The 59,289-nt window shown below is 40.1% G+C and overlaps 3 protein-coding genes and 2 long non-coding RNA genes across 6 annotated transcripts; 2 read left to right on the forward strand and 3 right to left on the reverse strand.

The window, feature by feature from the left end:
- Positions 1-13,766: 13,766 nt before the first annotated feature.
- On the reverse strand, positions 13,767-17,319 carry LOC137255899 (uncharacterized). The gene is made up of 3 exons (XM_067793483.1): positions 17,081-17,319; positions 16,029-16,104; positions 13,767-15,565 (listed from the first exon to the last, which is right to left on the reverse strand). Exons 1-3 carry the CDS (start codon positions 17,135-17,137, stop codon positions 14,997-14,999), a joined length of 702 nt encoding a protein of 233 aa, XP_067649584.1. The 5' UTR covers positions 17,138-17,319; the 3' UTR covers positions 13,767-14,996.
- A 3,446-nt stretch (positions 17,320-20,765) lies between these two features.
- On the forward strand, positions 20,766-23,618 carry LOC137256104 (uncharacterized). Its single transcript, XR_010954544.1, has 3 exons — positions 20,766-20,846; positions 22,317-22,388; positions 23,354-23,618. It is a non-coding gene; the product is annotated as an uncharacterized lncRNA (long non-coding RNA).
- Positions 23,619-30,948: 7,330 nt separating this feature from the next.
- Positions 30,949-36,479, forward strand: LOC137256310 (E3 ubiquitin-protein ligase cblA-like). The gene is made up of 4 exons (XM_067794069.1): positions 30,949-30,987; positions 34,971-35,029; positions 35,617-35,935; positions 36,303-36,479. Exons 3-4 carry the CDS (start codon positions 35,618-35,620, stop codon positions 36,318-36,320), a joined length of 336 nt encoding a protein of 111 aa, XP_067650170.1. The 5' UTR covers positions 30,949-30,987; positions 34,971-35,029; position 35,617; the 3' UTR covers positions 36,321-36,479.
- Positions 36,480-36,890: 411 nt separating this feature from the next.
- On the reverse strand, positions 36,891-48,259 carry LOC137255698 (uncharacterized). 2 transcript variants are annotated; one of them, XM_067793188.1, is made up of 3 exons: positions 48,048-48,259; positions 44,859-44,939; positions 36,891-39,012 (listed from the first exon to the last, which is right to left on the reverse strand). In XM_067793188.1, exons 1-3 carry the CDS (start codon positions 48,058-48,060, stop codon positions 37,961-37,963), a joined length of 1,146 nt encoding a protein of 381 aa, XP_067649289.1. In that variant the 5' UTR covers positions 48,061-48,259; the 3' UTR covers positions 36,891-37,960. The 2 variants fall into 2 exon arrangements, with proteins under 2 accessions (XP_067649289.1, XP_067649290.1); XM_067793189.1 differs by having other exon boundaries at positions 36,892-39,012; positions 48,101-48,259.
- A 6,930-nt stretch (positions 48,260-55,189) lies between these two features.
- On the reverse strand, positions 55,190-59,024 carry LOC137256051 (uncharacterized). Its single transcript, XR_010954543.1, has 3 exons — positions 58,675-59,024; positions 56,043-56,122; positions 55,190-55,501 (listed from the first exon to the last, which is right to left on the reverse strand). It is a non-coding gene; the product is annotated as an uncharacterized lncRNA (long non-coding RNA).
- Between the last annotated feature and the right edge of the window lie 265 nt (positions 59,025-59,289).

Genomic DNA, 59,289 nt, shown 5'->3' on the forward strand with positions numbered 1-59,289 from the left:
GTATAGCAGTAGATATAGCAGTAGGTATAGCAGTAGATATAGTAGTAGGTATAGCGGTAGGTATAGCAGTAGATATAGCAGTAGGTATAGCGGTAGGTATAGCAGTAGATATAGCAGTAGATATAGCAGTTGATATAGCGGTAGGTATAGCAGTAGGTATAGCAGTAGATATAGCGGTAGGTATAGTAGTAGATATAGTAGTAGGGAAAGCAGTAGATATAGCAGTAGGGATAGCAGTAGATATAGCAGTAGGGATAGCAGTAGATATAGCGGTAGATATAGGAGTAGGTATAGCAGTAGATATAGTGGTAGGTATAGTAGTAGATATAGGAGTAGATATAGCAGTAGGTATAGCAGTAGATATAGCAGTAGATATAGCAGTAGTTATAGCGGTAGGTATAGCAGTAGATATAGTAGTAGATATAGCAGTAGATATAGCAGTAGGTATAGCAGTAGATATAGCAGTAGATATAGCAGTAGATATAGCAGTAGATATAGCAGTATTTATAGCAGTAGATATAGCAGTAGATATAGCAGTAGGTATAGCAGTAGATATAGCAGTAGATATAGCAGTAGTTATAGCAGTAGGTATAGCAGCAGATATAGCAGTAGGTATAGCGGTAGGTGTAGCAGTAGGTGTAGCAGTAGATATAGCAGTAGATATAGCAGTAGGTATAGCAGTAGATATAGTAGTAGATATAGTAGTAGATATAGGAGTAGATATAGCAGTAGATATAGCAGTAGGGGTAGCAGTAGATATAGCAGTCGGTATAGCAGTAGGTGTAGCAGTAGATATAGCAGTAGGTATAGCAGTAGATATAGCAGTAGGTGTAGCAGTAGATATAGTAGTAGATATAGCAGTAGATATAGCAGTAGGTATAGCAGTAGATATAGTAGTAGATACAGTAGTAGATATAGCAGTAGATATAGCGGTAGGTATAGCAGTAGATATAGCAGTAGATATAGCGGTTGATATAGCAGTAGATATAGCAGTAGACATAGCAGTAGATATAGCAGTAGATATAGCGGTAGATGTAGCAGTAGATATAGCTGTGGATATAGTAGTAGGTATAGTAGTAGATTTAGCAGTAGGTATAGCAGTAGATATAGCAGTAGATATACCGGTAGGTATAGCAGTAGGGATAGCAGTAGATATAGCGGTAGATATAGCAGTAGATATAGCAGTAGATATACCGGTAGGTATAGCAGTAGATATAGCAGTAGGTATAGCGGTAGGTAAAGCAGTAGGTATAGCAGTAGATATAACAGTAGGTATAGCAGTAGATATGGTAGTAGGTATAGCGGTAGGTATGGCAGTAGATATAGCAGTAGGTATAGCGGTAGGTATAGCAGTAGATATAGCAGTAGATATAGCAGTAGATATACCGGTAGGTATAGCAGTAGGTATAGCAGTAGATATAGCGGTAGGTATAGTAGTAGATATAGTAGTAGGTATAGCAGTAGATATAGCAGTAGGGATAGCAGTAGATATAGCAGTAGGGATAGCAGTAGATATAGCGGTAGATATAGCAGTAGGTACAGTAGTAGATATAGTAGTAGGTATAGTAGTAGATATAGGAGTAGATATAGCAGTGGGTATAGCAGTAGATATAGCAGTAGATATAGCAGTAGTTATAGCGGTAGGTATAGCAGTAGATATAGTAGTAGATATAGCAGTAGATATAGCGGTAGGTATAGCAGTAGATATAGCAGTAGATATAGTAGTAGATATAGGAGTACATATAGCAGTAGATATAGCAGTAGATATAGCGGTAGATATAGCAGTAGATATAGCGGTAGATGTAGCAGTAGATATAGTAGTAGGTATAGTAGTAGATATAGTAGTAGATATAGTAGTAGATATAGCAGTAGATATAGCAGTAGGCATAGCAGTAGATATAGTAGTAGGTATAGCGGTAGGTATAGCAGTAGATGTAGCGCTACATCTACCCCTATACCTACTGCTATATCTACAGCAGTAGATATAGCTGTGGATATAGCAGTAGATATAGCAGTAGGGATGGCAGTAGATATAGCAGTAGGGATAGCAGTAGATATAGCGGTAGATATAGCAGTAGGTATAGGAGTAGATATAGTAGTAGGTATAGTAGTAGATATAGGAGTAGATATAGCAGTAGGTATAGCAGTAGATGTAGCAGTAGATATAGCAGTAGGTATAGCGGTAGGTATAGCAGTAGATATAGCAGTAGGTATAGCAGTAGATATAGTAGTAGGTATAGTAGTAGATATAGGAGTAGATATAGCAGTAGGTATAGCAGTAGATATAGCAGTAGATATAGCAGTAGGTATAGCGGTAGGTATAGCAGTAGATATAGCAGTAGATATAGCAGTAGATATAGCAGTAGGTATAGCAGTAGGTATAGCAGTAGATATAGGAGTAGGGATAGCGGTAGGTATAGTAGTAGATGTAGGAGTAGATATAGCAGTAGGTATAGCAGTAGATATAGCAGTAGATATAGCGGTAGATATAGCAGTAGGTATAGCAGTAGATATAGCAGTAGGTATAGGAGTAGATATAGTAGTAGGTATAGCGGTAGATATAGCAGTAGGTATAGCAGTAGATATAGCAGTAGGTATAGCAGTAGATATAGTAGTAGGTATAGCGGTAGGTATAGCAGTAGATATAGCAGTAGGTATAGCGGTAGGTATAGCAGTAGATATAGCAGTAGATATAGCAGTAGATATAGCGGTAGGTATAGCAGTAGGTATAGCAGTAGATATAGCGGTAGGTATAGTAGTAGATATAGTAGTAGGGAAAGCAGTAGATATAGCAGTAGGGATAGCAGTAGATATAGCAGTAGGGATAGCAGTAGATATAGCGGTAGATATAGGAGTAGGTATAGCAGTAGATATAGTAGTAGGTATAGTAGTAGATATAGGAGTAGATATAGCAGTAGGTATAGCAGTAGATATAGCAGTAGATATAGCAGTAGTTATAGCGGTAGGTATAGCAGTAGATATAGTAGTAGATATAGCAGTAGATATAGCGGTAGGTATAGCAGTAGATATAGCAGTAGATATAGCAGTAGATATAGCAGTAGATATAGCAGTATTTATAGCAGTAGATATAGCAGTAGATATAGCAGTAGGTATAGCAGTAGACATAGCAGTAGATATAGCAGTAGTTATAGCAGTAGGTATAGCAGCAGATATAGCAGTAGGTATAGCGGTAGGTATAGCAGTAGGTGTAGCAGTAGATATAGCAGTAGATATAGCAGTAGGTATAGCAGTAGATATAGTAGTAGATATAGTAGTAGATATAGGAGTAGATATAGCAGTAGATATAGCAGTAGGGATAGCAGTAGATATAGCAGTCGGTATAGCAGTAGGTGTAGCAGTAGATATAGCAGTAGGTATAGCAGTAGATATAGCAGTAGGTGTAGCAGTAGATATAGTAGTAGATATAGCAGTAGATATAGCAGTAGGTATAGCAGTAGATATAGTAGTAGATACAGTAGTAGATATAGCAGTAGATATAGCGGTAGGTATAGCAGTAGATATAGCAGTAGATATAGCGGTTGATATAGCAGTAGATATAGCGGTAGATATAGCAGTAGATATAGCAGTAGATATAGCGGTAGATGTAGCAGTAGATATAGCTGTGGATATAGTAGTAGGTATAGTAGTAGATTTAGCAGTAGGTATAGCAGTAGATATAGTAGTAGATATAGTAGTAGATATAGGAGTAGATATAGCAGTAGGTATAGGGGTAGATGTAGCGGTAGATGTAGCAGTAGGTATAGCGGTAGATATAGCAGTAGGTATAGCAGTAGATATAGCAGTAGGTATAGCAGTAGATATAGTAGTAGGTATAGCGGTAGGTATAGCAGTAGATATAGCAGTAGGTATAGCGGTAGGTATAGCAGTAGATATAGCAGTAGATATAGCAGTAGATATACCGGTAGGTATAGCAGTAGGTATAGCAGTAGATATAGCGGTAGGTATAGTAGTAGATATAGTAGTAGGTATAGCAGTAGATATAGCAGTAGGGATAGCAGTAGATATAGCAGTAGGGATAGCAGTAGATATAGCGGTAGATATAGCAGTAGGTATAGTAGTAGATATAGTAGTAGGTATAGTAGTAGATATAGGAGTAGATATAGCAGTGGGTATAGCAGTAGATATAGCAGTAGATATAGCAGTAGTTATAGCGGTAGGTATAGCAGTAGATATAGTAGTAGATATAGCAGTAGATATAGCGGTAGGTATAGCAGTAGATATAGCAGTAGATATAGCAGTAGATATAGCAGTAGATATAGCAGTAGATATAGCAGTAGATATAGCAGTAGGTATAGCGGTAGGTATAGCAGTAGATATAGCAGTAGATATAGCAGTAGATATAGCGGTAGGTATAGCAGTAGATATAGCAGTAGATATAGCAGTAGATGTAGCTGTAGATATAGCGGTAGGTATAGCAGTAGATATAGCAGTAGATATAGCAGTAGATATAGCAGTAGATATAGCAGTAGATATAGCGGTAGGTATGGCAGTAGATATAGCAGTAGATATAGCAGTAGATATAGCAGTAGATATAACAGTAGGTATAGCAGTAGATATAGTAGTAGGTATAGCGGTAGGTATAGCAGTAGATATAGCAGTAGGTATAGCAGTAGATATAGCGGTAGATATAGCTGTGGATATAGCAGTAGATATAGCGGTAGGTACTACAGTGTGATACTTGTAGTTTCTTGGCGATGTAGGCTCGATACTTTTAGTACTGTCGTGACAAGAGCCACTTTGAAAGATTTAGGTACTAGACCATCATTGAGTGGCATTTTCTAGATATCGTAGCAGGAGTTTAAATGTGTTATTGTTTATATCAACGGATAATGTTCCTCAGCAGAAAACATGTCCCACCCCTGTGTATTGACTAAAACAGACATGAATAAGGTATGGGTGGAACATGGTAGGTGTTATGGTGTAGGTGTGAATAGCAGGTGTCGTTTTGGTAGGTGTCACAAACCTAGACCCTTTTGACCAGCCCTCGTTTCAATGTAGGTGTTGCAATGCAGGTGTCACGTGATAAGTGTTGGTAGGTGTTACATGGTGGGTGTTGCGTGGCAGCATTTATAGTGATAGGATCAGCGTGTTACGTGTGTATTTTGTAAGTTTATTCCAGTCCTGGCTTGATATTTTTAGCAAAGACATGACTGTAGCTCACTTTGAAAGTTTCGGGGACCAAAGAATCCTTGAGCGATATGTGAGATGACATCAAGTGCATTGTCATTAATCCCTAGGATAATGATCCTCAGCTGAAGATATTTTTTAACCTTGTGCATCGAGTGCAACAGGCTCGGATAAACTGGGTGTAACTTGATAGCATGCAGAGACGAAGTATTGCACTTTATGTGTTGCATTAATGATCGTTATATCAATGTTATCATATAGCGCAGAGTGTTGTCTTTCAAGCATAAGGACAACTTCATTTTAACGAAGGTTTCGGTTATGAAAAATGGCATGGTGACAATGACAGCATGTATAGTTTTCTCGCTTCTCGTCTCGTTTTCAGCATTTACGAGAAAAGTACCAAAGCATGTTTGTTAACTTTACAGCTGTTTTTAAGCACATCCGGCATCCTGCTAAGTCAGCTCTGTAAAAAATTCAATATTCCACCGACAAATTAGAATAATATGAGAAATTGAATACCTCTCAAATTGCATTTTTTAAATGTTTCGAACATGTAGGCTGTTCAGTGTACATGCAAACATTCCTGTAAAATGTTCTGCACACATGTCTCTCAACTTCAGCAAAGGCATTTTCCGAGGCAGTGGTATGTGTATATCTGATCTCACCACGTATGACATCGTAAGTCAATTAAAAAATGCAGGGTGTAGTTGAGGAAAAGAGTTTCACAGTCAAGAAAGACGGTGTCTGTTCACACATATTTGCTCACATTTAATGTTCCAGAGCTACCACAATCTCTTAAAGAAGTCGCATTCATTTCTATAACAATTTGACTCTATATTGAGAATACTCTCAGATGCTTTAACTGCCAGAAATTCGACAAAACTCATGTAAAATTCAACAACGTCATCACTAACATTCAATCTGGTTTCTGCAAAAATTGAAGTACCATCGATCATTCGGTACGTGCAGAATCTTTCATTGAAAATTCAATGATAAATACACATGCGGTATCCATTCTTCTCGAAATGGAAATGGCGTACGATACAACATGGAGGTATGGAATTTTAAAAAGATCTCCATGAGTTTTGTTTAGCGTCTACTCCAATTTATACGTCCTTATTCGGATGAAAACACACACACACACACACACACACACACGCGCGCGCGCGCGCGCGCGCGTACTCACGTGTCCACACACACACACACACAGAGTATATTTCACTGAGAATAGGCGATAGTGGCAGGGCCATGGGCAGTCCATCTAGTTCGGAACACACTCAGACCAACCCCAAACGCCATTTAAATAGGACATTATTCATCATACAGGAAATCTCTCTCTCACACACACTGCCTCTCTCTCTCTCTCTCTCTCTCTCTCTCTCTCTCTCTCTCACACACACACACACACACACACATACATGTATGCATATATGGCATGTAAATCATTTCCACCGTGGAAACGGTACACAAGCTTCGAAGGGACACTCGCATTACACTAAGCGAGAGGTCTGCTGTAGACGTGTTGATATCCTACAACAGGTAAATACATGGACACAGCTGTAGTGAATGTGCGGATTGTTTTGGGTGCATTGAGATAGAAGTTCATTTGTGAGTTAGATGCTACAGCATTTCTGTGGCTGACCCCTCTCAGGTGGAAGTCAAAGGCCGGACATGATCGCCGCTTGGAAGTGTCATGGCGGACTCCGGGACCGGGCGAGAGAGCTAGCATCGAGACATAAACAAACAAACAAACAAACAAACAAACAAACAAACAAACACAACTCAATATTTTTTATCATACCAGGTTTCACGAAAAGGGGAGCATGTCTGCCTGGCCTGTGGAACCGTCATGAACATATGCAGGGACATATTTACATGACAGAAATTGGGAACCTATCGTACAAGTAAAAATTGCATTGGACATAAGTTTGGTCACTGATGCATCCGATTTGGTAAAAGCTTTACTGATGACATGAATGCTGAAAGCTCTAACAGCTTTGACACATGAATCACCTTCATGTGTCTAACTTATCATTAATGTCCACAGTATACCGACTCAGATATCAACAATCTCCACTGATGCGTCCAGTCCTTGCATACATTTTTCACACTTTATTCTGGCAAAGGTCCCGGCTGATATGACTGGGCCACGTGTTTCAATAAAATGTAAGCTATTGTAAAATATTTTCTTCAGGACCAATAGTCAACTACAATGTTACTATTTAAATATTAATTATCATCAAACTAATAGAGATTGAAATATCCCTCAATGATTCTGTCTGAGGTTGGCCAGACAGCAGTATGCAGATATAGGCATAAGCAAACACGGTGATTGAATACCTGTGTTTACAAGTGAAATATGTATAAAATATTGCAGTATCTCTGGCGCTCCTGAAAACAATACGTCAAGTTGTGTGCGATGAGTTTCCATTCTCGCAGTACAACCTTGTGAGGCGGGCAAATGTTTCCACACAGTTCGAAAGAGGCTACCAGTGGATTGGCATAGTGTCCGTCCCTCCTCGTGAGAGTTATGTTGATTATTTTCGCACCAAAGTTGTGTTGGGGCTTGTGTATGACATGTGAGTTGCACATGAGAGAGGTTTTGCCTCCACGTTGGAGAGACTGATAACAAATACCACAGCTTTAGCATTCAGTCGACAAATAATAGCATCGATGACCTCCTTTTTCGATTCTGTATCGAACACATCTGTGAACATGATGCCTACTTTGATAATATTGGGTAGGTCGCCTTTTGACAGTGTGATGACAGAATCCACAGCAACATTGATAGCTTCGACAATGTCCGTAGTAGAACCGCTTTTGTAGGACTTAACGTTGCTGTAGTAATTCAAACTGAAAACCACTCTGGCGTTTGTGGAAAACACCATGTATGCAACGTTATCAGTAATTGGAAAATGATGCAAGAACTAAACAAAATTTGTTCAAATAACGTTTTTCCAAATGACTTTTCCAGACAGAGGGTGATATAGCTTCAATAATGAGACTCAGTATGTTTAGTTCCTGTCGAGTGCAATCTGAGAAAAAAATACTCATGCAAACTTTGTTGACGAAGGGAGGTGTGGATGGTGATTGTTGTTGTGTTTGTTAAGTGATTGTTGCAGTGTTTGTGATAATACTAAACAAAAGAAGATAGCCTTTGTTTCAGTATTGCACATTGAAGTAATTCATTTCAAATTGTAGTGGTTTGCTGGTGTATGGACTGTGGATCACGGTGGATGTTATTTCGTATTGTTTTAAACGTTGGTCCTCTAGTCTTGACAGCTGCAGGTAACCGCGCTCAAATGAACGATACCAAACCAACTGGCGTTCTTTTCGCTGTGAACGCCAATATATCAACAGATTACCTTCCCAAACGAATGGTGCGGTTTTCCTCTATTGTATTAAAAACAAGTTGGTACCAGCTCTACCACCTCTAAAAGTCTTTTATCGTAATGGACAATGCCCCATACCACAGCGTGCAGGAACTCGACAGTAAAACCCCGAAATCGAACAGTCGAAAGGATGATATGATATCATGGCTCGACAAATTTCAGATAAAACGACCTTCAAAGGTGAACCTTTCTGTAAAGTTGACAGTTACAGACTTGCACACTATCACTGTGACCTTAACCCCATTAACATTATATGAGGTATAGTCAAAGGAGATGTTGCCAAATCAAACACAACTTTTAGATTACGCGACGTAGAGGTTTTGGTTAAGGAATCCCTTAACAAGATCACGACTGAAACTTGGCAAAACTGTGTCAGCAAGGTAGGTAATGTCATTGAACAAGGTTACTGGTCTCGGGATGGTTTACAACAGGCAACTGCGGTACTGCTTGTCATCCCTCCAAGACGTGACTATGACACTACGACAGACGGGGAACCGAGAAGTCTCCCGAAACAGATTTTGAGATGTGCCCCGCCATGACTAGCTGTTCTGTTTCTGCGGTTTCACCCCGCCGCGACAGATAGCAACTTTTCAATAATTATAGTTTCTTAAACAACTTTTTTTGTGGAGTCCGGAAAATGTTCAAACATCAGAGAGCGATTGGGTATCAGTAAATGATAAACGTTTGTATCATTTATATTTATATGGCAGTTTTGCACTGTGATAAGATTTGCAATTCATCGGTCCGTTTCTGACTCAAATGTAATAGAGATGTAACTGGCATGTTTTAAATAGACATCTGTGGATACCTTAATCGGAAAATGCCCAGTCAACAACAACATCAAACAAAGAAGGGGTCACTAGCAGTCAATATCGTGTGTGTCTAACATCATGTGTGAGACAGTCTCCAGAGGCAAGGTAAGACACAGATTTCTCAGATGGTCTGCTAGTGGTGTTGAAGGTCCGGTGTCAATTCAGCACTTCAGTCATGGCACCGCCCCCATCAAAACGACCATGTTCAAAAACACAGTTTGGCGCAAGTCTTTCTTCTCGACGTCGATAGATCCATTGACGTCCCTTTGCAAAGGGTACGTTAAACCTGCATTATAGCGTCTTCGCACCTTTTGGGCGCAGACATGACGTCGTCTTGTCCCAATTGTCCTCTTTGAAGTATCAGTGGCAAGTCGGATATTGTGGTCCTGTCGAGCTGTCGTCAAAGGTGGTGCACCAGGTCGCAGACAAATGCATACAATGATATCGTTACCTCAAAAGCAGACTTCGTATGAATGCACCTCCATTTATGTCGCAAGTCGGATATTGTGGTCCTGTCGAGCTGTCGTCAAAGATGGTGCACCAGGTCGCAGACAAATACATACAATGATACCGTTACCTCAAAAGCCCCGTATGAGTGCACCTCCATTTATGTCGCAAGTCGGATATTGTGGTCCTGTCGAGCTGTCGTCAAAGATGGTGCACCAGGTCGCAGACAAATACATACAATGATATCGTTACCTCAAAAGCCCCGTATGAGTGCACCTCCATTATGTCGCAAGTCGGATATTGTGGTCCTGTCGAGCTGTCGTCAAAGATGGTGCACCAGGTCGCAGACAAATACATACAATGATATCGTTACCTCAAAAGCCCCGTATGAGTGCACCTCCATTTATGTCGCAAGTCGGATATTGTGGTCCTGTCGAGCTGTCGTCAAAGGTGGTGCACCAGGTCGCAGACAAATACATACAATGATATCTTTACCTCAAAAGCCCCGTATGAGTGCACCTCCATTTATGTCGCAAGTCGGATATTGTGGTCCTGTCGAGCTGTCGTCAAAGATGGTGCACCAGGTCGCAGACAAATACATACAATGATATCGTTACCTCAAAAGCCCCGTATGAGTGCACCTCCATTTATGTCGCAAGTCGGATATTGTGGTCCTGTCGAGCTGTCGTCAAAGGTGGTGCACCAGGTCGCAGACAAATACATACAATGATATCGTTACCTCAAAAGCCCCGTATGAGTGCACCTCCATTTATGTCGCAAGTCGGATATTGTGGTCCTGTCGAGCTGTCGTCAAAGATGGTGCACCAGGTCGCAGACAAATACATACAATGATATCGTTACCTCAAAAGCCCCGTATGAGTGCACCTCCATTTATGTCGCAAGTCGGATATTGTGGTCCTGTCGAGCTGTCGTCAAAGATGGTGCACCAGGTCGCAGACAAATACATACAATGATATCGTTACCTCAAAAGCCCCGTATGAATGCACCTCCATTTATGTCGCAAGTCGGATATTGTGGTCCTGTCGAGCTGTCGTCAAAGATGGTGCACCAGGTCGCAGACAAATACATACAATCACATCGTTTCCTCAAAAGCCCCGTATGAGTGCACCTCCATTTATGTCGCAAGTCGGATATTGTGGTCCTGTCGAGCTGTCGTCAAAGGTGGTGCACCAGGTCGCAGACAAATACATACAATGATATCGTTACCTCAAAAGCCCCGTATGAGTGCACCTCCATTTATGTCGCAAGTCGGATATTGTGGTCCTGTCGAGCTGTCGTCAAAGATGGTGCACCAGGTCGCAGACAAATACATACAATGATATCGTTACCTCAAAAGCCCCGTATGAGTGCACCTCCATTTATGTCGCAAGTCGGATATTGTGGTCCTGTCAAGCTGTCGTCAAAGGTGGTGCACCAGGTCGCAGACAAATACATACAATGATATCGTTACCTCAAAAGCTCCGTATGAGTGCACCTCCATTTATGTCGCAAGTCGGATATTGTGGTCCTGTCGAGCTGTCGTCAAAGATGGTGCACCAGGTCGCAGACAAATACATACAATGATATCGTTTCCTCAAAAGCCCCGTATGAGTGCACCTCCATTTATGTCGCAAGTCGGATATTGTGGTCCTGTCGAGCTGTCGTCAAAGATGGTGCACCAGGTCGCAGACAAATACATACAATGATATCGTTACCTCAAAAGCCCCGTATGAGTGCACCTCCATTTATGTCGCAAGTCGGATATTGTGGTCCTGTCGAGCTGTCGTCAAAGATGGTGCACCAGGTCGCAGACAAATACATACAATGATATCGTTACCTCAAAAGCCCCGTATGAGTGCACCTCCATTTATGTCGCAAGTCGGATATTGTGGTCCTGTCGAGCTGTCGTCAAAGATGGTGCACCAGGTCGCAGACAAATACATACAATGATATCTTTACCTCAAAAGCCCCGTATGAGTGCACCTCCATTTATGTCGCAAGTCGGATATTGTGGTCCTGTCGAGCTGTCGTCAAAGATGGTGCACCAGGTCGCAGACAAATACATACAATGATATCGTTACCTCAAAAGCCCCGTATGAGTGCACCTCCATTTATGTCGCAAGTCGGATATTGTGGTCCTGTCGAGCTGTCGTCAAAGGTGGTGCACCAGGTCGCAGACAAATACATACAATGATATCGTTACCTCAAAAGCCCCGTATGAGTGCACCTCCATTTATGCCTATCATCACCATGCTCAACACAGCAGCCCCATTTACGTACGAGTGTCATTCATGAATTTAAGGGTTTTCAAGAAGCTCGATGAACCACTCTTGACCATTAGTTTTGACAATCATATATCATCACGTTCTTAGGCTTTGTTTCTTGCCAGTGGTTTTGTTTGAAAATGTGTGAGTGAATGAGTTTGGTTTTACGCCGCTTTTAGCAGTATCCCAGCAACATAATCAAGGGAGACACCCGAAATGTACTTCACATATTGTACCCACGTGGACAGTCGAAACCGGGTGGTGCGAGTGACGCTTTACCCACTAGGCTACCACCACCCCCAACCATGTTCATGAGGAAGTGCAAGTGGTGCTGCACTTTCAAGGCATGTCGATATTGATTGATTCAAATATGTATCTCCCAGTTATATAAGGAAGTTGCATACCAAATTATATTATGTAAAGAAATTTCTAAATTTGATATCACTTTGCTGAAAAAATTGTCTCAAATCTAATTGTATAATAAAAATAGCAAGTCACCACGGCATTTGTTTGATAAGAGGGGCCCCCTCGCTGCACTGTCTGCAAAATTTAATATGTCAGTGAAAGGTCTCTTAAAAGTAAACAGTTAACTTTTATTCATATTATTCAGTATGTGTTATTAATAGAGATATTTCAGTACTGATGTGAAATAAAGCAATAAAATCAATTTCTAGGCAGCATGTAGAATTTGACTCATTAATTAAATTCTAAAAAAGAAGAATTCATAAAAAACAAGCAAAACAAAACAAAAAACAAAACAAAACAAAACAAAGATTCATCAAGGAATTTTTATAGCAAGTTTTATTTTCTATGAAATCAAGTTTTATATAACAAATTCACGTGAGATAAATATTAAAAAATAAATAAGATATTATAGTACCAGCGGGTATCAACATTATCTCCAACAGCATACCCAAATAAAATTCGATAAGGGGAGATAACTCCTACCGAGGTTTACCTCAGGATAAATGCTTGTGTGGCCAAAACACCATGAAATATGACTGGAAGTAAGATAAAGGGAAATAACTGCATAACATAAATACGTGTTCCTAGTGTCACATCTCGTCGCATTAGATATGCCCACAAACCATGTTATCCAACGTCTATAAATCATAATTAAGATAGAAATTCCCCCTTTTGTTTTAAGCATATGCACATGTCCAACTCTAGAGGCTGGGGGATTGGGGGATGGACTGTTCCCCATCCATCCCAGTTCCCGTCAGCAGAGTCCGGGGACTGGGCGTTTCCTTTGTTATTGATGGTCCCGGCTGTTGCGACAAGACACATGTGACATCGGTATGTGACTTCTGTGATCTCCGCATTTCAAAGATTTGTTGTTGACACGAACGCTTGTCACCGTCAAGGACACCCATGTGTATACTGCTTATGCATAACACCTGATCTACATAAAACATGACAGAGATATTGCGCAAGATCCGTACGCCGGAGACCCAGAATATGTTCCATGGAATTAGGGGCTGAGGGATAGAACAGTGGCTGAGTTGTTCGCTTGTCACTGCAGGGTTTGATTTCTACATACATGTGAAGATCCTGATTAGAACTGATCTTCAGCACCCCATATTTTGTCGTAAAAGGCGACTAACGGGATCGAGTAGTCAGACTCGCCTACTTGCTGTCATCGCATCGCATCGCATCGCATCGCATCGCATCGCATCGCATCGCATCGCATCGCATCGCATCGCATCGCATCGCATCGCATCGCATCGCATCGCATCGCATCGCATCGCATCGCATCGCATCGCATCGCATATAAGATCAATAGTTAAGAGGACATTTTTTCCCTAAAAATGAAAATATACTCAGTTCTAAAAGAAGTAGTAAATCTGTGCCATAGGAATGAATACAGTGTTTGAGGTTTACATATGACAATGAGCAAGGGAAATACTTAGATCAACATTTTGAAATATGTTTTATGTCACGCAAGTTTAAACATTTATATCATTTGCGCTTCTTTCGGAATTCAGTATACGTATATACCATATATCTCCATATAGGAGATGATTCCTGCGATATTTAATGAACACTTGCCCACTGAGATAAGTGCCTGATCTAAACGAGACAAGTATAAAACGTTAAGACCACAGAAGAAACAATCTCGAGAAACAGACACCTTTGGTAGAAAAGAATTACATAGATGCGAAACTTTCTGAACAAAATGATATGTGCCAACGTCATGTCTAAAACTCTCTACTATATGATTCAGGAAATTCAAAGGCTTTAAACTGGTCCGCAAAAAGAAATGTCTATTTAAGAGACAAGACCATTGTTTATTGGTTCTTGTATCCATACGTTTTGGTCAAGTTTTTGCGCAGGATCATGTGTATATAATACTAAGTCTTATCTGTGGTTGACTTTGAGTAGGCGAGCATAGTCGAGAGACACCAGAAATAGTTTCAAACATTTCACGCTTGAGAAGAATAGGACCCACGGTGACGAGTGAAATGTTTCAACTGAGACGTTACACCACCACAAAATGGATCATAATGGTGATTGCTGTCTGTCTTTGTTCATGATCTTATATCATATTGTCTTCAAATGAATGAGTTATTCTCGACATAAACAACAAAAACACCACGGTGTGCTAGCTTGGTGTTCACGGTACGTCTAAAGTGACGCAGGTCTTACCATTTTAGTAAAACCCAGGAACATTGGTATGGCATTGATGAATCTATACATATCAGGGGAATCAAGGGTTAGAACAACACTTTGTCGTTTTTGCACATCAGGGGAATCAAGGGTTAGAACAACACTTTGTCGTTTTTGCACGCTTTTACTTCATTCCAATATACGTCAACCAGTATAGACAGACATAAATATGATATTATAAATATACCATTAAAATTAAGACTTCCTATACGACAAAAACGGTATTATATATATTACACGTTTGCACATTGATATTTGTCAGTGAGTTACAAGATGTCAAACAGTTCGTTCATAGCAAAGAACCTTAAAGCTTGGTTTGAAAATGGCATCCTGTAAGAGTTTCTATAGATTAAAGGAAGTGTTGGTCTGCCATAGTTCCAGTACCTTGAAGTTTGGGCACGCAACAGATTCATGTTTGAAGAATCTTGAAAGTACGGATTGAAAAATGGATCGACTTGAAAACGGACTCCTCTTGCCCTGCTCAAAGTTGGTGGAGGTACAATTGGACCGAGTTGGCTCGGGTTCGTTTGCAGTGGTGCGCTAGGGTCTGTTTGCAGTGGGAGGTTTAGGTTGGTTTGCAGTGGTGCGCCAGTATTGGTTTGCTGTGGTGGGCCTGGATTGGTTTGCTGTGGTGAGCCTGGATTGGTTTGCTGTGGTGCGCCTGGATTGGTTTGCAGTGGTGCGCCTGGATTGGTTTGCAGTGGTGGGCCTGGATTGGTTTGCTGTGGTGGGCCTGGATTGGTTTGCTGTGGTGCGCCTGGATTGGTTTGCTGTGGTGCGCTTGCGTAGTTATGCTGGTCAGCTTGATTTGCCTCTGAAGGAACCTGGGTCGAACCTAAACAGAATAATGAAAGAGATAACGGCAAGACAAAATACGAATGTGTGAGTGTTATATGTTTGAGAACCAGAAACCACATTCCAAAATTTCAACGACAGAGAATAATGCGGATTTTCCACAGAGACAAATTCACTAAATTTGACAGAAATACGCTTTGACAGTGGGGATTGGATGGTCACTATGACATGTCATTATACCATGGCTAATTGCATCGACATACACGTATAAGAATATAATACGGTTTGGATGGTGACGTTCTGTGACGTGACTCAAACGAGTCATTACACCACCATGACGTGCATCTAAAGATTCACATACGTTCAAGTTGTGTCCTCTTAACTCGATTATGTACACGAAGGAGGGATACATACTAGCTACTGCTGATGGCGGCTTCATATGACATTCACTCACTCACAACTTAAAATGTAGAAACATCAATGGTGAAAGGTGTTCCACTTACCCTGTCGACTCATCATCAGGAGAAACAACACAATTCCCCATTCCTTCAGCATCGTATTGTTGAACAGCGCTAGGTTCTGAAATATTAAGTCACAAGAATTACTGCAAGGCATATACGTTGCTGACAAGAAGAACGTAGACACTAGGTTCGTTGAAAGAAACAGTTACGGATGATTTGGGTGACTGGTTGGTTTGTTGGTTGGTATCTTGTTATACACTGCACTCATCAATAGTCCAGTTATATGGCTGTGGTCTTTAAATAATTGAGTTTGGACCAAACCATTAGGTGATCAACATTATGAATACCAATCAGCGCAAATGGGATACAGTGATATACGCCAAGTCAGCGAGCCTGACGGAGTTAGTCACCCCGTACGACAAGCGTTGCTGAAGACCAATTCTAACCCGGAACTAGACGGGTGGGCACGTCTAGTATATCAGAGAGTTAGAGCTCATTAGTCTGGATCAAAATACCGGGCAAATAAAGTATACTCCTATGGACATCAAGAGAAACAGTCACGGAGGGTTAACACTAAAAAAACATTCGCCTGGATCATATATACAAAAGAAAACATACCCAAATACTAGTATTTGATGCAACAAGAGAAGAAACGCAGTTACATTTGGAATTTGAAAGGGCTAGCGCATTTGCTCGCATGTAGCCTGACTTATAAAAACAAAACAAAACAAAAAACCCCAAAACATACATACAGGTTTGATGTTTTTGAATTTGAAACTAAAAGGACATGGTTATATAACGAGAATGTTTTTGACGGTGGTAGCGTAGCAATCCTTTGGAACAAAGGTTTGCTGTTTTCATCCTAATAACGTTTCAGATAACGTTGAAATAGACAGACACTGAAACAAATATAAAGTAAACAGTAGCTGATTTGTCAAAATAATAACAATTCTATATTCTTGAGCGTTTAGTTTCGCCATGTACCAGGAGAACATTTCAACGATGACGAATATTTATGCCTAAGTGAAAGTATCTCCACATACGATTATTTTTGCTAAGCATGAATTGTAGTTTGTGTCTCAAAATTACCTTACCTTACAATTCAGTATGACAGCTCTTAACCGCAAGTCCCCGCAACAACGTTTCCTCATTCAGGGGACCTAGTTTTAAGGCCCGTGCTGACCTGCCCTTTGACAGTGAGTGGTCAAAGGTCATCACTTCCATTTCAGATGATTCTCTCATGTGACCACCACTCCTATGTTCTCTGTCCATTTCCGACAAGACGCCATCATAGTACATATGTATACGTCCCAGTACAAGCACGACTTCTTATGCCATTCAGATTAATAATGGTGTAAATCCCGTGTAACAAAACTCATCATGTATATAATGACATTTACATGACTCGGTCTACACCCTACACGAAACATAACACACTTTAACCCGTGTTTCATCTCGACACACTGGTTCCAGCAGTAATGTAATATATGTATTGCAAATCCAAACGGTCACTAAATCTATACATACGTAAGTGCAAAGGTTTAGTTTTACAAACAGGAAAGCCTTTTGATTATTGTCCTTTTTCATTTTTCATTTTTTAAACTAAACATGATGAAGTCTTTTCTATTTTTGTTCTAAATACAAACAATATAACCAGAAGAATTATCCGCTATGATGTAAAAATCACAGATCCCGTAAGTTTCCACTTTCATATGGAATATCTGCGAAAAGCTGAGTTAATTCTATTTTACCGAATCTGTTATGAGCACGTGTCTGTGTATCAATACCAATTGTAATGACACCAGCTGTTTGCGAAAAGATGAGTGTATCCTTTCCAACAACCGTAAACAAGCACGTTTATCATTCGAAAGAAAAATAATAATGAGAATGGTTTTACGTCGCTTTTACCAATATCACAGAAATATCAAGGCAGGGGACACCAGAAATGGGCTTTGCAAATTATGCCCATGTGGGAATCGAACCCGAGTCTTAGGCGTGACGAGCGAACGTTTTACCCACCGAGCTACCCCACAGACCCGGAAAAGCAACAGGAACGTAAGGTTAAGTCAGTGTAGGGAAATGTATCAGACATCAGTTTGTCAATTCATGTAAATCCACTATGGCATTCCGACTTTATCAGCAAATACATGTAACGATGATTCCAGTTTTTAGTGAATAAGAGCGTTTTCTGACCTCATAGGTAGCATATATTTAATTACATTATTTATTCTCGGTTCTTCACGAATCTGTACCAAGGAAAGCTATTGTTCGGATTACACCCAATGTTTTAGAGTGTGTGGAAGACTGCGTCAGATATCTGCACAAATGCGTCATAATGGCCACATTTGTATTGTTGAATACCACTCACTCAAAGACATCTGGTGGATTCTATAGTATATACAGTGTTCCCAGAAATTATTGAGAAAATCTTTGTTTTTTTCTAATGATGCTAAGATTGGAAAAAGGGCTTTCACTATGCACTAAGCATACTAAATAATGGAGACAACTCTTGGAGGCTTAGAAGGCGGCTCATTACGTCAAGAGTTATCTCCCTTGTCTGAGCAGACGGCTTCCTGTGTTGACATGGCAGAATTTACAGCAAGAGAGAAATGCTAAAGTGTTAGCTTGTAGACATGGTATTCCTCTGTCTACAGTATACAGAACTTTGAAGAATATTCAAACAGGAACCGGGATAGAGCACAAAGCAGGGGCAGGTCGGCCTAAGAAATTCAGTGTTGTGGATCGCCGAAGACTTGGGCAGATTGTGAGTAGGGGCAAATTGAAAAGTGTTGAGAACATCAGAAATGAAATGATTAGCAGAGGAAGTCCTCAGGTATGCATGAAACAGTTAGGCAGGAATTACAGACACTTAATTGGGTGAAAAAACGTGGAATTCCCTCGCCGTTGATGAAAGATGCACAAAAGGAAAAACGTTTAAACTGGTGTCGGGCTCATGAAAATCAAGATTGGGATAATGTTTTCTTTTCGGATGAAAGTTCTGTTTGGCTTTTCCCTAATTGTGTGAAAATTTGGACCAAAGATACTGTCAAACCTATCTACCAGCGACCGAAACATAGCCCGAAGTTTCACATGTGGGGTGGCATATCGGCTCACGGAGTGACGCCATTGTGTGTTTTCATGGGAAACTTGACAAAAGAAAGATACGTTGACATTCTAAATGGTCACCTTCTTCCGACAGCACAAACATTGTATGAAGATGATTGGATTTTCCAGCATGATAATGACCCAAAACACTGCGCGCTACACAAAACAGTGGTTGTCGGGCGAAAATGTTCAAGTTTTAGACTGGCCCAGTTACAGCCCAGACCTAAACCAAATTGAGAATGTGTGGGGAGTCATGAAGGACAGAATAAACCAAAAGGGACTGAGAAATATTGAAGATATGAAGGCCGAGGTGGTCCAATATTGGGATACCCTGTCACACGATTACCTACAAACTTTGATGGGTAGTGTGTCTAGGCGTATTCAGGCATGCATTGCTGAGCGAGGAGGTCTAACAAAGTACTAAAACAAGACTGAGACTGTAAAAGGATGATGTTTTAACATGTTTATGTAAGTAAAACGCCAGAAGTTAATGAACGTAAAGAGTTACATGACGCAACATGATTCTCAATAATTTCTGGGACTACTATATACACATGACCACAATGATGTCCGTAAACGTTTTTGACTTCAACCTACCATATTTCCAAAGGGATTTGTTAACTTTAATGTATCCCATGAGCCGTCTGCAAATATCCAATATGGCTGCCATCAGTGTCCAGGTATAATTTACAGGCCAGAATAGATGTGTTTCAAATGTTTTTTTGCATGATTTAGAGATAAGAAGAAGAACAGGTTGAACACAGGTGGCATTGAATGTGTTTCATATGAATGCGTAACCGCGGGTAAAAGAAACCAGATGCACTTCACCTCTGTGGGGAAATATGTCATTTTCAGTCAAAAACAACAATGTAATGTTATGACTCCAAAATATACTGTTTTAGAGCTTAGTCAACACTCAAATTATTGATCAAGAATCGCATACTAAACTACTTGCCGATGGATACATTAAACATCTGGTATTTACGACCCGTGAAGGTCCGGGGTAGAATAGGCCTTCAGCAACCCATGCTTGCCATAAAAGGCGACTAGGCTTGTCGTAAGAGGCGAGTAACGCGATCGGGAGGTCTGGTACGCTGACTTGGTTGGCACATGTTATCAGTTCCCAATTGCGCAGATCTATGTTCATGCTGTTGATCACTGGATTGACTGATCCACACTCGATTATTTACAGAGCGCCGTCATATATCTGGAATATTGCTCACTGCGGCGTAAAACTGTACTCACTCACTCTGGTATTTACCAATTCCTACACCTTAACATCTGAAATATTGTCTACGTTGAACCACATAGTTCACAAAATTATCGGCCAACAGTTTCCTTAATGTTTGTAATCTGTTGCATAAGTGAGAGATACACAAACACTGAATTCATGACCCCCTCCCTCTGAATACATTGTTCGCGAAACCAACAAGGATGTTATTACATGAAACTTCAAAGCCCAAACAGGTGATGTTTACTTTTCACATATTTATCAACACACTCAACATGTTTACCCCGCCCTTAGCAGCAAATATTTCGTCCAAAATATCGCTTGAACAAAAAAATGGACCTTCGTCACCTGCAGTTCCGGTAACAGCATAAATCTCTTTAATAGATACGCAAACTGGTTTAGAGACACCGTCTGAAGAGTTTCTAATTATAAAAGTATTTCCCAAACAACGCCTACCTCCCCTGTATATAAGCATGCATAACATTCATGATCATCAACAGTAAACAACGCTGGTCAGACACAGGGTAAGTCAGATATATTCATCTCATAAGAAACGTTACCGTCGTAAACAAATGCGTGAATACGTATATTTGTGATTTGATCAACCTTTTGGGTAACTGATACTGAGAAAGAGTGTTTATTTATTTGTTCCAAACGAACAGAGAATGTCAATTTGCATAAAGCTAATTAAGTGAAGATAACAGCTAAATGGCTACGTCAGCAACTTGAGTGTGGCACATTACGGACGTTGCCTAAAACGATTTGTTAATTATGAATTATTTGTCATATGTGTGTGCATCCTCGTGATGAAATATAGGATATATTCGATAGTTTGGAAGACATTGTCGCTGCATAGAGTGAGTGAGTGAGTGAGTGAGTGAGTGAGTGAGTGAGTGAGTGAGTGAGTGAGTGAGTGAGTGAGTGAGTGAGTGAGTGAGTCCGCTTCATATCGGATCATTATGATAAAACTCAGATTCTTTCCTTGACAGCAGCGCTTTAACTAACTGTATGAATAGACTTCAGACGTCTCTGAAGGTGGTAACAGTATAATTCACAACATGCCTTCCAAAGGGGTGGCACACCGCATTAGCCTAATGGTTACAGCATTCAGTCATTGAGTACTGTGTTCAATGCCCAACATGAATATCCCAAAAGTAATTCTGTAGCGGGTATTTACTCCGTTCTCTTTAACTTTACAACTGAAGTACTTTCAAGATTCTTTTCAGGGACATTGAAATTTTAATGAGTTTTTAAACATTATGTGTTTAATTATCACGTGGTGAAATACAATAGTGAGTGAGTCAACTTAGCGTGTGAGATTCAGTGACAGAGTGGGTGAATATCGGTTATTGTCAAACTAAACCCATAAAGGGAATCGAACCCGGATCTTAAGAGAGATGAGCGAACGCTTCATCCACTAGGCTATCCAACCGCCAATATAAAGTGATTAAGTTTTCAGAGGTTTAACACTTTGGTGAATATACACGGGTGCACCGAAATTCGAACCCAGAATTACGGGTTTCTTGTATGCCTAGGTACCCATCTCTAATAAGACTTAGGCGATCGCCCGTGGATTTTTGCAAGAATGAAAAATAGTATTAATATACCAACTATATTTTGAGCTGACAAGACCAAAAAACATGCATATATCCTCTACAATTATTATGCCCCATGCAAGTAAATTGTAACGTGTAAGCTGCAATTATTTTAGGCCGTTTTAGGTTATGGCCTTGCAGTGTCATTTCGATGTACTCCAGATTTGGGACTCGAACCCTGAAATATGACTGACTAGGCAACATTTTAGCTACCTGACCACTTCACTTCTCCATCGATACACGTTAATCATGGTGATGATAAAATTAAACACCTCAAACCCCGGCTGTAGTGGATGCAAATTACTATTATTCATGTTCACTCATTCTGATGTGCAACTCCCTGGGGATAATACAGCCCAAGATGCTTGTGAATGATAAGAAGTTTTTTTTTGTTTCCAGGATACCATTGCATCATGAAGCTTGTGTTTCTTCTTCTCGTGTGTGTCATTGTGACACTGAACGCGCAAACAGGTGAGTAGAATAAAACCGACATGACCCTTTCTAGATTCTCGATTCGCTTCTTGACTAACCTATGAGTATATTCTATTCAATATATGATTACATAAACAAAGGCTGTTGAGATACAGTGATTATTAAAAACGAATTTTGCCCGACAGTGATATACTATACTGAACAGCAAAAGAACCGCAACTATGACTTTTTGTCAAGTCATTATTGACGTCACTGTGAAAGTGAACCGAGGAACGTCATCTGTCAGGTTGATGAATTCTTGCTATACTCCATCTGAGTCAGTTTCGATCACTGAGCGGCAGAGTGAGTGAGTGAGTGAGTTTAGTTTTACGCCGCACTCAGCAATATTCCAGCTATATGGCGGCGGTCTGTAAATAATCGAGTCTGGACCAGACAATCCAGTAATCAACAACATGAGCATCGATCTGCGCAATTGGGAACCGATGACATGTGTCAACCAAGTCAGCGAACCTGATCACCCGATCCCGTTAGTCGCCTCTTACGACAAGCATGGTCGCCTTTTGTGGCAAGCATCGGTTGCTGAAGACCTATTCTACCCGGGACCTTCACGGGTCCTGATCGGCAGAAGCGCTATATACGACTATCATAAGCCTCAGATAATGTATATTATGTAGGGTGCTCCTGAACACTAAACCCGTGACGAACGGGGCTAGAATTGATCTCCAGCAACCCATGTTTGTCACAAGATGAGACAAATCGGGTGGTCAGGCTCGATGACTTGGTTGACACAAGGTTGACATTTGATTGTATCCAAGTTGTGTAGATCGATACTCGTGCTCTTGATTAGTGGATTGTGCGGTCCAGACTCAGTTATGTACAGACCACCGCCATATAGCTAGAGTCTTGCGCTAATCAACAACAAATAAAACATTGGCACTAATATCACTTTGTGCATTTGGGCCTCAATGTGAAAACATTACTGAGTATGTGTTGTATATTTTCAGCCACAACACAGACTCCAGCTCCTCAAATGCAGCCTTCGTACCAAATGTACAATCCCTGGATGTATCAACCACCCTATTACATCAACCCACGGACGTTCCTTTGGTTCTGGTTGTTCTCACAGAATAACTAGGTCGGGCATGTGAAGATATCGATGAATGGTTCATCGTAATTTGCAGCCATTCATTGGAACTGCCAATATTGTACAGATCACGTGATAGATTATATGATTTTTATAATTCTATAATTAAAGTCCTTTCAGAGACATGCTTTATTTTATATTTTTCTATTCACCGTTATCTATCAAGTTGATGAATTCTTGCTATACTCCATCTGAGCCATTTTTGATCACTGAGCGGCAGAAGCGCTAATGGAATGTTAAAACTGATTCTGAAGAATAAATGAAAGTCTTTCCAATTCCGTGGAGGAGTGATGTTGATACATGGAAGCAGTCATGCTACGGTCTGTTTGCAATGTAAATATACCAATGAATTTAATTTAATAGCGATTTGAACTTGTGATCGTTTGTTCAACAATTTTTATCCAAAATTGAATGCAATTCTCAGACTCCAATGTATAATTATGCTGATGACTGCCATAAATTATTATTTGTTATTGTAAAATCATACCGTCTTACTCATTGGCATAAAATGCAATCCGAAAACGTTTGAGAAGTCTCGCAGATGTCATCTGTCAGAGAAGTGGACACTATATAGTCAGTGATCGTATGGTGTTATTACCCGCTCATGCAAACGCAAACATATGACGCCAAACCTGATGATGTTGCATTGGGTGCCGTTTCGTGAAAGATCTTGATGTACGTAGCTCGATCTGATCACAATCAGCACCTGTGATCACTGAACCCAAACCACGAACGGTAATATGTACTGACAGGTGCTTCAAGAAGAAGGCAGCAACACTGTGGAACGATCTACCATTAACCAACAAAAACTCAGCATCTTGGCATTTATAAGAAGGGCGTAAAATCTTATCAGCGTACCTTCAGTAGGATTTGTGGCTCTTTCTGCAAAGCGCCTAAGGGTTTTTCAAGCCCTATATCATTTAGTGCTTTATACAAATTGTGTACTTTATTATCATACGATGTCTCCTAACGTTCTTGAAATGAACGTTTCAAGACTTCTTAGCATAGTATAAATTAAACTGGTTTTGCGAGTAGCAGCTATCTTGTTTGTGTGACGATGGTGCCAGTCGTTCTGTCTGTCATGTGTCATATTCGCCACAATGAATCACACCAATAATCTTTTAATGAGCTCACATCCGTAAAGCTGAGGTTTGGTAAATTCATGTTCATTTGTTCCTCACGGACCACATTGTTAATGTTAACTTTCCACTTCATGGCTTATGGTGAATATAGTTTGGGATCACGTTAGACTGACTGAAAATTATGAAAAATATTAAAACTATTGTAAACTATAATCTTTTTAACAGTTTGAAAGAGAATTGATATGTTTCATTGTCTGATTGTTAGACCGTTGAAAGTTGTCTGCCAAAAGAAATTACATGTTTCCAAAGTATTTTTTTTTTCAATAATACGATTTAATTGATAAAATATGGCTTTACAGCATCAATGGGAAAATAGTATCTAGTGCCAATGTGTTATCCATATACATCGGATGTGACACTGTGGGTTCCTTATATGAGTGAGTGTGTTGAGTTTTACGCCGCTTTTAGCAATATTCCAGCAATGTCATAGCGAGGAACACCGGAAATGGACTTAACACATTGTATCTCTGCAGGGAATGGAAGCCGGGTGTTGGGCGTGACGAGCGAACACTTTAACCCCCACCGCTTCTTCTTATATAATTGCACATGGAGTCTTCAGCACCCCACGCTTGAAAAAAGTGACTACAGGGATCGGGTGGTCAGACTCAAGGACTTGGTTGCTGCGTGTCATCATTTCCCGTAGATCGATGCTCATGATGTCAATCACTGGATGACTGGTAGATTACTGGAAAGTTCGATTACTAGCAGAGAATGGCAACCATTATTATGGGCAGAGAATTTGTTTATTGCAATAGATGCGACGTGAGGATACCAACACCGTTAACAAACAAGTGATGCACAACATTATGCGCAATATGTTCATGAAGAGTATATGAGTTTAAACAAGTGAAGAGACTGATGTACATTGTGTTGACAGTACTGACGCTTGTTGTGATTACACATAACGACTAAGCCATATAGACAAGTGAAAGGAAAGGGTTATTCTAGATTCGAATGTAAATGATGGTAAGCAGTAGGAATGTCATAACCTTGTTTATTGGTGGGTTTAATCGTTTAAGGGTTTTCTCTTAGTCGGACCGGTTGTCTTCAAGTATGTTGATGTTGGAATGGATGGTGTGGTTTTGATGGGCGTGGGTGCGGTCGGAAATTGCTGGTTGGGACTCTTCTTTCTTCACAATTGACAATTGTACGTTATTGGCGTAAGCCCGGGTGCACTGAACGGTCGAGAATATCGAGTGCCATATGCAGCTGGTCCAATACTTTTTCGAAATCCTGAAATAAAATTGTAGTTACTATTCTTAACAATTTAGACGTCCCTGTGGTGGACTTGTATAAAATATCTAAAACGGAAGCTTATTATGTTTCACAGTGGGTACGATTTTAGATTGTCAGTATTGGAATAAACACTTTGGAACGACCCAGGGAAGCCTAACGGGAATAAACTTCGTACTTACAGAAAGTTTAAGAAATTATTATCAGCCGAACCATATGTCACTGACATTCTGCCTAGATCTCACCGTAGTATCCTTAGTAAACTACGCTGTGGCACCCTACCTCTGGAAATAAAGGTCGGTAGATTTACACTCCTAGAAGGTAGATTTTTGTAAATTTTGTGGTAGCAATACGATTAGGGACGAAGTCCACTTTTTGATTAGCTGTCCGTTATATTCGGACTTACGAAATGACTTATGTTGAAATGTACTAAATATTGATCCATATTTTTCTCCCTTGTCGCCTACCGAGAGGCCGCATTCATACTTAGTAATGCTTAAAGTTAACTAAAGTTAACTAAAGTTAACTAAGGTTAACTAAAGTTAACCCTTACATTCCTTCATTCTCATACCTTAGGGGCAGGTCGTTCATCTGAAGTACGTTTGATATCATTCGACAACGGGGAATAGCTCACTAACACAAAATGTAATTATTGCAACAAAACCAAATATGGCATAGTGACATGACATCGACGAAGTCTGATGATTTGTCCTATAGTATTAGGCACCCGAATAAAGAAGTAGTCCAACAAACGATCACTATTTTGTCTTCTCTGTTTGGCATTCCGGAGGGGTACAAAACAAACAACAAACAAATGTAAATAGGAATGCATGCAATGGTAACACTGTGTTTATATTATTGTAAAGACATTGATGTGAACAATTTAAAAACGGGCTTCATCACACAGCAAACCATTACCCCCCAAAACCACTATAATTAACACGTGCATGTTTTCATGTTACATGCCCTGTAATTATGGATGTGCCTGAAAAGTGGATTCCACCCCAAGATGATAATCAAGGCAACACCCCCGACCTTATGTAAGATAGAACGTGAACGCATATTTTGGCTGACCTTATGTTGCCTTGAAACTCGTTAGCATGTGAGCAATAGATTTCTCTAAAGAAAACATAGAAAACTCCCCGATATATTCAGCACGAAAACCGTTTCATTTTGTTGCTATGACTTCTACTACTTGCTTCACTGAGTTCATGCTATGAGCCATCTGGATCAACTCATAAAGCGGTTGTCTGTGAAAATATAAATTAGTCTTCAGCAATCAACGCTTGTCGTAAGAGGCAACAAACGGAATCGATGCGACTGTGTGTATTTTCTCGATACAGCATCTTATTATTCATGTATATTCTATCTCTGTTTCACCGATGTGATTATGAGAACAAAATTAATCGGTTTCAACATGAATGAAGTGTCATAAAATATCATTTTAAACTTTCTACTTGACTTATTCTCCTAAACACGATGCAGGTGGTGTCTTGTTAACCACGTCATAACCAAGGACAATAAACATTTCATGGAATATAATTAACTTGGTATTGATAGTATACACCTGTGTATGTGAATTGTTATAAATGTCAGAAATAAATAATTTTTGTTGAAATATACAATATAAGAATCCATGATCTGAATAGGATGGTGATAATGTACATCAGTAGCTCAATGTTAGAGGCAGTATTTCAAACGATTTGCTTGTTAAGTGTATTGATAAAAAAGGTAATCAGTCAGCTTTGTTAAGCTAGTTTACACTTGTAAACTCTCATAGGTATGCCCGAAGCAATGAACGGGATATTGTTTTTCTCCTTCTCCAGGTGACCATAGCTCAATACATATGAGCGTGGTTAGAGTAATGCGCTGCCTTCAGTTAACTTTGATTAACACTGTTTAATTCAGGCTAAATATGCACAACCTGGTTGAATTTCGGAGCTAATGAACCCAAACCCACTGTTGTGTTGCTGTCTGACGAGGCAGGATGGAGGGGGTCTACAACAAGTAGCTTCTAAATTACAGCGAGACTGAGAGACACGACAAGTTAATATGGCAGTCCGGGCGCTGTCAGGCACCGTCCTCGAGCAGTAGTTGGTGACCCATTTGGTGAAACACACAAGCATGCAGATGGTACGGGATTCCTTGGTTGACCTCAAGACGCCAAGGGACCTAACTCCTGCATCACTCTGGTCAACATGTTAAGACGATGCAGTTTTCATTCTTTGTGGTCTCTTCAAGTCAAAAGGCAAGTCTACATCACTCTGGTCAACTTGTTAAGTCGATGTAGTTTTCATTCTTTGTGGTCTCTTCAAGTCAAGAGGCAAGTCTATATCACTTTGGTCAACTTGTTAAGATGATGCAGTTTTCATTCTTTGTGGTCTCTTCAAGTCAAGAGGCAAGTCTATATCACTTTGGTCAACTTGTTAAGACGATGCAGTTTTCATTCTTTGAGGTCTCTTCAAGTCAAGAGGCAAGTCTATATCACTTTGGTCAACTTGTTAAGACGATGTAGTTTTCATTCTTTGTGGTCTCTTCAAGTCAAGAGGCAAGTCTATATCACTTTGGTCAACTTGTTAAGACGATGCAGTTTTCATTCTTTGAGGTCTCTTCAGGTCCAGAGGCAAGTCTACATCACTCTGGTCAACTTGTTAAGACGATGCAGTTTTCATTCTTTGTGGTCTGTTATACAGATCTTGAAGCCCCTACAGTCAAGATTCTGTGGGCAAGTCTATTTTTCCATATTTCTTTCCTTTAAAGAATAAAGTCTCGGGGCTCTTTTCCATTATATTTTTTATAATTATAATGTAAGAACCGTCTTTTTTTGCAAAATTAAATAATTTCCGAGATTATATAAATAGATGTTTATCTATGCTGAAATGTACTGTTTGCAAGACCTATGTGAACTGATGATATTTCAGGGTGGAAAACTGAGAACGGGTGAGATTGATTATTTTTCAAACCGATTTGAAATTATTTGAAATGTTATAAATGTATTTTGTTATATTCTACAGTTAACGCCAACGCCTGCTCCAAGAACAAAAACACAAAGTATCAAAGACAAAAGGACAAAACAACAACAACAATAACAACAACAAACGAACGAACCGAAAAGCAAAATTATTAATAAAAACGAACAATGAAAGGATGACAAGAACGGGTGACAGGCAGCATCAGCAGGATCTACGTCTTCAGCTCGTGATCAACAACAACAACAGCAGCATCCGCTTCTTCAACAGACTAAACTGTATGCATGTGGGAATGTGCAACTACATCGACTTGTGGAAACCACATCGCCATCAACCGTGGAAATGGCTTCAACATCTTTTTCTTCATGTGTGACAACTAGGGCAGCCTTCTGCGTGCCACTTCACATGCGAATGCATTTTCAGCCATAACAGCCATAACAGCGATCGCTTCGCCAGCACCTTCCTCTGCAGCTTCAACAACATCCATAACTTCAGATGTAGCCATCACAGAATTAGCCAACTATCACACTTGTCAAACTTGAAATTTGATACCGGCAGTAAAGTGGGCCCTGTGCTCCATGTCTCAAGGCAACCAGGAACCAGCATGGTGCCGGAAGTAGGGCCTCCCGAGGCTTACAGGCCGAATACTGTTCGAACAAATACATAAACAATGATACAGTGGAAGCTGTCAAAATCGGCATTCGTCCAGTCTGGCAGGTTGTCAACACTGGTATTTAATCTCAGTGCCATTCGTGGCTTGCACATATATCATCAGCTCCACATTGTCTAAACTGGATTATTTCTTCAGTCCCAGAGTGTAATCAGAATACGAATCAATGTTTTATACATGTGGAAAGGGGTTTGTCGCTTCTATTTGACACAGGGAAATACAGTGCACGGAGATGGGCGTTTCGTTCATACCTCATACAGTATTACTAATAAAGAATGGTCCATTGGTAGTGGACGCAGTCTGTTCCCAGTTGCTTCCCCTCAGTATGCAGGGATCGTGTGTTCGAATGTACTTGTATGTAGCTTTGTCAACACGATAATCATGCGCATAAGTTTCACCAATGTTGTACATGTGTATGTCCTTTGAATGTCGTATAGTAGTTGGTGCGGTTAACAAGGGGTTTTGTTTTATGGACATACAACTGTCAGTGTACATGGTAAGAAACTTGTAAGACAACTGTATTAGTATCTACATCGAAACGTCGCATATTTCGTAAAAATCTCTCCCCCTTGTTCAAGCATATGTCCACATCTCACATTGAACAGATGTGGAACAGTGTTCAAAGCGTCTCTGAGCCTACGTCATTCACTCACTCATTCTGGACGCTTCGAATTTGAAATAATAACTCTTAGAATTAAGCCAGGGGTTAATAATTCGCGTAGCTTAAAACTTTAAACTTTTAAAACATATAGAATAAAACAGAAATATACCAGCCGCTACATATGTACTAATCTACATAGACTAAGTAAGAAGCTATAACGAGGTTTATGCTGAGGGTAATAAAAGCACTGATTTTAGTAGCTTTAACTAAGTTTACACTGAATACCCATTCGTCGGGTTATAGCTCGTGTGATGACAGCCTTGTTTCTAGAATAAGAACTAGTCTCTGAAATGAATATATTTTTCTGACAAAATAGTAAAACGGAAAATATATAATGAAAAGGAGCTCTGAGACTTTCTTCCTGAAGCTGTGGAAATCTAGGCTTGCCACTTTTTCTGGGCTTGCGTGGGCTTTCTTGAATGTATTTGCTTCAGTGTCTGTATGATAGACTACCTTGCTTCAGTTTGATTGCACAACTTGAAGAAGGAACTGAGATGAAGATGCCATACTCTACAAGCTGACACACAGTTTATGTATTGCTTACCGACGCGTAGTTACGTCTTCAACACATGCTAGTCCCACCATGCATCCTGGAGTAGGTCAACCGAGTATAACGTTTGTTTTCATTTGATGTTTTTAAGTTTTAAGAGGAGCGCGGTAGAATCTTCTTGAACGTGATTTTTGCATAATGTTTCAGACTAATTGAAACTGATTGAGGTGTTAAAAGCAAGAGTGTGAGAACTATAAAACAGACATTGCTGGGCAAATCTAGTCATACCTAGCAACACGACATCATTCACAGTGCGATTTAAAGCATCAGTAAGTATTAGTTGACATATTTATTTAGCATGCTTAAGATGTATTGATATTTTGAAGATACTGTGGGGCTATAAAACACCAATGTAAAAATTGTGCAGTTATGGGTGACTAGCACTTGATTAATACACTGTTGATTCTGTTATGGGTTTGCATTCAAAATTCACCGTAGTAATGAACCTGAAATCTGCTAGAAAAAAATAATGTTGCGGTTCTGAAATTGCTGTATATGGACAACATTTGAGTGAATGACAGATTTCTAATACAGTACCACTGGGTCACAAACCTAAAATATTGACAAGCTCAGTATGGCGCTTTTGAGTGGTTCTACGAGATCCGAGCGGGCTACAGATATTTTATATAGATAGATAGTTGATTCGTCTTGATTCGTGTAGATTTCCTGATTGAAGTTGTCAGTTGTGGAAAGTTCAATGTAGAAGAGGCCTCTTGAGTCTTGAAAGACCAATGTTTTCAGAGAGATGAACATAATTCGAAAGTTACAACCTCCATATATCTCAACAATTATCCCTTTTAAATCTAATTTATAGTTCCACTGAATACTAGCAGAAACTGTGCCACGCTACACTCTTCTGATAGCAATGAGCATCCTACCGAAATAAAAACGAAGGGGAGGTAACTCCTCAGCTTACCATTAACAGATGAAAAATTTAATACATAGCCTAAATTCAAGGATTCAATGAGTAAGTCCAAATCCATACTCAGCGCCTTAAACTAGTAATACTTTTGTGATCCATAACAATTAAAAGTTAATTAGTCTGACATTATTATTAACACGTCCTCAGTAAATATCTGGAAACATAGGCAAATCCGGTCATAGTCTTATTTCCTACCATGTCATGCTTGTTAAATACAGGTTTTCAGCCTGTAAGTACCAAACACGCCGTCCCGTTCCTTAGAACGAGCTCACATTCCGTTCCACAAAATTCTGTTTTTATTTGCGCTGAGGATTACTCACACAATAAGCTCGAGAACCTTCTGTGTATTGTTGAAATAAGTACACTCCGAATCTAATTACACTTTTCTCTTCCCCCGTTTTATTCAATAAAGTATTTGTTTACCGGGAACATGCAAACAAACGCTTCATTTCCATGATACGCAGAAATGACTATTTTTATATTTAGCTATTTTACGTAAAAGTAACAGTTACTAATTTTTCACCACTGCACTAAACTACTGATTTTCAGTTCTGTTTGTGTCCATTTTAAAATTCAGTTGTATGTCCATTAAGATGCGAGCCGAAAGACGAATTGACTTCATGCTGTGTCTGTTATAAGAGAGCATAAAGCAAATTCCTTCCGACGTTATTCACACTGTGATACATCACACGCTGCGGTGCTGTGATCACACGATTTACGTTTGCTTGTTGTTTAACGCCACACACTGCAGATAAAACTCGAGGGCTGAACTGAGTGTAGAGCGTTGGTTGGTTGGGTGATTGGTTGGTTGTTTTATGCCGCACTCCTCAAAATTCTAGCTATATGGCTGTGGCTTGGAAATGATCCGGTGATCATCAGCATGAGCATCGATCTACACAAGTGGGATACGATGACAACTTGATTCCGTTACTCGCATTTTACGACATGCTGAAGACCAAGGGCTCCTTTCACCAAACAGCCTTTACTAAGATGAACATTACCTCCCATTCTTTAACACTGCACTAAGTTTACATTGGACTTAGTTAAGGTTAACCTTAGTAAAGGTAGCTTTGTGAAGGGAGCCCCAAATATTTGCGAGTCCACAACATGAATAACTTTGGAAGAAACGTTGAGTGTGAACAGCCAATTTAAAGTCTGCAAAAACCCGGTCCTCAACACGGGTCATTTCTTGACTATCATTTACAACGACGCAAAATAGTTACTACATTCTATCACTCCCTGTACTTGCTCGTTGCGCCTACTTCAATCTCAACCTGAAGGGAACCCGCATCTGTTGTGGATTAGGAAGACAACATTTCAAAGGTAATCATTTAGTGGTGCATGTCATGAGGTCAGTAACCTGGGCTGTATCGAATGCGTCACATTCGACTACTGCCCTAACCAGGGCACCACCCTCAACCAGGACACCGTGACCACGAACTGTCCTGCTTTTCCTCCAATCATCGAGGCGGTCGAGCAGGAAAATCATGTCCCCTTGGATAACGTTATACCTCATTACCGGCAACAGTCGGTTTTGTCAATATCCAACAAAAGCTGTTTAAACCACTGAAGATCTGGGTTAGTGTTGGCCTTCAGGAACCGCACTTGTCGTAAGGGTGGATCGGGTACTCAGACACGGTCACGTGGTCGGTGTAGATCTTTATATTCCAATTCCGTAGATTGATGCTTTTGATATTGGGCACTAGATTCTCAAACTCAGATTTGATTATTTCGAACAGCCGACGTAGAACAGAAATATTTATTTTGCGGCATAAAACCTCGCTCACTCACTCATCTATACTTTACGAGGATGTTTAACAGTCTTCGCGCCATTGTCATGCTTTTGTATTCCATAGACCTTTGCAGATCCTTTCTAGCAGTGTTAGAGTGTTTGGCAACAGTGCCGTGACCAGTAACAGTTTGTTTCCACAATCAACATTGGGCTTACATCACCTGTTGTTCTATGGCATTTAGGAGGTGGAGGACTGCTGGTTGCAACAACAGTACCGACACTAGCATCAGTAGCAGTTGTAGTAGTAGTAGCAGTAGTAGTAGTAGTAATAGTAGTAGTAACAGCAGTAGTAAAAGAAGAAGTAGTAGAAAAAGAAGAAAAATAGCAGTAGTAGCTGTAGTAGTAGCTGTGTACAGCAGCAGCAGCAGCAGCAGCAGCAGCAGCAGCAGTAGTAGTAGTAGTAGTAGTATGCTGTTGGTTGTTATTATGTGTTTTAAATGTCATAGTTGTAGTGAGTGAGAGAGTTTAATTTTATCCCGCTTTCAGCAACAGTCCAGAAATATCATGTCAGGGGACGCCAGCAAGGTGCTTCAAACGTGGTATCCATTTTGGGGACTCGAACCGGGTTTCCAGCGTGACGACCGAACGCTTCAACCACTAGGCTACCCCACGGCCACCTTGTGTGTGTTCTCTTCTGACTGCGTTTCTTAGTATTCGAGTGTTTGAGAACACTGGGCACAATGTATCACCAACCGTCTGATTCTTGGATGTACTTGGCGGGCACTGAAGGGAAGGGGCCATCTCCGACACCAGATTCGATTCCCTAGATGAAGCCAATTTATGGTGTGTCTGAAAGTCTAAACTCCGCGTACTTCCCTTGCTTGTAGATGAAACCACAAGTCATAACACGTACATGTCAGGTTTCATGAGGACATAGAAACAGGGGGTATTCAAAACAGTAATCTTTCCCGTTCTCGTGGCTACAATGGCAGATCGAGTGGACGAACATGCATGACAGAATGGACGTTCACGTGATTTGGTCAAATGTAGACTTCCTTTCTGTAGTTTAGACTCACTGGTGTAAATATAGCCACTTACTTCAGATAACTGTTCTTATTTAATTTTTGCAAATTATTCCATACTGTTTGAAGACACAGTTGACACATGAACTGATGTATAGTAAACAAAAAAATCGTAAAGTTGAGAAAAATATTGTAATGAGTTCAATAAATGACGAAAACCTGTAAAATCTGGCAAATTCTTTCGAACATTTCCCACCAAAACGCAGCTATTCACATGCACAATATTTGCACATGCATGGTCCGTCCACCTGAAATTCATGTGGGTAAGGTTTGCAGTTGGTTTCCCCCAATCAATCATAGATGTAACATGTTTCCATATGGATATAACATTTAGTGTTTTAAGTGAGTCTAAACTTTTGACAGAAAGTATATGTAAAATACCTTATCTTGGTAGAAAGATTTTACTGAGGTCACAAAAATACGTGATCAACTTACAAATTGCTTTTCTTTAATTTTAGAACTGTTAGGTGCGATTTGTGATGCAGATTTCTATAAGTCAGTTTGGTTTTATTTCAGATAGGACAAAATGTTGGTTGCCGCTACAGCTGCGCTAGTAATTTACTGTCTGTGTGGAGGTACGTTGTGATAATCGATTTGTACTTATTGTTACGCTGGCTGGTCATGCGTGGTGGGGTCAAAGTAAACATTGTAAACTGAAATATAGTGTTTCAGGTTCTGGCACAATAATAGTTGCATAAATCTACGCACACAAGTGCACGTTGCCAAACTACACTACATTTCACATATCGAAGTAGCATATGATTCATTACTACCTCTCATGTTTTATTTCGTAAGGCAATAGAAACAACGTGTGCATGCGTGCGTGCGTACGTACGTGCGTGTGTTTAACGACGCACTCAGCAATAACCAAACTTGATGAAGGCGATCTATAAGTCTGGACCAGACATTGAAGTGACTGGCATCAAAAGCATCGTCCTACGAATTGGGATACGATGACAAATGTCAACCATTGCAGTGAATCTGACGTCGAGTTGCTCTATCGACAGTCATGGATTTCCAAAGGCCAATTCTAATCCGAATCTTCGTGCGTGTATACATGCAAGGAAATGCAGATAGTTAATGAAAGGTTACTTCAAATATTAGCATCCTTCCACGCGAATATACAAAAGCAAACATATTAATAAGGCAACATTACTTGTAGCATGCGCTGTAACGCCTACTACATGGACACCGACAACACGAACACCAACGACGTGGACTCCGACAACACGAACACCAACGACGTGGACTCCGACAACACGAACACCAACGACAACCCCGCCAACCAAAACCCCAACCACTCGGACACCGACAACACGAACACCAACGACGTGGACCCCGACAACACGAACACCAACGACAACCCCGCCAACCAAAACCCCAACAACGCGAACCCCGACCACACGAACACCAACGACGTGGACCCCGACAACATTTACTCCGACAACCAAGAAGATTTAATACAGCGTCGAGTCAAAATGGTAAATATATATATGATTTGTGAGACGAATCGTGCCATATCCAAGAAGGACTCAAAGACTACTAATTAATTTCTGAAATGAAATGATTTACAAATTAAAATGAAAAATGGAGAAGCTGCACATCAAAAGGCCGCCCAAGAAAAATAATCGATTTCTGAAATATAATGATGTACAAATTTATTTCAGAAAAGGCTGTACCTTCAAAATAACTCCAAGACTAATAATCTATTTCTGAAATGAAAACGGTTTCTGATTTGAGTTGATCAATTGACACTATTATAATGAAAATAACCCAGGAAACGACCCGTGGAAGTGAAGAAATTTAGACTGCCGAAAGATTGTAAAGATTTTCGAATCTTATTTTCAGGTCATGAAAGAGAGCTGATGACCATCTGAGACACTTAAGAAACCACAACTGAATAGGGAACCCAACACCATAAAATGTTCAACCATTGTCGCCATACTGTGTGTGAATGACCTTCACCTCTAAACGACGTATATGTCTGAATATATTTACTCAATAAACGCTACAAGCGCAACAATGCACCTTCTTGTTGAAAACTCTTTTTAACGGATTAAAAGAGCAAGACTTTTTATATTGAACTCAATTATCTGTGCAAAGCAAACAATTGCTTAATGTATTTTCTAATTTCTACTTTTTAGGACTCAGAGTCTTGTATATATTGAAAACTATATCATCACTTTCACCGAATATGCTGAATGGATTTCTGAAAAACCTTTAATGAGATCCAAAGAGTGAGTGGGTGAGTGAGTGAGTGAGTGAGCGACCGTTTAACGCCAGCACGGCTAGTTTTGTCAAGCCATGCCAGAGGGGTGAGGAAGACGTCTCTTTCTTAGGACAAACGTTGGGTCACAGGGACGGTTGTGACAATACCACAACAGACAGAGGTAATTTTAAATGCGATCCTTATGAAAGAAACACATGGAGAGCGAACTTTTGAAATGAGGCTTCATTTCACATCTGTATATGTTTATTCAGATAACTGTTGGTGCTGGCATGGAGCATATGCAGGCGCCATATATTTGAAACCTCCTTTCCTATAACAAAAGCACAAGCAAACAAAACCATACAACAAAACAGACGAAGAGAGACAAAGACGACAGGAAACCCCTTCCAACCTAAAATGCAACAGACAAACAGACAAGCCAAAAATTGAAAAATGAGAAAAATAAAAGCAAAGCCGTATCACGAACGCCTTAAACCTGAAACATTTATCTTTTCATCAAAGTTTCTTAGATAATTTCCGGCAAAGGAATGACAACGTGTGTCGTTTATATTTTACATTTAGACTTTTTAAACGATAAAACGTATTATCTTGATAAACATTGTTTTAATCGGTTTCAAGTGTATCAAAACAATAATTTCACAGAAATTGCGGGTGAAATCTACTTAACAAACGTCGGTCATCCGTCGCTGTCTCGCCTAATACCATGAAAATGAATTTAGTTCTCTGGCATCTGTAGTCTGTTTTCATACAGCGCCATCATCATCAAACTCCACAAGTCTTTGTATACTCGACATCCTCCCGTGCCCTGAACACATCCCACTGGTGCTGTGGTCGCTATTAGTAACCAGCCAATCAAGACACGACCTGGTTAAAGTTAAAGGAACTTGCGAGTGTTCAGACCAATGAGCGCTCGGAATATATATCGCACAAATCCAGACATTTCTCGTGCAGCACGAGCTCTAGCTTTGAGTCATCTGCTTCACATTTTGCTTCAACGGTAGGTTCGCAGAAACGTCGTGCACGCAGTGGGGTCACTGGACCCAAAGTGAGTCATAAACAGTCCTGATTTGTTGCCTTACTAAATATGACACACATCCTTTCTGCGCTGCAAAGCAACAGGTTGGACTATAGGCGACAAAAGCATTTCACAAAATGATAAGAGTAAGGCAAAACCTAGTATTAATTGTTGCTCAGCACATACATATTTGGGATGTTTCCAAAGGCGTACACTATCGAGTATAGGATTCGAAATGCCTGTCTTGCATAGCTGAAGTACTCATTTTGTAAAGTAGGAATAGGCAGCCATCGAGAAAAAAGGGTTCCAAAAATGATTCTGGGGATTCTGCTGATAGGGAGGGGCAGGACCAGCAACAGCAGCACCGCCGCCTCCACCGCCATTGCCATTGCCATTGCCATTGCCATTTTCTACCTCGACTTCAGGTGTCTGGGTGACTGGCATCGTCGCATAGAAGTCAAACCCGGGCTGCCCCGTAACACCAGCGGCACCCCCTGCTCCTCCAGTGACTCCTTCAACTTCCCCTCCTGGGGTCGGTATTGCGGTAGTCGTGGGCACTATGTACTTTGGTCGGTTACGGTAAGTCACTGGTTTACGGGTTGTAGTTGTAGTTGTGGTGGTGGCTACTGGTTTTGGGTACGTCTGTCGTTGTGGAACTCTCTGCCGGTCTACGTAACCCCCAGACGGCTGGGCAACCTCGGGTCGATATGCCTGCTGTGACTGATGCGTGTTCCACTTCATTGGCTGTTGGTACGTGTTCCCCTGCTGAGGCTGTTGGTACGTATTCGCCTGCTGAGGCTGTTGATACGTGTTCGACTGTTGAGGCTGTTGATACGTGTTCGCCTGTTGAGGCTGTTGGTACGTGTTCGCCTGTTGAGGCTGTTGGTACGTGTTCCCCTGTTGAGGCTGTTGATACGTGTTCCCCTGCTGAGTCTGTGTGGGCTGTTGATAGCTCTGTCGGTATATTGTCGGTGCAGCATACCTGCCCTGACCTGCTGACTGTGTTGGAGGTTTATACCCTCGTTGTGACTGAGGCTGGTAGGCAGAGGAAGACTGAGACTGATAGGCTGGTTGGTAAGCAGGGTTAGACTGGGGCTGATAGGCAGGCTCGTACGCAGATGAAGACAGCGATTGGTAAGATGACTGCCCCTGAGGATAACCAGGATTGTAGCCGTATGGACGCTGGGTTGTTGGAGGCAGGTACTGATATGGTCGGGCATTTCGCTGTTGACCCCGTTGAAGCCAGGATGGAGGCAGGTATTTAGATGGTAGTGATGCTAAACTCGATTTGAAGTAGGTACGGTAGGCATGGCCTGAAATGAAAGAGGATGCTCATGAGTTGCACGTGTACGTATAGGTTACCTGTCACATGTTCTTGCAAAGATAATTCAAAAGCATGCCATGCGACTCTCGCTGACACTATTTAGTATTTGAGGACTTAGTAAAGCTTTCGGAGCACATCACTTATACCGATGATAGTTGTATACATAATCCTAACCTTAAGCTGTCTTCCGGTTATGCGCAGAAAATACGTTTAGTGGTACCGGTATATGTAAATTTATCCAAGATGTCAAGACGTTTAATGGTAAAATGAAGGATTTGGAGGATATTTCCAAATCCGTTACATTACTGACAAATATGTCCTGTATTTGTCTTGTACTGTCATGGCCTTCTTTGGCTTGCCCTTGCATTCATGAAGTTCAGAATGGATCTCAGTACCTTACGCTTGTCTATCAGCGGGGATCACTGATGTCTGATGTTTGTCTGTCATCGTTGATACAAAGCGAGAATGGATCACAATACCTCATATTCCTCTCGTGTCTATGTAGCAATAAAAAGGTCTTTGGACTTCAATTTTTATGATACGAGCTCATTCAACTACACTATGTCATCGACGGATGTAACTTCAATATATCTGACCCAAGTGTACATAGCTATTCATCTGGGCCTAGATTTTCTAAGTTCTCTAAGACAGTCGCAAGTGTCATACACCAACATTAACTTACGTCGATCTCAAAGGTCTTGGTCCTGCTCCCTAAAGACAGAAAATATAGCAACGAGTGACCATACATGTACTGAGTTGAGAATGATCGATTCGCACGTCAACCAACTCGAGTTTTTGGCTTTTGTCAGCTAGTGATGAAGTATCGTGCTGATATATATCATCACGGCACGGTCGGTTTCAGAGGCGCGGATGACACACGACGAGGCTTCTTTGAGATATCATGAAGGTTTGTGACTGACCTGCAGCCTTCACTATAGACGGTATATCAGTGTGATCTAGTTGATTGGCATTTTAGAAGTCATTGAACAAGTACATAGTACAATGCTTTCTGTAATACCAACTTCTCTGTTATTATATGATACGACGTTTCGGTATGGATTCTTATACCGCTGTCAAGCATGAACGAGGTACTACAGCACAGCACAAAAGAACACAGCACGGACTTATATACATGAACAGGGATGAAGTAACAACAAGAAGTAGGTTTGAATGTAAGGGATTAACAGTAGCAACAATAGATGGTGGTGATGATGTGGTGATAACAGAAAGCCAATGTTAATTCAGAAACAAAATATACATGACTGATATGGCTGATATTAGCCATGTATATTTCGTTTCTATCCCAATTACCATTAGCTTCCTATTGTTGTCACCACCGAAACCGAAACGGCGTAACATATGGTAATAAAGACGTTGTTATCCATTAGGCCTGTACTTTATTATGGAATATCAATGTGTGTGTGTGTGTGTGTGTGTGTGTGTGTGTGTGTATGTGTGTGTGTGTGTGTGTGTGTGTGTGTGTGTGTGTGTGTGGTACATAATATATAATGAATGGGCCATACAAATGACAAATGGTTGCCTTGTGACCAATTAACATCTCCGCTAAAGTGTATTTTGAACCGCACCAGATGCATGCACCGTTGATTGGGTGGTTTACTTGTATCATGTGTTTGAAAGAGTGTTACTGCATTTATGATAGCTGCACACTTGTACAAATGCATTACGAACGCATCACAGTGTGGGAAACACAAATATTCTATACCTGAATAGACATATTCACCAAATATGCCTATATGAGTGATTCAAGTGACTGTCAATGAATCTGGTAGCAGGTGTTTGCAAGTGAAATATCTTGTAAAACCGGTAGTACGTCATAAACAGGTAAAGGGACACAGGCAAGTCAATTGTTTACCTAAACAAACATGGACACACATGTCAAAACAGGAAATTGCATCGGACATAATTTTTGTCTCATATATGTCGAATTTGAAAATGAATGTCACTGGTCGTCCCTAAACGTTTTGAATGCTTTATTGAGGTCCATAATGAAGTAATCTTGTTAACGATCATTTGGGCAAAAATCGTACGACGTGTTTGAAAGGCATTTAGAAGGTGGAAGAACGTTAATACATGGCACGTTTTACAGATAACAGCTTCTTGTTATTCTCTACGGGAGATTCATTATTCCCCTGATGAAGGAGCAAGAATTGGCTCTGAAACGTCCTGTAGAGTACGGAAATGAATTTGTTATCTATAAAAAGTGTCATGCAATCAAGAATCGTTTGATGTTCTTTTAAATCTTTGTAGGAAGAGCAATCATGTTTCAATACTATAAAGGGTGTAACTGTGAAGGGCTTTTGAATAATCAACACTGAATAGTTCCGGTGTATTTTAACATCTTCGAGACAGTTATGAACAGCTTAATGTATTCTCATCCATATTCTGGACCTTTAGGGACGGTTGACTAGCGCCGAGGTAAAGGTGTTCACTTGTCACGACGATTCATCTAAATGGGTTCAATGTGGCGCCCTTTCCTGTTGGTTCTTTACATTAGTGACTAAACGTATTGTAAATCTCAGTTCACATACCCTGGAATTTTAGTAGCAAGGGGTAAGGACCATCTGGACGCAAGACACTTCATACAGCCCATACAATACACAAACGTCCAGTGTGGTAGCTTAGTGGTTAAAGCGGTCGGTCGTCGCGCCAAAACGAGGGGTCTACTCCCTACATGGATACAATGTGTGAAGGCCATTTCTGGTCTCCCCAACCGTGATGTTGCTGGAATATTGCTAATAGTACACTTACGTTTATCTTACCTGACACAAAAATGTCGTGTTTTGATTGGCTGAGTCCTTCATTAGTTTTTATGTACCGTGCTTGCAAGCGAGTAATATTTTCTATGTACCCCGCTGGGAATGCCGAATTTAGTTGGTACTTCGTGGTAGTAATTATTCGTCTCGAATAACATTGAATCACGTAGGGATATTACCGCTGTTTTGCGAATGCCAGTCGATGGCTACAAACAAACATGTACCGTGTTTTAAACAATTCAAAATATTCCTTAAGGTGTTCGAGGTCAGAGAACATCGATGATACATGAACCCATGTCCCCCCCCCACCCCCCACGTGACCAATGAACAACTTGTAGTGTGTTCAATGATCATTTCATTTAACACAGCAAGCTTTGATCTTACAAATAAAATCACACAATAGTGTAGCCCTTGTGTTCAAACTGTGTAATATTAGAATCAACATAAATGAAGCTGTATATCACCATGAGTCGAAGTACAGCAAAGTATGCATTCATTAAACAAACTATATCGTACACACTTTGAAGAAGTGAGTGAGACACCACGAATGGGTTCACACACTGTGCCCGTATGGGGAATCAAACCCGGGTCGTCGGCGTAACGAGCAAACACTTTAACCGCTTGGATACCCCAACGGCCCGCTTGGAAGGAACTTGTCGAGTGTAAAGAAACCCGTTCATGTTGACCGTGTTGGACATCTTTATTGTTAAGGTGTACGTAGCCACGAGTACCTGGCGATTTTGTCACCTGTCTTTGTGTTTACGGATACGCTAGTATGTAACCTTTTATCTGCGACAGGAGACAAGTAAAGGTGATGGAAGAGCTGGAACAATCACCTAGACGGATAATTAATTGTCTAGACATCAAACCTGTTGAACATGCACCTGTACGAGGTATGTACGCTATGTCAACGTCATTTCATGATAAGCCAGCTTGTCGTACGTGCAAAAAACATGGTTTCCTTGCTTTTTGTAACCAATAACCCAGATTCTATCGTACTATCTTTATGGAAAGTCCTACAGATATCTGTCCACGGATCTTGAAAATTTGTAAGTGATACAAGGTTTTAAGACAAAAGTCTACCCAGAATATGTTTGTGTGAAAACCCGTAGCTCAACAGTCATAAAAGTTTAATTAAATAGTCAGATGAAGACAATGTATCTGAGGACAGATGGAAAGTAAATATTTGGAACTGCCGTTTTCTGCTCATGATGAGATATCGATGTTTATTCATCGTGCATATTAATTAGAAAATTAGATAAAAACTATGTTTGTTGTCAGTCCCTATTATATTTGTGTACCCTGACCCTGTTGTCTTTTAGTGTGGTTTATGCCTATTTATCTGTTAATAGTGTATTCATAACAAGTGACGTCAAATGTTTACATATGCATATTCGTCTTCATATGATCTTACATATCTTTATTAGCAGACTAATTCAGTTAAAGGGATACCTGATGTTAAAGTTTGTAACTGCTATATTATCAATATTATTTATTATCATGATTATCATTTTACATTACAACCAGTGAGTTAGGTTTTCCGCTGTTATATCTATATTCCGGCAATATCATCTATATTCCGGCAATATCATCTATATTCCGGCAATATCGCTGCAAGAGACACCATAAATGGGCTTCACACATTGTACCCACATGGGGAATCGAACCCGGGTTTTTGACGTGACGAGCGAACGTTATAACCACTAGGCTACCCCATCGCCCCAATTATCGTCCAGCGTGCAGTGTAAACAATACCGATACATTTGCTACATTTTAACGAAAGTGTGTGTGCAGTCATGCAGTTTGGTCTTCGTGTGTTGTTTAACGCTACAGTAAGCAATATCACATCAATATGACAGTAGACATCCAGTGATCAACAGCATGAACATCGATCTACGCAACTAGAATACGATGACATGCGCCAACCACGTTAGCGAATCTGACCAGCAGATCCCGTTTGTAGCCTCTTACAACAAGCATAGGTGGCCATGGAAGAGGACCAATTATAACTCGGATCTTCACGGGTAATTTTGCCTTCACATTCAGAGGTTACACACGGAATGTTACGCGCGTGTAATATCCCTTTAATAACATGGCTTAAATTTATATGCAAAGCAAACTTAAATTGTATTGTAAAGGGCGGATAACAGGTATCATCGCCCAATGGTGGAAACGATAAATTGGTGCTCTCGGAGGAAGTAGGATCTTATGTTTATGCATAAACAAGACAGGTAATTGCTCTAGATTAGGGTGTTAAGACGGCGGTAAATCAAACAATGGAACAAGTGCGATGCTGCTTTTGTTTTAAGGACTTTTTGAAAGGTCTTAATCTTAAAACTTCATTCTTGACCGCACCGTACTTTCACTGACCACGTCGCTCAAAGACTTTATGTAAAAATCTTCCAAGTGCTTAAAGTAATGTGCAAGACACGTAGGGACCTTTAGAATTCTAGGTGTAACGTGAAATGACCTCTATTTTATGAAAATTTATGTGTCTCAGTTCATGGGGATATTTGCATAACAGTGTATTAACTCCAGTATTTTAAAAGCGACTGGAGGGTCACACCGAGAGGAAGGGTAATGTAGAGTTAGAGACAGTTGTCTACATGTTGAGTTATGAGTACCTGAAATAACTTTAAAGACTCGCTGTTAGGCGACGTTAGCTAAGTATAGAACAGTGCCATAGAACTTCGCCTCTTCGCCCATCTCTCTCTTCCTCCCTGTCCCATTCCCTATTCCCTTCCCCCGACAGTGGAGATAGGACATATAACGTGCCACCTTCCAACAATGATGGTAACAATAGGCGTGTTAATGGACTTAATGAGAGGGGTCGGATTACACTACAACATGCCTTAGTGTCTCGTACGGTAGTGAATAGTTGCTCATGATATCAGTCACCGGTATTTTGTGTGATGCTTGGTAGGATGTCATACGGTATCTAGTGCATGACGAACCTGAAAAGGCTGTATTGTGTAATGTTGATGTTACACCTTTTAAGTTTTTCCAATTTAAGAAAGGGACAGAAAACCAGTCTAGGTATGACTAGGAGAGTGTCTAGTACCTGCTCTGTAGGTAAGTCCATATATAAGCAGGAACGTGACGAGATGACAGCGGCTCTTCATCTTGAGGGACTGGTTTCCGTCTGTAAATACACAAACGTCAACTTACATTAAACACCAGACCTGACACCCACAAGGGGCAGCTTGGCAGCGACACTGTGCACGCACACAATCATGTGTTAAAAAGACACGTTTAACCTCAATTACTTTGAAAATAGTTGCAAAATGTTTGGCACATCCATCTTAATGTATTATGCAGGGGAAAACGCCGTCTATCTCATGCGACCTGATAATATCCTCAATTGAAGAACAGCTGTTTTATCTTTGGAATAAACGATAACAAAATAAAAGTTTTTTAAACTCTGTCCTGGTTACCCTTTGAATACCGATCAAACAAAAACATATTTTCGACTCTTTTCCTAAAATCAGTCAGTCTAATCCTGGACACATACTTTTTAAAAAATGTAGGGCAGCCTGAACTTTCAATTTGGATAGGAAGTGTCAACGATTACAAACGCTTCAAGGACAGACATCCTATGAACGCATCACCAATTCCCTCTATTACCACCCTAAACACAACGCATGATATGCACGTTCACAACGCAGTAGCCCCATACACGTGCATGGTGTGTCATTCTTGATTTTGACGGTTTTCAAGCAGGTCGAGAAATCACTTAGAACATTAATTTTGACATTTTTCTTGCATCACACATTTGTAAGTGTTTGTTTCTAGTCGTTTGTTTTAAAAGGAAAATCGTAAACAAGCACATTACATGACATACACCAATCATCTTTCAAAAGCGACTACATTCCACAACTATGGTTGTAAGGAAGTGCAAATGGTGTTGCTCTCTCAAACCATCAATATTATCATATCAACATTGACTGACTCCGATAAATCTCCTAAATATTTTAAATCGTAAGTAAACAAATAAAGGTCCCCTCTATTTGAAGGGAATATATATGAAAAGGATAAAAAACGACCTTCCGTGTAATATCATTTTTATTAAACAAGAGACTGATCTGGTATCAAACGGGCGAGTGATAACATAGCTTATTACGCGGAAGTTACTGCAGTGTAATATTTTTAGGGCGATATGACACTTGTGTAATACCTTCAGACACATGACGTCATAATAGTTTACAGTTATTACTTCACAATGCTAATGTCTGGCATAATGGTATTAGGTCCTGCTTGACGCCCGAAAGCTGAGAGGTAATCACTCTGTGGTCAGTTTCTACCAATTTATCTTGGAGTGTAATAAACAGAATACTAAACTAGCTTCCGTGAAATGCCATTGTTATTTAACTCTTGAAAGATCTGGTTTCAAACTGCATTTCTCCCATTTGAAACTAAATCATCAGCTCGTTTAATAAAAATTATTATTACACTGAAAGTTGTTTAATATCCTCTTTATATCTGAGGAAATGTATGTCCATATGCAATCGGAATAATATTAAATTAATTAGGAAACGTACACTTTTCATTGTCAAATTGTTAACACTTTTTACTGCATTATTTTAAATATTTCATATTTTTATATGATTAAGTGGCATCGTATTAACTGTGTCCCTATGCCTTTTAACCTCTGCAGGATTCATCATAATATTAATTCAACCATTTGTTATAGATGCAGTTGCAAATTATACAACACAACAGATGGTGTTATATCATTTGATATTACCTCACAGCCATTGTTACTTTTACTCAATACGTATTAGTAATAACTAACTTTACTGACGTATGATACGCCATAGTGCTTACAAACATCTACATGGTGTCTCGTAGCATGTTAATATTGCACCAAAGTTCACTTCTACATGTAGCTAATATTGATTTGAAACATTCGTTCAAGTACTGAACGATATGTCATAAGATCTGACATATATCAGCTGATGATATATCTATCACCATGCAACCATAGTTTCGGGGCGGGATGGGAAAGCTTGGTAAACCGCTAGGCTAGTGATCCATCGAGGTTGAGATGTCGGGATCGACCCCACCTGTGACCGGATGTGAAAACCTTGGAGTAAACTTTGTGTGGAGACTCTTTCCGTGTTGTCACAACCTCTAGTGTACAGTGCACAACCCCGTGCACTTAAAAGAACCCACAAATCCGTTGGTATATGACCAGATGGTGGCCACATGAATACGTGCAAACACCTAGTTGCGGGTACAGCAACGTGCAAACTCCTAGTTGCGGGTACAGCAACGTGCAAACACCTAGTTGCGGGTACAGCAACGTGCAAATGCTGTGACTATGTGTCCCAGCTGTGAATGGGTACCTAGTAAGGAAAGCCACATTAACTCGGTGCGCTTAGAGGCTGCAAGAGTTGTATGATCCCCAGGGAGTTGAGACTGATAATACGATGGGCCGTTGATATTGACATTCAATGATCGAGGGAAATATATATCAGCGCCTTGAGCAAGCGCTAGTTGACTGGATATGTGCGTTGTGTAAACATCATATAAAAAACAACATACAGTATACGTCCTGGTAAGTGATATGATTACTATACCCCAAGGTTAGTCTTACAACATACATCTTAATGTTTAATGACTTCACAACTATTTCATAGTATGCCATAGGATCTAATGTAACTAGATGTAGATCATAATGTAATGTAGATCATAATGTAATGTAGATCATAATGTAAGTATAGATCATAATTACGTCAATGGGATTAATATATTACGAGTAAATTAACCACTATCACATTATAGTCGTATTATCACTGAATCTCCTGTCAGTGGAAACCAGATCGTGACATCTCATGAGCCTGACTTGTTTATCCTCGGTAAACGTGTTATGTTTTACAAACAAACGTGCTCGTGAGTACAGTGAGTTATTGAGTTGCCCTAACATTCTTGCGTCATGTATAAGGATAAATAGCCACGCCAAATTATGAACCGACCATCTGTCAAACAATTATGAAAATAAGTTAGAACTGTACGATAAAGCTGTTAAAATATGCATACACTACAGCCACAGAATTGTCAAATGTATGAAGTCCATCAGTGCTGGTTGTTGTTCATTTCATTGTGCCTATTTCCTGGATGCCACTAAAAGGGAAATGTTGAACAAGAAAACAAAAACGAAACTCAGAGACTCCTCAATTCAATGTGATGAATTAATATGCATAGGCCATAACGCAGATAATCGCAGTATGAAACGAAATTGAATACTTACCCAAGACAATCATATTCCAGCAATAAAAACGCCACTGGAACTAAAACACTCACATTTCCAGAGCAATGGACAACACCTACTGGCTCGGATGTACCCCTATCCCCCGGTGTGAACTCAGCTACTGAGACAGGCTTATTAAACAGCCTCGGGGAGGACTCAACCTTGACAACAATATCACAACAGTGACGGACATGGCAGTCACGAGGCGACGTAAATCTAGGGTCAAATAAATTCTCGGAACAGACAAGATGGCTTACAGTTTGGTTTTCGTGCGAGTAAATAAAGAGTTTTGTCGCTTTCTATTTAATTATTATTCTTACAACACTAAAACAAGAATATTTGTTCACTAGCAAATTTACTACCAAAGTCTTCTGAACACATAGAAAATAATCGGCATTATAATACGGTTAGCGTGAACATATTACCTGGTACAGAAATTATGCATTTCATTAACAAACTTCGCAGGTATTTAGAGTGATTTCAAATACAACATCCAATTAAAATATACATGAAGTTTAGACACCTTGTGTCAGCTCTGATTTTCGTTGGATGTCGGAGATATTGACTTTCCTCATCGTGTATTGTCACATAGTGACTCGAAATGCACATTATGGGTCAGTCTCGCTTATGCCACCATTGATGTCTTTCATTATAGGTTAACGTTAGTTGTTTTTCACTTATTATCACGAATATATAATCCAGGCGGTGATAGGAAAATAATGGATGTTCAAGAGACAATCCAGTGATCGACATCATGAACGCCAGTCACTGCGACAAAACTGAGATACGACAACATGCATTAACCATGTCATTGAGCCCAGACGTTATTCTTACTTCAAGCACGGTTGTAAGACGAATCTACTCAGGGATGAATAGACCATGGAAATAAAATAAATTACATGAATTAAAGTGACAAAACTCATCATCTTATTCATGAGAAATCGCTGCAAAAAGCAGAGTCGCGTGTATCCTTTGTCATGACCTTACGTTGATGTGATGTTAATAGCTACCAAAATGCGATTAAACCACCTCCCGATTTCTCGAAATAAAGTTTATGGTTTGACTTAAGATAGAGTTTTTGCCCAAATTTGAAAAAAAAAATCACACGAAAATACTTGTTCCAGAATAAACTAAAGTTGATATTCAGCTCAAACGTAGTTTGGTAGATAGAGACAGGCTTGAGGTGATTTAGAAAACAACAACACCAACCACACACCCCCACCCCCCCCCCCCATCCCCCCCACACCCCCCGTCCCCCAAAAAAAGTGTCATTGCAAGTTTGAAATTAGAGTAAATGTGACTGAGTTAGTCGCAAAATTAAATGAATAGAATAACAGCAGCAAGAAAGCAAGAACAACACACGCAAGAAAAAACACGGTGAATGTCCGAATTTGGAATTGAATAGGATGATGCGTTGTCACTGACAATGGCTGACAGGTCCTCACCTTATGGTTCATCCAGTATCTCTTAATGTCCAGCGATGGACGTCTTCAGCTGTACAAATGAACCCCCGTCCAATGATAGGTCAAGCTTATATGGAAGCTATTGCTTGATAAATACGTCTTACCTCTAACTAAAACCAACTGTCATCTTTACCGTGGAGAGTCAGGCTTGACCTCATTTGGACGCGTCTGACTGCTGAAATTTCAAATTTACAACCCTCTGAATTTGGTAATAGAGATGCCGTGTTGTCATATGATGTTAATCAAAATGAACATTCCAAAGTCTTGAATATCCTGGAATAAGATATTGTATGTTAATTAAAATGTGTATACTGCAGTGACTAATAGCGTCAGGTTGGCAGTCTTACTTCATTCATTTATCAAATACATCAGCTGACACATAGTGGTCATTGGTATAGTTCAGACCACATTTACAACAGAATTACGATCACATTTACACGTCTATTAAGATCGCTCGTAACAGTAATGTGATCAGCTTTAAGACGACATTAACGTCGTATTTACAACAGTATTAAGAAAATATTTACAACGATATGAAGATCAGATTTACAACAGTATTACCATCCATTTACAACGATATTAAGATCGTATTTTTAAACAGGATTAGTATCGTATTTACAACGATATTACATTTACAACGATATTGAGATCGAATTCAGAATAGTATAAACATCAGGTCGTATTTACAACAGTTTTAAGATCCCATTTACAGCACGCTCACAACATATGCTCGCTGAAGATACCATATATGTCACCTGCCATTACTCGTGTTACTGAAAGCAGGGAAGGTTCTGAAAAGTGGAGTCTGTTTCGGAAACGGATTGCATGTTAAAAGACACGATGGCAGTTTGATTGTTCATTAATCCCGAAAAAAGCTTAATGATGATTGAAACTAGAACTGATCCCATGAATCCACAAACAACAAATATTCAAACAATAGAGACAACAAACCCAGGGAAAAGTCATGACGTCATGTTTATGACGTCATGACCTTACTGTGACCACTATCCGACAGGAATACATCTCAAGTATATGATTATTAATCGGTATCGTTATTAGTGTGCGTGTGTCGACGTTTGCGTTCACACTGTTTAATGCAGTAAACACAAAAATTGTGGAAGAAAATAATTAACTTGTATAGCACCTAATTTCCAGGCTACACTTGCTCAAGGCTGATCTACAGGAAAGCAGTAGACACGAGGTATTGGTTAAACGAAAACGTTTTAGAGACTTTTTGATGGACTGAACGGAGTTGACAGATCTTTTGTCCTTTGGGATGGGGTTACAGAGGATTATTGTTGATTGTTGTCAGTGGTTACAGTCAAATGGCCAGACTAGGCGATGCATGGATTGACGTGACGGGATGTTGATGAATGTGTCATTAACGTAATAATATATGCAGTGCTATCTGCAAGGTGAATTATTTGAAAAAGTAAGTAAGGTTTACGTCACTATTCAGCAAGTAATATAACCTCGTGGGTTACCAACATTGGACATTAAATATTGTACCCATGTCCGGAATCGAAGACGGGTTTTTGACGTCACCAACGAACACTTTCACCACTAGGCTATTCTACCACCCATAATACAAGGCTTTCCCAGTCTACGTGATGTATAGTGTCGTTTGACATTCGCATACACCTCTGCTGTGTATTATACATCCTCTCCTCATTTTTCACATTTTTTCTACGAGTGTTTACACGCTCGTTCTTTGTACGCGTTTGCAAAGAAATAACTTCATGTAAACGCGTCTGTCTTCCGTCTGTCAAGTCCCTAGGGTTCAAGATTCAGGTTGACACATTATGTTTTATAAAAGAAATTGTAATTATTATTGCCCGGTTTAATTACACTGCGACACACCCCTTCCACATTTTTATGAACTCTCGCACAATGACGACTGTATCATAAGCATGTATAGCTATGCATTACAAATATTATTTAGTGGCTATAACTGTTCGCATACAGTTGATTTTATAGTGTTTCATTATGGCACCATCAGAAATACACGCAATGGCATCACCAGACCAACATTCAAATCACAGAGAAACAGAGAATTGTGTTGGTGCGTCAGGTTTGAAAATCAAACTAAAAATGCTTTATGGTTCAACTTCTTTATTATACAAAGTCACAACGTTTCGAGACAGATCCTAGTCTCTTCTTCACCTGATTAAGTTTGATTCCTCCAACTTCTAAATGCCTTTGAAACAACTTAGGTTTGAAAATGTCGTCATCATGTGTAACGTGAATGCTTTCATATTGATCAAAACGTTTTGAAGGTGACACTACTTGGAATCTTCGTAGAAACAATTTGCTATGTTTGATTAAATAGTTTCCAATCACTGGTTGGTAATTTCCAAACTATACACTCTGTGATCTGGAGATCATCTCTTGTCTTAATCTTGAATAAGAAAGATATCTGCATGACTGACTCCGAGGAAACACGAAACAGCTGGCACGACGTCCAATGAGGTCATTCAAGAAAATAAGAAGGTCACGGATACTAAGCTGGACAGGGAAGATAGGCCGCATGTACGTTAATTAGGAACACTGATATATACGGACGCAGGTTGGTCATACATCAGATCACCACTTAAGCTTCCAAGTACGCTGCATGTTTGACCTTTGTGTATGGACATCCTCGGCATTCCAGGTCATCAGAGGTCAGAGGTCAGGTATGTGCAATGATAACACATCAGATTGTGTCATTTTACTTTCACGATACGCACAATTAATGTACGGAGTCAAGTAGAATGGGAGAAGGCCAGTTCGTAGTTATTCTACTAATTAACGAAACCCACGAGCTCGACATGATGTTGACAAGTCGACAAACACAAGTACAATCCCAACGGACGGTAGTTTCACTGATACTTTTGATACTGATACTTTGAAACTTTCAGCAGTATCTTATGGGTGAGAAAGACGGTTTTTTATCCTAATACTGTTAGTATTAGTTATATTAGGATAAAACCTATGCTTGTAAACACACCATAAAATATTTTTTTAAATTCAACTGAAGTGTTCTCGCTTTACATGCTCTCAGAATGTGTGAAATCTGCAAATGAATGAGTGAATGCAAATCATCAGTGAGTGAGTGGGTGAGTTTAGTTTTACGCCGCACTCAGCTATGTTCCAGTTCTATGGCGGCGGTCTGTAAGTAATCGAGTCTGGACCAGACAATCCAGTGATCAACAACATGAGCATCGATCTGCGCAATTGGGAATCGATGACATGTGTCAACCAAGTCAGCGAACCTGAACACCCGATCCCGTTAGTCGCCTCTTACGACAAGCATAGTCGCCTTTTATAGCAAGATGCAAATCACGAATGGACAGAGTGATGAAGGTAGCAAGGTAATGTCAAAGTTCACGTATTGACCAGCCAAATTACTCGAAGGTGTTATGAAACCCCTTTACGATATACCACGAGGGTAATAAGGGATGTTTTACACACCTGTTGCCGACAGATGGTTGCGGATGACACATCAGGTTGCAGACTGCAAAAAATAAGTCGTCCAGACTGCACGACTAAGACCACTCCAGGACTTCTTCGCGTCCACCCCAAATCAGAAACCACGTTCATCATTACGCAACAATACCATATCGTCCCGACGCTCTGACGCACCAGCATCGAGAAGCCCGGCGGTGTCAGCCAACCCCGGTCTTGAATGAATGCTGTCCTTAGAGACAAAATGCCAGGAACAACATTTTCCACAGTGAAAAACGGGGAGAGTCATATGGATAAATCTTCCAAAAGTGATGGACATATCTACAGACGTCTTGGGCAGGGTTATGCTCATGTTTCATGGATATGATATGAGTGTTTGATGTGAGGTGGAACATGTACACCCTAAGAGAACCCACACAATCAACAGATATTCCCAGGCCAATGACATCTCAGTTTCTTCAACCTCATGACCCAGACACGGTTGATGCTTGTGTGGTTACGGTTCTGATGTGCTTGAATCCTAAACAATTCATGTTTGGTAATGATAGATGGGATGGTTTGAGAAGCAAAGGAAGGAATTCACATGCTTACAAAAATACCAACTCCAGTTCCGCGGCCGAAAATTGGGTCGCCAAAACCAGAAATATACATTAGGTATTCCTAATGCAGGGCATTAATCATCCCAAAATATATATACATTCGCGTGACAATCCATATGAACGAGCAATCGCACTGTGGAGGTGAGGCAGTTCCATGGCTTTTGATCACACATATTTTGACGTAGACTAGACCTTGATAAATTGTGTATGACATAATCTTGTGATCAGACCTTCAGAGCTTCGATTGTTGATTGTTCCAGAATAGGGAAATCTGATGTTGACAGGAGGTGGAAAGATAAATAGCTTGATATGAGATCAGTTCAGAAGGACAGGACTGAGAACTGGAATCTTTGTTTTCAAAAGAGGATTGTGGATTCAATTTTTGCATCTTAAAAGGGGAATACATGTTTGGAAATGACATTTGACAGTTTGTAGTGGCATTTAGCACGTACGTTGATTGTCATGAACGCTTGGTTACTGAAGCAGAATTCTTTCGTGAATATGGTAGGCAATCAAAACAGTTTCAATTTACAATATACCTTTGTCTTCAATCTATATAATGACTGAGAAAATATTACTTTGTGGTGTCGGATTGTGTATGGTTGTCAGGAGGAGAACAACAAATCACTGTGTTTATATTGCTGAAGGAAACATGTTTTATACACGTAAAAAGAAGTGCCATCATACATTTTTTTATTACATGTTTTTCTCTAAAAAGTAAAGATTATGACTGGTTTAAATGAAACAAATGAAACGTAAATTTATTTGCAGAAGTCTTGCATTCTCGTCTCCAAATTATATGAACAGTTATTGTTCCCTCGATCCAAGCCATCCCATGGTCCGTTTGATGTCATTGACAGTCGACGAATTGATCATTAACGCAAAATCTAATATTTGCCACAACACCAAATTTTGCATAGTCACATGAATTCGACAGCTTTTACGAAGTGGGGTGGGTGGGGCGGAGGCACCTGTTGCTATGACAGCCAGGTAAACAACAAGCCTGTGTTGTGAAATTTTCACACGTGCGACATGCACATCTGACCCTACCCGTTCTCCTCTGTCTCTACAAAATAATGAGACTCGGGTATCCAAAACTTCTATCAAACGAATCATCGGAGTTGGTCTGTCGATTTTCATGTGACTGAGCAAAATTTGGTTTGGTGGACGGTATAAGATCTTTTGATAGTGGGCTGTTCATCAGTCGAAAATGAAATGAAACTGTAGGCACTAGTCACTTTTGAAAACTATTTTTTATATTGTGAACTTCAAGTAATTTATGGATGTGGGCCTAAAGGGTGCGAAAAGTTCATCAAAACATCAAAATTACCACTCACATGTGTGCATCCATGAACCCACTCTGCCGTCTGTCAGTGTTTACCTGCACACACACACATACACAAACACACACACACACACACACACACACACACACACACACACACACACACACACACACACACACACACATACATACATAAATACATGCGCTCGCCCGTTTGCACTCATAGGTAAATAAGAATGGCGAAAAGTTCATAAGATTATCCCACCCTATCACATACCTCGAAACCGGTGGTAGTGTATATAAATAAAATCACAATGGCACCTTCTAGACATAAAATTACAGAAGAATAGATTAACAGTTACTGTATTTCCTTTATTATTCATTAAGCAGTAATGCAATTGTGTGAATCAATCTGACCCATGAAACACATCCTATCTGATGAAAAGAAAACAAGTTGCTTCAGAGCAGAGACACAGTTGTTTCAGAAGGAGAAGTCAAAGTCAGCCAGAAGCCACCAAGGAATCATTGGTCCCTGAGGCTGAGACCGATAAGGCTGGGGCTGCATTTGTCTCATGAACATGCTCCGTCGCAGCAAGGACTCCAGTGGACCCTGATTGCTGGGATATGCCGCAGGTGGCGGTTGCCGTCCTTGGGGACGTCCACCTACAAATAACGACATCACAATCAGAACATAAAGAAGTCTTGAGCGATCGTATAAAGACGAATTAGCTCGTAAAAGATTGACTAACTTCTGTGACTCTCCAGAGTTATTGAATTCGTCCATCCATCCGTCCATACCTTCATTCATTCATTCATTCATCCATTCAGCTATAGGAGAAGGCGTAAAAGTCAACAAGGAAATCAGGAAGACAAAGAAAATGTTCAAAGTTTCTATCAGCATAAAATACGAAAAATAATAAATAGTGCTGACCCTTGGCAGTGTAGTACATGTGTAGAGCACAACTGTAGAGTGCACATAATGTCACCATTAGAACCACAGTTTATGCCCATATTAGTTTTGTGATTTCCTCTTAAAACATTTAAATTACAATGAAGATGCATTGATATTTAAAAGAAAGTATTTTCATGTGTGAGTCATTGACTGACATACGTCATGAAAGCTGTAAACGTGTTGATACCGACTGTGGAGGAACAAATGCGAAATGCAAATAAAACATCTTTCAGCGACGGCACGTTTCGTTACCTTGAGAATGCACCGTCATCAGCATACACAGTATCATCACAGCAATCACAATCATAGCCTTCCCCTTCATCATGATGTCTCTGAAAACATACACATATATTTTATCATACACGTACGAACTTTTACACATTGCAAGACAATCTATACATTTACCATCTCCCACTAAACGTGAAAATAGTGGTTTGTTTCAAATCAATTACTTACCACTTAAGATGTGACATTTACCGCCCCTGTGGACAGTGAGTGAGTGACATTTTACGCCGTTTTCAGCAATATCCCAGTAATATCACGACGGGGACAAGGGGAATGGTATTCACACACTGTACCCATGTGAGGAATCGAACCCCGGTCTTCAGCGTGACGAGTGAACGCTTTAACTACTAGGCTGCCCCAGCGCCCACCTATGTGAACAGTATTTCTGTTAAACGGTGTGTGTCGACTTCGTACGGGATGAAAGTGGTATTTTCAGTTACCACATCGTGTCGATGTGAAGGGAATAGAACCTTACCGGAGGTGAGGGGAACACAACCTTTATCGGGACTGACAAAACCCTGTATTTCCCTCGACACGATGTTAAAACGCATTTATCTAGCCGAATGCTTCCGCTTAATCAAAAGAAAACAACACGCATCGAATCGACTTGATTTTTGCTTCAATTTCATCCTCAATTGTTGTGGCAAAACGTTTCCTTGCTGCCATGTTGACACCAGCTGATCAATTGACCTCAATGCAGCGCACGTTAGTAAAGGTTTGGTGATGTACACCAAACGCGGTTACCGAGGCTTGGCGGGAATAAGGCGCAAGTATGGAACGCAACTGTTAGTGGATCATGCTCCATACACGGGTGATTTGCAAAGGGAACAAACAATTCATGTGAAACAGTGTTTCCATTATGAAAGAAACTCCATTCCTAAAGGTATCTGGTAGTATAAATCTGAATGGAATAGCTGAAAGATTGAGGTAATATGTTTGTGATAAAAATGTTCATATGTTTACAAATTCGAGAAGTTCAAGTGCCCGTTTGACAGCTGTGGTTTTAGTTTCTTATTTATCCCTTTGTTCCTGAGGTCTAACTTAAAAACAAAACACAAACCAAACCCACATACAAAACTGGCCGAACAAAATGCAAAGAGATACAAAATTGAAAGATTCCGTACCGGGTTAGAATGAAAACACAAGTCCATCAAAACCATCTTCCATATTTGACGGCATTTAGAAATTGTTATATATGACCAAGATCCTTAATGGTTAAATTTTCTTTTAATTCGTTGACACACTACGTTTCAAAGTCACTCCAGACCCCTTTATCAGATGAACTGACAGTTGATGCTATGACCCCGAAACGTTGTGTGTCAAAATATAAAAAAGATTTATCCATAAAAGATCTTGGTCAACTTCTATAGTCTTTGTAATCACCTTTCACGAATACTTATTGTTCATTCTTTCTTCAGATGGCCTGCATACCTTCATACTTTGATATATTAATACCTTTGTATCCTTCCTCGAAATTTCCAGTCTATCCTTCCATCCGTCCATTCTTCCACTTAGCCAATTATAAATCCACCCATATGTCATCAATCCAACCAAGCACTACTCCACGCACACTCCTGTCAATCGATCATCCATCCAACCAAGCACTACTCCACGCACACTCCTGTCAATCGATCATCCATCCAACCAAGCACTACTCCACGCACACTCCTGTCAATCGATCATCCATCCAACCAAGCACTACTTCACGCACACTCCTGTCAGTCGATCATCCATCCATCTAACTTAACCAACAGTTCCCTGTCTGATGGGACTAGAAGCAAATATCTCCGGAACGTAGATAAAACATGAAACGTCAGTATCCATTCGTGACTATCCTCAGAAACACATTTCAGTTGAACATACGCGGAGAGTAACTGTAACACTTACGTGGTTCACTGATAATCTTTGACACCAGGTGTTTTTTATAAGGAACAGTAAGTTTCGACGCACTATTCCATTCACTCACTCAAACAGTTTCCCTAAAAATGTTTGTTGTCTGACAGAATTAACAAGAAATGAGAAATACTATCGACTGCAGTGTATATAAATAACAATCACAATGGCATCGTGTAGACACAAAATTACAGGGGAATAAATTGGTATAAATAATAATCAAAATGGATTCTTTTAGATATAAAATTACAGAAGAATAAATTAACTGTATGTGTAACTATGAATGGAACATATAGGCGGAAGCCTTAAATGCTCTCTGTGTTTGATGGCATACATTTGATTAAGCAGCACAAGCTTTTTGTAAAATGATAATAAAAACCTTTTATAATCATATTCAACTCTATATAATGCAACAAATGTTGCATGCAGTTTGAGAATTGGTATATTTATACCCGTGTTTATATTTTCTTTTATATTTAAGACTCATATCATCTGCTATGACAACAATAATCTTCCAAGGCAATGCATTTCCTTATGATAACACACAATACGTTCCAGGTCAATATCTATGCAAAGATGAGTGAACAGCCACTTACATTATAATGAAATACGAATATAGATACGTAACACAAGCGCATACCTAACTAGGTGGTGATGTATCCAATAACAAGATCACTCTGAAGATGATAATAAAGCCTGTGCTTACCTCGGGGTTGCGTGGAGCAATTAGTTCTGTGATGACTTCACGGTGGTATCCCGCCCGTCCTGTTTATATAGTGTCCACGTCAGGTTTAAACCTCCTCGAATTTATCACACCCATCCCTTAAGCCCTAAATATGTTCTCGTCGCAGGACATATAACAAGCTTGGTCATAATGCCCGAGAAGCATAACGTATACACATCAAGGTACATTTATGCTGAGATGTTAACAATGCTCACAAACATAAATGAAGGATGGAATTGTACATCGCTTGAATCTTTATGAGTAATTAACACAATAATCTTTGACATAAATGTATCTATAGACACAGTCCAACCAACCATGCACGTCCGAGTGTCATGAGGACGAGAGATGTCGATCTTTGGGAGAGCTGTTGACATTTGCTTGACGTACTTCATTTTCGTCCAAACATACAACTTAATGTTGATATCCATGTTGGAATGTTGTCACTATTATCATCTGTATGTTATTGTTGACGTTTAATCTATCATTGTTAAGCGACATATGTGCAGGAACTCTAGCATATTTGGAACCGAAACACAAACATGCATATTTATTCCCGACGTTGCTAATATTTTGAACATACATGTCTTTTCTTGA

This window comes from Haliotis asinina, chromosome 11 (genome assembly GCF_037392515.1).
Source record: "Haliotis asinina isolate JCU_RB_2024 chromosome 11, JCU_Hal_asi_v2, whole genome shotgun sequence".
Taxonomy (NCBI): Eukaryota; Metazoa; Mollusca; class Gastropoda; order Lepetellida; family Haliotidae; genus Haliotis; species Haliotis asinina.

Bases quoted from the DNA above. Each gene is read 5' to 3' on its own strand.
- LOC137255899 (XM_067793483.1), bottom strand. From the start codon at position 17,137: ATGAGGAAACGTTGTTGCGGGGACTTGCGGTTAAGAGCTGTCATACTG. The intron at 16,105-17,080 runs GTAAGGTAATTT...TTAATATTTCAG, and splicing joins CTGTCATACTGAATTGTAAG to AACCTAGCGCTGTTCAACAA. The intron at 15,566-16,028 runs GTAAGTGGAACA...TATTCTGTTTAG, and splicing joins CCTGATGATGAGTCGACAGG to GTTCGACCCAGGTTCCTTCA.
- LOC137255698 (XM_067793188.1), bottom strand. The intron at 39,013-44,858 runs GTACTAGACACT...CTTTCATTTCAG, and splicing joins TGGACTTACCTACAGAGCAG to GCCATGCCTACCGTACCTAC.
- LOC137256310 (XM_067794069.1), top strand. From the start codon at position 35,618: ATGCGCTGTAACGCCTACTACATGGACACCGACAACACGAACACCAAC.